Genomic DNA, 65,997 nt, shown 5'->3' on the forward strand with positions numbered 1-65,997 from the left:
TGAGGGCAGGGTTTTTGGGGACAGGAAAGACCTCAGTGGGTTATAATGTCATCCGACACAGCCATTTTCCTGAGGGGAGTGATCACTGTTGTCTGGAGGCGAGTCATAATTCCAGGCAATTTTCGGGGCCCGGTGTGAAACTGGCATCCTTAGGACATCGTGCAACATAAATAGCTGACTTAAGGCAGCTGCTTTCTAGGCCTAGCTGCTTTCTAGGCTTTCTAGGCCTTACCGTTTCTGACTGCACATGAGGATTAATTTTGAACGCCTCTGCGGAGTCACACACTCCCTACATGTGGTGAACTAGCACCTCAGTAAAGCCCATTTAGTGTAGTTCTCTCCCTGGAATTGTGGTTTTCTACAAGCAGGGAGTTCTTCCTGTGGTGTGTGTGTGGTGGTGGTGGTGGGGAGTTAGGTTACTCTGGCATGACCTCCGTAGCTGCAATCTGAAATCCAAGGACGGTGATTATGCTCTTAATGTTTGTGGTTGAAACATTCTCCTGGTGCCTGGGAGAATCCCTGGTTCTGGATGGGATTGTCGCCCTCCTCCCGCAAGGCTCAAAACCAGCACAGATTTCCGCTGATAACTTAGCAGGGCCACAGTGTGCAAGCGGCTTCATTGTTGCTGCAGCTAAGCAAAACGAATCACAATGTGGACTCTGGGGTGATTATGAAACACATTGAGCAACCGCTGTCTCCTCCAAAGCAGCCTTCTTGTATCTCTCTCTCCACACTCCCATCAGCTGACCGGTAGGAAGTTTGGTAGGGTATTGCGCTACTGTTGCCCTCTGGCAAATGGCTTGCAAGCGGTTTGGCTTGTCCCCAAACGGAAGTCCAGTTGCAGTGGTTCCCAACCTTTTTGGTATGTAACCTGCAAGCCCATATTTATTTGCCATGATGACCCACTGTGAAACAACAACAGAGCATGCACAAATCCATCAGACTTCACACTCTTTGCAAGCTGCAGGCTGGGAAACTTTGCTGTTGCGCAAGAGTAGCACAGTATTCAACCAGCTCCCAACTCTCTGGAGAATGAACGATTCGAAAGCGAAAACCATCTCAAGTCTTTTGTTACATGGGACAGGACAGACGTCCTTAACATCTTTTAAAAGAGAATTTCAACCTGTGAATCAGGGATGGTTTAATTCTTGCAGTTTTACCTGCAACAACCACTCTTCTCTATGCTGCTTTTAATGATAGAATTTGTATTTATTTACTTCATTTACTCCAATGGGGACTGAAAGGGCCTTTCATCCTTCTCATCTCCTCCATTTTGAGGGAAGGGGACATTCGAGTGGTAAGATATTTAACCAAGCTCATGGATGTGCAGATGTATGCAAAAGCCAGTGTGGAGTAGTGCCTAAGAGTGCTGAACTAGTATCTAGGGGTCTGAACCCCCTCATGCCATGGAAGCTCAGTGGGTGACTTTGAGCCTAACCTACCTCACAAGGTTGGTGTGATGATAAAATGGAGATGAGGATGATTATGTAAGCTACTTCGGGCCCCCATTGGGGAAAAAGGTGGGGTACAAATTAAATAAACAAACGGAGGAAGTGAGCTCTGACATGCAAAAGCTAATGCTAAACCAAATCATCTCTAAGGTGCTGCCTGACTCCAGTCATAACTGTCACATGGGAGGTTTTCTCACAAACACCCCCCACAGTGTCGATCAGCATTTTTAAAACACTGAAGGATTATCTCATGAAATCTCCCAACACCTTTGTTCAACCTTAGCAAACACTTGCAAAACCATGAAATGAGGGATTTCTTAGTAAAACAATGTCATTGCAGCCAATAAAATGGTTCAGTTTACAGTAGAAATAGGTACACAGATTAAGAAAAAAAAAGTGATGTACTAATTAACCAGGTATAGCCAGCCTAGGCAAGGGTTTGACTGTGGCAGAAAACATGAGGGACGCGCAGAAATAGGTACGGGTGAAGGTTATGTGTGTGCCCTATTTCACAACAAAATTAATACGCAAATTGTTTGTAGACAGAGCACACATTTATTTGTTCTTTTTACTCAATTGCCACTGTCCCCAGCAGGTCACAAGTGTGAAATGCAAATGGATTCCTTTCTTGTATTTAAATAAAGAAACTGATTTGAGTAAGTCAGAGATGTGGGTGGAGAGATGAGGTTGAAAAGCAGAATTTTAAAAGCAAAGTCGGAAATGAAAGCCCCAGAAATAAAATGGAGGTCATAGAAAATAATTAAGGTTCTTTTGAATATGTAAGAGTAAACAAGCCACTGAGAGCTGTTGTATAAATGGGTGTCTTTACTTGCCCTTCTTGCAGGGAAAAATGCTTGTCTCTTTACCAGATGTTATTTACCAGATGTTATCATGGTCCCATGCTATGAAAAGCATCCCATTTCCACACATTAAGCCTAGTTTAAAGTGACATTTTTCTCCAGATCTCTTGGCTGCCTTCACCACAAATTTAGGATTGGTGTTGGGTAAAAGGCAGGGGCAAAAGCTGATGATTCTTAACCAGATGAAAAGTCAGTTGACAACTGCATGGTATGGGATCTTTTGCAAATAATAACATTACGGCATTTAACTGGTGAAATCAAGGAGTTGCACACTCAACTATCACTGAACCATATTTATTATTGCCATGATTTACATCATCCCATTATGTGGAGCACTGGGGTAGGTCTGAACTGAACCTACTGCCCATTGACTATATTATTGGTGGCCCCATATTTTTCTTTGCTAGTATTTCCTGATGATTTGGGGGGGAAACGATGATACTTTGGAGGGCAAAAATCATAATTGGTGGGGTCCCATCTCCATCTGCTACCTAGGCCCATCCTAGGCCTTAGAGTACCAAAGTAGGCGGGGTTACAGTGGCCCCGCCCCGTCATCGCTCACCTGAGGAGCGCAGGAAACCGAGACGCTCCCAGCCGACCGAACCACAGTAGCGTGCGCGGAGGGGGGAGTTAAAAAAAAAGACTAGCGACGTTTCGCGTCCAAGCCAAAACATCCGAAAAAGCCATATTCTGAACGAAACGACATCCCCCCCGCCGTGTGTACATACATACGTATAAGCTTCGTTTTAATATAAAAGAAGGGTAAATCCCTCCCCCTTTTTCACCAACTTGGCACGTCCCGGGTCGAGGGGGGAAAAAATGGGGGACCGAGAGAGGAGAAGGAGGAGCCCGCCGCGGGTCACGTGACCCCCGGGCCGGCCGCCATTTTGTCCTGCGGCGGCTGGGTATTTAGAGCGAGCCGCGGGGGCAGAGGCGGAGGGACGCAGCGGGAGGCCGGCGCGGCTGCTTTGCAGGGAACAAAAACACAGACCCCAAGATATTGCAACCCAGAAAAAGAAAAGCAACCGCGTCGTTTTTTCTCCGGCCTCTTCCCGGGACGCGTCATTGCATTGCGGGCGGAGGCGAGGAGGCGCTGCCCGTCCTGTTCCCGGAGCCTCCCTCGGTCGCGTCGTAGCCGCCCTCCCCTCCTTTCTTTCTTTCCCCTCCCTCCTTTTTCGCCTCAGCCATGGCCTCCGCTCCGGAATACTCCTCTTTCTTCGCCGTCATGGGCGCCTCGGCTGCCATGGTCTTCAGCGGTGAGGCTGGCGAGGGGAGAAGGGGGTCTGGCTATGGGGGGGGGGGGAACCTTGGGCCAAGGCCGGGGGTCGTTGAATTGGGGTGGGGGGGCTGCTTTCCTAAGGAGCTTCAGTTTAAGGCCCCTGTTCCGCCTGTCATGCATGTTGCTGGGTCATTGGGTGGAAGGGGGGGGTGCTTTTCTATGGAGCTTTCATTGAAGGCTCCTGCTCCCCCCCCCCCAGAGGACGGCGGCCCTCTGATGGGGGTAATCTCTGGGGAACTGGGGCTGGGTCGTATGGGGAGGGGGCCTTTCCTTTCTGCCAACCTTGTTCTGTTTCTAGGGCAGGGAGCTTTCACAATCCTGTGAAGGAGAGGAAAATGGCAACAGGGAATGGAAAGGGTTTTTGTGGAAGGCGGGGGGGGGGCTTCTTGTAAGGTTTTGCAACCCTTGTGACAGCTGTCATTTAAGGCTCCGGTTCCCCCACTCCCCCCCAAATGCATGTTACTAAGGGAGGGGGACTCTGGGTTGGGAGTAAGCTATGCAAGAGCCACGAGGAACTGGGGTTGGGTGGAATGGGAGGGGGTCACTGTGATGAGAGCAAACTGGCGTTGGGTTTTATTAGGGGGCATTTGTGCAAAGGGTCAGCTGCTGGGCTGAGGGTTGGTTTTCCAATGGGACCATCTGGGCTGTTTTTTCCCCCAGGGGAGGGGGTGCAGCCTTGTGGCCACTGACCGAGGAGGACACGGTGGCCTCCTCTGAGACACGCTGCATGGATGGTGATGCAGCAGGGGTGGCTTAACTCTTCCCTCCCTCCTTTGCTGGAGATGGTATTGTTGCAGGGGGGGAAGGGGGGTGAGATGGCAGCGCTTGGCCTTGACCAGCCCTTGAGCCCCTCTGCTGAGGGCATTGCCTTTCTCCCCCTTTAAAAACCTTTATTTGATTCGTGACTTTCATCTCGCACGACTTTTGCGTTGGGTGTCCTTTCTCTTCTGGATCGAGTGGTGCTGGAGAATCCATATTCTGTTCCCTTATGTGCATTGAGATTGGGAGCAATATAAGGCTGGAAAGGGGGGGGGTGTCTCGCATTCTGGCTTATCTCTGGCTTACCGTCTTTCCCTTCCTGAGTCACCACCCGGTAGTGATACCGTACCCTTATCTAGCTCAGTACCCCACCCCTCCATATCGGATAGTGCTTAGCATCTAAAGAATTGGGCCTTTACGGAAAAGCTCATGCTGGTATTTTTTCCCAGTTCTTTTATCTGGCACAAGTTTTACATTCATTTTTCTCCTCCGTAGAGACCCTTTTTTAAAGCAGGAGGTTATTAAAAAATGGGGGAGATTTTAAGGATTTTGTGTCCAGTCGTCTCCCCTGCCGATCGATGAAGAAAAAAGGAAACTATTTTTAGGGTTATCAGGTGCTTGAAAATGTTCCTTTCAGAAAAGCGATCCCTTCATATATCTCCGCCTGCTTCCTGCTTTTCCTGCCTGGCTTCTTCCTGGTTCCAGCCTGCCCTAGTTTCAAGGGCTGGGTTTCCCCTGCAAAGGGCTTGATTGGAGTGGCTTTCCCCACCCGGTGACTGCTGGGGCGATTCCTGCATGGATGGGAAGAGGGAGAGACAGGACAGCAATGCGGGGGCGAAATCTCAGCCCAGCTGGGGCAGGGCACAGCACGTTGCTGCAGCCTCGCTCTCTCCCTTCCGAAACCCTTCGGTTCTTTCCGCCTGGCTCCTGCCGGATGGCCCATCCGGGATATTGGGTTGGCGACGAGAAGGATGCTGCTGCTCGAGAAGGATGCTGCTGCTCGGCAAGCCTTGGGAGAGGAGAGTTGGGGGGCAGCGAAGGTGACGTCATGTAGGAGTCAGCTGGTGAAGGAGCCCCTGGCTGACCATGTGACTGGATGCGGGGGGGGGGGGAGGTATTCTGTTCTTCTTCCCTTCCTGCTTTGCCACCCTTGGCTTCTTTAATTGAATCGCAAGATTATGCAGTGCAGTTTTGCTTTCAGGTTGAAGTGCGCTGTCCACCGATGGAAATCCCCTGCCACGGCTTTATTCTTGCGTAGTGCAGCGATTTGGGCCTGTTTCGCAAAGCCTTGTTTAAGACATTAGAGTTATTCTGAAACAAAATGGTGGTCCTCTGGTCCAAGTGCCGACAAGGCTCTAATCCAAACATGTGCAGACTACAACCCTTTCCTCTTGGCCAGGGCGGACTTTGGACCTCGAAAGCTTATTTTGGAATAAAATCTGGACTCCTGGTTCTTGCAGTGGGGCGCAGTGTGATGCCCTGGGCTTACACTGGAGTCACTGGAGCATAGGATGACATTATAAAACAGCAACCTCTCCAAAATAAGCTGGTGTGTGTTTAACACCGAGAGAAGCCACCCACATACCGAAATGTCTCTGCTGCAGGTGGTGATACAGGAGAAAAAAAATCATTTTTGCCTTTCTGGATGGGCTTAGCAAGCAAGTTGTTAAACTGACGGTGACTTCAGAAGTTGAATTTGTGCACTCTGGAGCTGAAACAGTGATACAACCTATTGTGTTTTTGAATTGACTTGTTAGTGAGTTAGGACTTTAGGTGGGACTAAACGAGACATGATCCCCAGAACAAACTGTTCCTCTTTACTAAGACCCAAACCATGGATATGTTTTTGAGTTGCTGGCAGATCTCCTGTGACACTAAGCCTGATTTGACAGTTGCTGCATGAATCCCGTTAATATGGGGTACGCTCGATGGCCAAAGAGCGTACAGGCTTATAATTACACCTGTAAGGTTGTTGGACAGAGTAACCCAGTTGATTGCAGCAAATATAAAACTGTATCACAGCTATTCAAGTCTGCAAGCATATCATGTGTATATGTAACCTTAAGTTGTTTCCAACTTATGGTGACCCTTTCCATTAATTACCTCCAAAATGTCCTATTGTTAACATAGTTGCTTAGGCCTTGCACATTGAGGGCGGTGGTTTCCTCAATTGAGTTGACCGTCTCATGTTGGGACTTCCTCTTTCCCAGCTATACTTGCTAAAAAGCCCTTTATTGAGAAATCTCTCTCCCCCTCCCCCCCTTGGGACGTAATTATATGGCACAAGTATCGATGCGTCTGTGTGTATAATGTTCCAGTTACAAAACGTTCCTTGTTTTAGAGGTGCATCCCTAACTACGTCTTGGGCATGAGTTCCACTTTATTTGGCAGAGCTGGCAAGAGGGCATGGTTTGGGTGGTTGGGGAAGGCAGTTTGCTTGGAGGCTTTAATTGCTACTCCATGTCTAAAGCCCGACCTTACTGACTTCAATACCGGGAATGTGAGTGGTTTTGTGTACCTGAAGATTTTTCTTGAACAGTGTGGCAGGCCCAAGTGGCAGACTTCACAGCAAGTTCAGTCATCTGCCAGTGCATTAGGACTGCATTACAATTCTTTACTGTCTTTCTAAGCAGTCCTGCAGATGGTAACAGCGACGTTTAGTTTGATCCTGCAGGCGTGGCTGGGAATCCCCCTGCTGGTGTGGAGATGTTGGATCCTGTTAGTCTTCAGGCCTGGTGTAAGCAGAACAGCTGCCTTAGTTCCCGTGCTAGTGCTTGGGTTGTCTACCTGTTGTTCTCCTGTGCCTCTAGAGGAGCATTGGGCAGGGGACAGTTGGAATGAGAATGTAAATTACTTCTTCCCCTCAAGAGCTGTGGAGTTAGTGAGGTTGGGGAAGTGAACGCTTTTGCAAAAGGGGTCTTTACTGTCTTTGGAAAGCAGATCAAGTAATGGCACAGAAGCCATCTTCTGAAATCTTCCCTCACTTTACCATGTTTTCCCTGTTCTTGGGTCGTATGCTGAGAGCCACACTTAACAAGTCAGATGGGTGCCGTTAGAGGGGACCCCGGAACCCTTTGTGACAGATGTTTCTTGATGTCATGCCAGTGTGTTTGAAATTTTCGATATAAAATAGTTTGCCAAAAGAACAAAGTGAAAATCAGTGGTCCAGAAATATCCCTGTTCTGTTGTCCAGCGGTACTTAACAGCAAATGTACTCAGATCAAAGGTGGCCAGGGACAACGGTAGGGTAGAAGGCTGCTCGTTCTGCCCTAGGTAAAAATGGCATGAGTGTGGATGTGGATTGAGAGAACTCTGTTCACTGTGCTTGTTACCTCTAGATTCTTCGGCGTCGATGTACAGCTCTTGCAGGACATGCTTCCCACCGCCCACAGGCAATATTACCTATTACACACCAGCCGGGATTCCATCACTCTGCACAAAGAGACGTCTCGATGCGAATCCTCCCCACATAAAGAGGCAGGGAGCTGGCTCCTCAGAGGCAGCATTAACAACGCCTGGAGATTGATGACTTAATGCAGCCGTGCCAGTCTTCCTCGGCTGCCTGGCACAGCTTTCTTCCCCAAGGTGTGCCCCCTTGGTTCCTTGCAAGCTGTGTCAGACCTGTTTTATTCCCAATAAGATACGGCTTGCTGAGCGCTAGCCAGCTAGATGCTGGAACGATGTTGTATAAACACCCCTATCTTGGGCCTGTCCCTTGCCTTCTGATGATGGTAAACAGCTACTGTAGGGCTTGGCTAGTTCTGGTTCCTTGTCCATGCCTACGAACTGCTTGTTGATACGTAAGCTGCAGTACTTGCATATCTCTATGCGTAGGGTCACTGTGACCTTCACATTTACATCTGCACTCAGTGACTTCCAGCAAGTCATCTTTTTTTTTCGTTGTTCCACTGGATAAAATGTATGGGTGGCTGTCAGGTGGTGATGAGTGGTGAGTAGTCTTGCCATGTAAACTGGCTGACACAGCTTACAAGAAGGGAATGAATTGGGCAGAAGGGGATGAATTGACAAGGTCACTAGAAATGCCGTGTACTGCTCCCATATCATGTAGTCCGTGGGCCCCTGTCACGGTGCCCACCAACACCGCCAAGTATTTTCAGGAAGTGACTGGGGGTAGGTAGGGCTTTTGCCTGACAAAGTTCTGGACCTGTGATTGGCTGTGCAGATTTTTTTTGAAAAATGAAGCTTTGGCTTCAGATGCCCCCACAACACAAGGATCTGTGCTGTTTTATTGAAGTTACGCTGTAGCAATCGTCATGGGGCTGGGCCCACCTCTTGTGGTAGCCAATTTGTTGCTACGTTCACCATGCTGTGTCCATTGTAGATATTTCTGCAGGCTCCAATAGGTTGAGGACCCCTGATCTAACCTGTCACCTATACTGGCAATAATAATTATGCAGGGTTTGTTTAACCAACTGGTTAACCACTCAGACAGATGTTTACTACATTCACTTCACTATGCCTTAAGGCAGGTGTTATTTAGCTGCAAAACAAATTCAGTTTGCAAAGCGCTTCAGTTGTAAACAACACTCTTCAGGGTCTTCACCTAGTGCAGATGGTCCACACTGAATAGTCTAGCCAGCCAGTTAAGGATCGGGTTTCTCTCAAAGCAAGTAGAAGAAGAGGAGTTTGGATTTATATCCCCCCTTTCTCTCCTGTAGGAGATTCAAAGGGGCTTACAATCTCCTTGTCCTTCCCCCCTCACAACAAACACCCTGTGAGGTGGGTGGGGCTGAGAGAGCTCCGAAAAGCTGTGACTAGCCCAAGGTCACCCAGCTGGTGTGTGTGGGAGTGCACAGGCTAATCTGAATTCCCCAGATAAGCCTCCACAGCTCAAGCAGCAGAGCGGGGAATCAAACCCGGTTCCTCCAGATCAGAATGCACCTGCTCTTAACCACTATGCCACTGCTGCTCCAGAGCTTGGTCTGCGCTCCCAACTTTCTAGAAGACAAAGTTCTGTGGCTAGAATTCCACTGTTTCCAGAGTGAGTCTGGATGCACCGTTCAATCGGCACACTATGCTTAAAGTTGTAGTTCAGCATTCTGTAGTAATGAAGCTTGCTTACTACCAGATGTTCAGGTTAGCTGTTGGTGAAGATGTACTGCCTGGACAGTCGGGATCACTGCTGTGACATATGGTTTATGTCAAAGCTGCACTTTGAGGAAAGGATATGGAGGAGATAGTAAGTAAATGCGTCACCTGTTTTGTCAGAACTCTAAATGTGCCCACAGGCTGAAAAATGTTGGAAACTCTTGCTTTAGAGTATGAAGCCTATTCACTTCTTTAAGGTACTGCAGCTTGCTGGGCTGATAAATTAGCTGCCTGGGAATTGTGGCAATGCCTTCCTTTCCATAGGAAGAAATAGATCTTCCTGTTCAGTGGTTTTCAGTGCTCTACTGCCCTTTGAAAATAGGTATGTTTGAATTACTTCATTTGTACCTCGCCTTATTCCTGATAGGGATCTGGAAAACTGGGTTTGATTCCCCACTCCTCCACCTGCGTGGCGGAGGCTTATCTGGTGAACCAGATGTGTTTCTGCTATGTTCCTGCTGGGTGACCTTGGGCTAGTCACAGTTCTTCAGAACTCTCTCAGCCCCACCTTTCTCACAAGGTGTCTGTTGTGGGGAAAGGAAGGGAAAGGAGCTTGTAGGCCACCTTGAGTCTCCTTACAGGAGAGAAAGGGGGGGTATACATCCAAACTCCTCTTCTTCTTCTTGAGATGCCAGAAGAAACCTGAATGTGTGGCTTACTGTCACTTTCTGTCCAGTGAATGCTGTTCAGGTGAAGGGTGAATACAGGCAGTTTCACTGCCTGCATGCCTCTGTAATCCTGAGCTCCTATACAAATTATGCAGAAATTCTCTTTTCTTAAATGGCCAGCTCAGAGGTGTTAGGGTTAGGTGAACTTCATAAATTCAGGAGTACCAGACATTTTGAATGTCTTTTAGCTGACGAATCTGAGCGTAAGCTTTTCAGTCTTAATTCTCATACTTTCACAGGTCGCCTTGAAGAAGAAATCGATTTCGTGTTGGTTTGTTTTGCCAGAGGACTAGGCAGAGCTCTGTCATTATGCAACATGGCTTCTCTTCCTCCCAGGGACAACTAACCTGGCTGAACTTTGTTGTGAGCCGCAAAGGCTAGGGTTTCCTGACTCATTTTGCTCACCACGTTGGTTGGAGCAAAGCCTTGCTTACTAATTTCTGGATGTCATTTTGTGGTTAAGTTGGTATCTCCTGTCTCTGTCTCCTGGATGGGGACCAAAGGTGGGCTCCAAAGAAGAAGGAAGCAGGCATGGCCAATGAGCCGTCTGCATTGTGTGTGCTTTGCAAATCTGGCTGACAACAGGTTCATCCAGCTTCCTTCCAAAGAACAACAGTTACAGCCCAATAACCAAATTCTTCTTTTGCACTAGCGCTCATCCTGACTCTTTAATGGACTTGAGGCACATGGAAAAAAGCACATGTATTGATTATTGGTTCACCAGTGCTCTAGGAAGTCCACGGTTGATTTCCTGAGCATTGGCACAGGAGTGGGAGTTGCCAGATGTGCCCAGCCCTGAGTTAAAAGCCTGCCTTTCATTTTTTTAGCCTTTGCAAATAGAGAACCATCACATGATAGCTGAAACGATTTGTTCAACCTATGAACTTTCAGGTGATCACATAAAAGCTTGTAAGAGTTTAGGAATGCATCTCAGGCTCATAAGACATCTGAAGGGTCATCATTTTAATAACCACCTAGCTATAGAGTTGCTGGAACCCTCCCATATGAGAAAAACAAGCAGTTGTTTGCTAAACCGCTGGAACATCTGTCCCAGCTAACATCAGAGTTGCCGGCATTAACTGGAAGAGGCGTTCATAAGTTCTAAGTCAATAATACCAGTAACCTGGTGCTTACAGCTGTGTATTTTGCTAAAAACCCTGAAAAAATGGAATCCTTCAAGGTGTTCATGTGTTTTTTTCATATAGTTCTTCAACTGTGGAAAGGAAGTGCTGTGCTCATTGCATCATATCTTGTTCAACAGGCTTGAGGACTAGAAACGCAGCAGAATAAATGTTGGCTGTCTGGTGCTGGATCGTAGAATCCAGGCGGACACACAAGCAGCCTTCCAAAGGTTAGCTGTAGAAATGTACCTCTTAAGCCAGCTTTCCAGTTGCGTTCTCCATTCCAACATGATTACCGAATATTGTAAGAAAGAAGAAATGCTCAGAAGATTTTGAGCCAGGTGATTTTAAGCAGGGCCATCATCAGTGTAAGCGTAATGCTTTACGGAAAAGCACGTAGGAAAAGCCCGTGCCCTTGGCAGATTTGCAGTGTGCAAGGGGTAGCCACAACATAAGAATGTAGTGCCTCTTGATGTGGTTATGTTGGGTGATGCAGCCCATCAAAAGGCAAACCGCTTGAGACTCTGGAGCTATCTGTAGTGCCAGACTTCCAACTTCAGTGGTACAGTGAGCAGACAAGTCTGACTCCAGAGAGCTGTAGTGAGCTTGTTAGGAACAGGTCGGTCTAAGTAGCTTAGATTACACCGAGGAGTTGAGTATCCTTGTATCTGACAACGGGGCAGCCTGCAGGCCCAGACGAAGATGGGGGTGTGAAGTTTAAGCCTTTTCAGGGTTGTGAGTGGCTACAGGAGCGGTGATGCTTCTGGGATTGAAAACCACGTCTGCTGCATGCAGCCATTTTGCAGCTGCTCTTGAAATGCCTTTGTCCGTTAGGTTAGTCATTGCAAGAGCTTCCTCGAACAGCCTTTTGCGCAAGAAGCCTTGCATCAGTTGTGGTTGGCGGCTCCATCGAAGACTCCTGTGCTGCTCATCCCCGTTTAATTATGGGCTTGCACTTGAGCCTTTCCCACGGTTGTCTTGAATGGGACACATCGCTCACAACATACCTTTCACTCTTCAGGCGTGGCTGGACTCTACAAAGCAATGCAGTCGCTTCATGAACTCCACAGCGCTGCCAGTCAGAAAATGCGCCCCGGCTTATCTCGGCTGGGAGTGCTTCTCCCATCTGGACCTTCAGCTACTGAAACAGATCAGAACTTTGCAGGAATATCAGCTGTAAAAGGACATTCTTACTAGTGGCATCACAACTTAAGTGGGGATCTCATAATCAAAGGGCTTAATGTGCAGAAATAATTGCCTTGTCATTTAGTTGCAGTTTGCTTTAAGTAGCTCAGGGTTGCCTTCAAGATGCAGAAAGGTAGTTTGTCTGGTTTTGTCTGATGAATTTCTGTGCTGCCTTTCCACTCCATTAGTGCCCCCAAGGCAGCAAGTATCAAAACATGTTACCTCTGCTCTGTGCTTTATGTTGACTGTAGCCCCCACTAAACATGTTTGCACAAAAAAGGTGGCACGGTTTGGATGAAGTGGTGTGCTTACTTCATGTTCAGGAGGCTCTTGGATCCCTTGATCTTGAACATCATGCTACTTAGTGGGCCTTAGAGACTTCTAGCAGGAAATGCCACTGAGCATATCTTTATGGAGATCCTGTGGGTAAGTCCTTGTATCCTGGCCATGTCTGAAGGAGTTACAGTGTTGGGATAAGGTCAGAGAGTACCATATTCTATTCCCTTCTCTGCCATGGGAACTCACTGGCTGGTCTTGGGCCGGCCATTGTTTGTCTCAGCCTAACCTACCACACAAGGTGGCATAGTGGTTAAGAGCAGGTACACTCTAATCTGGAGAACTGGGTTTGATTCCCTGCTTTGCCACTTGAGCTGTGGAGGCTTATCCGGGAAACCAGATTAGCTTATGCACTCCAGCACAGGCCAGCTGGGTGACCTTGGGCTAGTCACAGTTCTTCGGAGCTCTCTCAGCCCCACCCACCTCACAGGGTGTTTGTTGTGGGGGTGGGGAAGGGAAAGGAGTTTGTAAGCCCCTTTGAGTCTCCTTATAGGAGAGAAAGGGGGGGATATAAATTCAAACTCTTGTGTGATGGAGTGCACAGGCCAATCTAGTTCACCAGATAAGCCTCCACAGCTCAAGTAGCAGAGCGGGGAATCAAACCTGGTTCTCCAGATTACAGTGCACCTGCTCTCAACCGCTACGCCACTGCTGCTTTCCAGTTACCCACTCTTGTACTGTCCATTCAGCAATACTGAGTTCTGCGTGTGAAATGGGAAGTGTTTATGATGGTCTGTTTTTGCCCCATGGGCACTGCATACTCTTAAAACCCGTGTCTGGCAAGTGCTAATGTGGCATGGTTGAACACTGTGCTCTGATGTGCCACATTTATGCTGTGATTTGGTGTGATTTGGCACATGGACTGGTAATGACCTGACTTCTTGGGCATGCCTGACCAGATGGCTTTAGCTAGGAAATGGGATCAAGGGCCAGCTTGGCTGAAGGAGGGCTGTAAGAGGAGCCACTTCCCTTTCAGTGGGTCCAGAGGTGGAAAAGGAAACACTTGGGACGTCCTCTCATCGACTGGAGTCCTAAATGGGGGGAGGGGGGTGTAACAGAACTCCTGTTTTGGTCTGCCGCTGTTTTTTACTGATGCATCCATAGGTTACAAGAATGGGCGCCATCATACAGCTGTTTTATGTCGTTGACTTTACCTGTCTAATTTATTGTTGCGCACCACTCTGAGCCCGTTTTACAGGGAGAGCGGTCTATAAATCAAATAAATCCTAGCAGTTTTTGCCTCTATTCTCTGCCATTCCCCAGTAGGGAAATAAATGGTTTCTCCACTTCCCATACTTTGGGCTTGGTACTCAACTCTGAAAGCGAGGGCTGCCAATAAGCTGCATGGTGACGTGCAATGTGTGGCACCTGTTGGCTGTCGCCAGTCCCGCTGTGGCATGATGCCAGGGCGCCCTTTCCGAAATGCCAACCAGGAGTCAGATGCTGTAGCTCCTGCTCACCCCTCTGTGGAGAAGCAGAGGTCTCTAGTCAAAGCAGGTTTTACAGACTATAACGGCGACAGGAAGTGTAGCGCAGCTTTGCCCCTGAACCCCCAGGACATCATGATGCTCTGGATAAATGGCTGCTGAGCTGTAACAGGAAGCACCTCTTATGAGATTTTTGTTCTTGTACTTCCTGAGTAGGTATTACTGATGCTGGGAATAACGCGTATCCCAGCGCAGGCCCCGTTTGGTCGGGCAGAGCGCAGTCCCAGGGAATGCCTGGTGTAAACGTCAACATGGCTGGTCAAATGCACAAGCCAGTACCCAGTGGCCTGGCTGCAAAGAGCTCATTTAAAAAAAAAAAACCTTTGCTCCAGCAAGTATATGATTATTGACTCAAAGTTCAGCGGCGGAGCATTGCAGTCTATGCAGCAGGTTAGACTTTAAACCGTTGGGCATTGCTGAGATAAAACTTGGCTCGAGAAGAATGTAGTGGCGGGGGGGGGGGGGCGTGTTTGGGACTGGCCATAAGATCCCTTTTTCCTAGCATTCCTCTGATGCCCACCATGGAGAATGGCCTGGCCTATGGTATCCTTGGCACACCAATACTTTGAAAGCGTTTGCATGCAAAAAGCAAAGCACGGTGGCGTGTAGCGCTTTGGTTGGGATTGCTGGCAAAACGGTCTTGCTCTTGGCGACATGACTCTTTCCCCTTTTTTTTGCACCGAGAAGGAACGTGATTGCAGAATCCAGGGGATCCTGCCACAGAATCGAGCCCGGGCAGTTCGCGAATTCCATAAATGGTATTTCTCTTCAGCCTGGCGTTCACTCGGCTGACATAGTGTTGACTGTTCGGGATTCTGAGGAAGGGGCTTCCTGAAGCACTGCGAGATGCAAAGTCCATTGTCTGAGTGGCTGGTCTGTTCTTGGAAGGGAACTCCAGTGCTTCAGCCAGACATTGCAGCAAGCTAATCTTTTCTTTTGGCGGGTGGGGGGGTTGACAAGCAGGCTCTTCGCCACATCTGGAAAGCGATGAGTAGTATCCGTGTTGCAGAGCTAACTGGTCTGCAGCATGTTGTGGGCCCAGTAAAACATATCTTCAGCATTGTGTGGAGGGGGTGGTGCTGGCTGCCTGCTCCCTGGACGTATGGGAACACCCTGTCCCTGGGTCTGGTGAGCTCAGTGATTAACCGTGGCTTCTCTCTCTCTCTCTCTCTCTCTCTCTCTCCTTTCTTCCAGCCTTGGGCGCCGCATATGGCACAGCGAAGAGCGGGACAGGTATTGCAGCCATGTCCGTCATGCGGCCAGAGCTGATCATGAAGTCCATCATCCCTGTGGTCATGGCAGGCATCATAGCAATCTACGGCCTGGTAGTGGCAGTCCTCATCGCCACCTCCCTCACGGTCGACATCACGCTATACAAGTAAGCACCTTGGTTGGGAGGCAACTGGAGTTGCTGTGTTCCTATTGTCCTCGTTCTAGAGAAGAAGAAGAGTTCGGATTTATATCCCCCCTTTCTCTCCCGTAAGGAGACTCAAAGGGGCTTACAATCTCCTTTCCCTTCCCCACCCCCACAACAAACACCCTGTGAGGTAGGTGGGGCTGAGAGAGCTCCGAAGAACTGTGACTAGCCCAAGGTCACCCAGCTGGCATGTGTCGGGAGTGCACAAGCTAATCTGGTTCCCCAGATAAACCTCCACAGCTCAAGTGGCAGAGCGGGGAATCAAACCCAGTTCTCCAGATTAGAGTGTACCTGCTCTTAACCACTATGCCACCTTGTGAGGTAGGTTAGGCTGAGACAAACAGTGGCCGGCTCCAGACCAGTCAGTAAGCTTCCACGGCAGAGAAGGGAATAGAATATGGTGCTCTCTGACCCGGCCTAGCCCAACACTGTAACTCCTTCAGACATGGCCAGGATACAAGGACTTACCCTCAGCATCTCCATAAAGACATGCTCAGTGGCATTTCCTGCTAGAAGTCTCTAAGGCCCACTAAGTAGCATGATGTTCAAGATCAAGGGATCCAAGAGCCTCCTGAACACGAAGTAAGCCCACCACTTCATCCAAACCGTGCCACCTTTTTTGTGCAAACATGGTTAGTGGGGGCTACAGTCAACATAAAGCACAGAGCAGAGGTAGCATGTTTTGATACTTGCTACAGCACTACACCATGCTGGTGGGCCCTTCTGTGCCCGAAGCATACAAGAGTCTGTATTCAGAACAACACTGCCGCGCACTTCTCTGCCATCTGTGGCTGTGCCTGCAATGTGCAAGCATATCCATGTGCTGAGTAAACTGAAGCCTTCAGGTGCAGCTGTGTGCTGAGCCAATTCTGTGAATGATGGTCTTTTTTTTTTTTTTTAAGTAGCGGGGCCCGGCCACACGTTGGTGTGGCAATTGTCCTTCTCATCACAGTCCGCAACCCATACAGATGTCCATGCAGGTCCAATGATCCGCAGCATAGCCTTTTGGGGTGGTCAAAGGGAATCCCTCTTTCCCTTATCAATTCACAATGTTATATGGTGGTGTGTTGTTTTTTTAGTAAAGGTAACCCTTTCCATTCCACAGTGGAACTGTCCAGAGTGCGAATCCCGCTGTCCATGAGGCTGGTTGACACGTACAGTCCTGGCTTGGGGAAGGCAGAACTGGGGCTAGGAGGCTATCCTAGTCAGGCAGCAGAGGCAGGGTGGTGAGGCGCTCAGATTGAGGCCAACTCCCTGGGTTCTTCAAGGGCCATGTGCAAAAGAAGCGGAGCCAGTAGTGTTGGTTCGCCCCCACCCTGCGGATTTTCTTAGAAGAAAAAGGCAAACTCCAGCTCGCTTTTAGTAAGGTGTGTGAGGATGAGCTGGATGTGTATGAGAATATGTGTGTTGTGTGGTAGCAGTGGGTGAGGCACAGAGAGTGAAAGTTACCTGCGTGTGAGGGGGGGAACCCCACCTGATGTCTCACACGGCAAAATGTCTATGTGTTTCACTTCCACCCGTATTACCTAACAGTATTACCTATTTACTGTTTTCAGTGCTCATCTCTGGCCATATGCGTGAACATTGTAAGGGCATACCAACCCCTCAGGCCACAGACATGGTGCACGAACATTCTAAGTGTAACAGTTAAACACAGTCGGCTTCATGGCCTGGTGTGCCAGGAAAAAGACGTTTTACCTGGCTCAGGTATGGACTTTCAGCGATTTGAAGGTCCAATTACCTGCCCACAACAGGGAGGAACGAACGTCATGTGAAAATTTGGGGGCAATCTGTCCAGCCGTTTCTCTCCTGCAGGAGACTCAAAGGGGCTTACAATCTCCTTGCCCTTCCCCCCTCACTACAAACACCCTGTGAGGTAGGTGGGGCTGAGGGAGCTCCGAGAAACTGGATTTTGAGCCCAAGGTCACTTCCGGCCTGGCGTGATGTAGGTGGAGTGTACAGAGGCTAAATCTGAATTCCTCCAAGATAAAGCCTCAACAGCTCAAAGGCTGGCAAGAGGCGAGGAATCAAACCCGGTTCCTCCAGATTAGATACACAAGCTCTTAACCTCCTACGCCACTGCTGCTCCTACATTGATTTTGTAGGGACAGGATCTTTCATTAAAAGGCACTTTCTGTATTACCCCGACCGGTAGGTGAGGGGAGAATGTTACATCTGGCAAGAGTTAAAGCTCGACAGAGTTTGGGCCCCATAACCAAACAGAAATATCTAGCTACAGTGTACGGTTTCAATGGAATGCCCAAATACAAAATCGATGTAGTTATAAGAACTTGTTTTTACCTATTTAATATATTAGTCCTCCCATGTTTTCACAGAAGGGCACCTGCTGGTTAGTACAGAGCTGTCATAGCAGGTCTTCATTGTTGCACTTTTTCTCATGGAAAAACGTCGGGATATGTGTGAATTAATCCGCCACACCTTCCTAGTGCCTGCTTCTCCCCCACCCAGGGTCCAATTCTCTTTTAAGATTAAAGAATCTTATTTTAAGTGAAGAAGAAGAGTTGGATTTATACCCCCCTTTCTCTCCAGTAGGAAACTCAAAAGGGCTTACAAACTCCTTTCCTCCCCCCCCCCCCACACACACAACAAACACCTGTGAGGTAGGTGGGGCTGAGAGAGCTCCGAAGATCTGTGACTAGCCCAGGGTCACCCAGTCGTGGCTACATCAAAACTTTTGCATTGTTAAACATAGCACTCCGATAAACGAGCATTTATATTGCTTCAAACAGCTATCAGCAACACTTTTGTTCTTATACAGTCGCACCTGCCATTCCGTAGGCTTGGTGCTGCCGCAGGATACAAGCCAGCGGTTAAATAAGTTTTTCTAAGGCTAAAAGAGAATCTGTGCTTTGACCCGGTGGGCGTAATTGTTAGCCGACTTTTGCCGTAAGAACTATCGACGACTTTGCATTATAGGTGTTTCAGTGCGGGGAGAGCAACGTATGGCTTTGCCACTGCAGCAATATAAACTGTAGCAATGGACTCAAGCAGCTGGAAATTGTAGCAATGGACTCAAGCAGCTGGAAATTGCCAACCTGCCATCCTGGGAATGGATGGGTTGATGAGAGCATTTCCCAAAACTACTGTGTGTATTCAGGCCTTGTGTGTATTCAGTGGGGTTTGGAATGGACATGAAAAACAGGAGCCCAGTGTTCAGAGACACACATCTGAAGTCATACAGAATAGTGAAGATCAGCCCCCTGCAGCCCTCTCCCCAAATTCTAATACGCCAAACTGGCTCCTTGGATATTTATGCCATCTGGCCAGCCCATTTGGAAAAGATTTCCTGGCTTTTTCTACCAAGCTATTCCTGAAACCTTCACTTTGATATGGCAAAAACATGTAAATACGTAATAACTCTGACATGTGTTGCAGCAGCCAAGTGCTGAATTATTCAGCGATTACTTCTTTTGAAGCTCGCATGTAAACCAATCCTCCGCATACTCTTTCCCTGCGAGCCTGGAAACGGGCTGAAACCCAATCGGCTTTAAACTTTCATGAGAAGTTGTAGCTGGCCTTTGACTTGTGATGAAAGGATGTACCCAGCCATGACATCTTGCACAACTGTAGATCCAGCTGGCAGGCTGGATCCAATAAGCTCTCTGCTTGTGGAGATGGATCTTTTCCTACCTTCCCCTCCTATACCCCAGGAAACAAACATTATGCTCAGATAATCCCACATTCCCTTTTGTGTAGCACCAGCTCTCTTTCTTTGCTAAGGTCTCCTGTCAGATCCAGCCCTGTGCATTTCTCCTTGCTTGATCAAATTAGCATTTGTGTGTGACAGGGTAGCAGTTGAAGCCATCTTGGGTGCATGGTCTGAAAGTATCAGGAGAGTTAGAGGACAGATTGTCCAGAACATTCCTTGTTGAGAAGCAGAAAAAAATCATGTCGAATCTCTCTTGCTTCTATCGGGTGTCGTTGTGGTCCCTATTTTTTGTGCCACTGAATATGGGAAACGTGGCCTTCTAGGGCAGTGGTGGCGAACCTATGGCAGTCCAGATGTTCATAGACTACAATTCCCATCAGCCCCTGCCAGTATGGCCAATGGGCCATGTTTGCAGGGGCTGATGGGAATTGTAGTCCATGGTCATCTGGACTGCCATAGGTTCGGCGCCACTATTCTAGGGTATTCGGTGGGACCAGCCGTAGGTAACATATACCTGGGTGATAGGAGCCAGAGATCCTTTATGGCAACCATACTGGGTTGAGCTTGCCATGTGACACTGAGGAAGTCTAGTAAGTTGAGTGGAGCCCTAGCAAAGCAATATGGAGGCAGATAATTTTTTTAATGTTTTGGTAGCAGCGACCAAGGATCTGCACTGTTGTTGAAGTTCAGCTGCAGCAATAATTTCGTGGCTGGCACCTCTTTCTGTGTTGCTGTGCCCACTATCCCATGTCAGGATTCCAACTGTGCCCTCAAGCTCAGGAAGGTTGGGGGCTCCAGAAGTAGGGAATCGATTTAGTTTCACACTGTCTCTCCCCACTCCAAAGTATTGTCAGGAACCCATTTGCTGCCTTAGCGACACCTGCCATCTCCCCGCACGTTAAGAAACGTGCACAGACCATTCAGAAATTATTTTTTCCCTGTGTTTCCTTCATCAAATGCCCTTGTGAACTCTGCTGTTCACTCCTCCCCTTGTCACATCTGCATAGGGGAGATATGCTCATAACATCTGGAAAAAGTAGGCTGTGATCCGCCTAAAGGTTATGCATCTTGCTAGTCTCAAGATTCTGGTTTGAGTGTTAACTTCCTGGGGACTGACCAAGGCCTTCTTGGGTCTGTTCCCCTTGGCATAAGCATCGCGTTGTTCCAGGTTCATGGGCCAGTCGAACCCCAAGCCGCACTAGGCCAGGTCTGTATGGAACTGTGTATCCTAGACCCAGGTAGTTGGAGCTATAGGAGAATAAATGGGTGAGAATTGTGTGTTGTAAAAAGGGAGAGCAGCCAAAGTGCATTGGCTTATCTGACCATCCAGGAAGTTGCTGGATTCTGATGCCGCTCTAGGATGGAACAGAGCTCTTTGGTCACAGTTGGGCCACGTTCACTGTTCACTCTTTCTCTCCCTTTGTCTTCCCCTGTCCAGGAGTTTCCTTCAGCTGGGTGCCGGTCTGAGCGTGGGCTTGAGCGGTCTGGCTGCCGGCTTTGCCATCGGCATCGTGGGCGATGCAGGCGTACGGGGGACAGCGCAGCAGCCCAGGTTATTTGTGGGCATGATCCTAATCTTGATCTTCGCTGAAGTCTTGGGTCTCTATGGCCTCATCGTGGCCCTTATTCTTTCCACAAAGTAAATTAAATTTTAAAAAAATGCCACAGAATACGGTGTGTATAAAAAATAATAATAATGAAAAATATTGGAAAAGAAAAACAAAGCTCCAGAATGAAAATGGTCTCTCTCTCCTCTCTCTCCTCTCTCCACACCACGTGTACAGTTGTCATCAGTTTGGTAGTTGACCTCCTGTAAATGCGCAATATATGTTAGTGACTCGTCCGTCCTGTGTGTACTTCAATATTGAAACCAACCAACCAATCCGGATGGGCTCCCCTCAGACCTTTTCTGCAGAGACTCGAGGGGAGCTCATGCAATTTTTCATCCATTTTCCCATTAGAGTACTTTATGTATAAATATGAACTAGAATTGTAACTTCCTATCTCTCTCTCTCTCTCTCTTTACTGGATGTTTTATTTATAAGACTTGACATGTTCATACATTAACGGAGCAGCAGTTGTCCAGTGTCCCATTCTCTCTCTATATTAATCTCATATCTAGGTAGATAAAACACTGTGGGGTTAATTGTTTAAAGTGCAGAGAAAAAAAAATTCCTTGGATGTAACTTGATTCTCGAGATTGCTGTTGTGTCCTGGTATTGGAGTGTGAGACTGTTCGTGTTTATACAAATAACAGCAAAAATGTCTGAGGCACTCCTGTGTTCCCAGTAGTAAAAAAAAATAAAAAATAAATTGTATGCTCCGGCATCCAAGTTGTGCACCCAGTGTTGGGTTTCGCAGTTATACGTTTCCGGGTAATAAAATTTCCTCCACTACATCATTGTAAAAGGGGCCGTGTCTTGTGTGAACTGTATGCAGTGTCGTTTCTGCTTGCGTGGGGGTTGCAATTGAGGGGAGCTTAAATTGCCTGGCTCTTGCGGCATAACTTTTTCAGCACCCACGGGCATTTTAAGAACAAATCACCGTTCCTTCCATCTACTGGCTGTGCCTGTGAGCAGAAAGATTTCCGGGCTCTGACTTGACAGCTGGCGAGCAGACCTCTGCGCCTGGAACGAAAGGTTGCCTACATTCGTCAAAGGATATTGTGTGAGCCTCCCCGGAATGTTGGAGTAGCTGATGCAGTGCATCGACCATCCAACGTGCTCCTGGCAGAGTGATCTCACCAGGTCTGGTGTCCCTTTTCAGCGCAGAAACCACCATAACAAGAAAAGCGTGTGTCCCTGGTAATTTTAGAGGCCTGCTTGTGGTGTGTACCCTTCTAACCCAGTTGGCCTGAAGTTCTTTTGAACAGCAACTCCTTGGCTGCCAAGTACAAATGTTTATGACAATTAATTTAAAAAGAAGGGGCAGAAACTTCAAGCAGTCTGATGTTCTAATAGTAAATTGTGTGGGCTCTCTCTGGAGGGCCAGCAGGGCACTGAAGGCAGCTGAGAACAGGTTTGGTGCTTTTCAGCCTTTTTGGGGGTGGGGTGTAGCTTGACTATACTGATATGTGTGGCTGAGGAGGCCAAGTCTGGCTGGAGCATTTGTATCCCACCCTCCACACGAAGCAGCTCAGTGTGTGGTTCGTGATTCTGTCTTTTCCGTTGAACATCACAATGGTCTTGGGAGGTAGGCCAGGCTTGGAGAATATGGCTCAGTCACCCAGCAAGCATTACGCAGAACGGGTGGTTCCATCCAGCCCGGCTGTATCCAATTGTAAACCGTGTCTCACTGGACCTTGCTGCTCTACAGAGATGGAAAGCTTTGAGCAAAGACTCCGTTACTGGCCCTGGTGGGAGGAACTGGTGAATGCTGATTCTCCCCTAATCTGGTAACACGTTCCAAGGAAGTGCAGTGCCCTTCTGTTTTCATCCTGATCACAAATAGGACACTCCAGGTGCTCAGCTTTTGGGGGCAGGGGGAGAACACCTACAAACTTAGCCTTTTGAGATATTCACACACAGTTTTAGCCTGTTTAGAGTTCAGCTGTTTTTTGGAGGTGCTCTCTCAGGTATGTGAAATGACCCCTCCCAGGCAAACATTGTCGTGTCCGGCTGCAAAGCTGACAGAATCCTTGAGGGCCCAGCTTTCTTCCTCTTGCAGTGGTGCGCAGTTAGGTAGAGAGAAACACAAGCATGAAATACACATGCATCACGTCAGTTGCGAAGGGGATGTGACATACCTGGTTCTTGATTTCTGTTCAGTTGCATAGAGGCAGCCCGTGGGAAGGGCTCAGGCTGCTACTACTGGACATTGATAGGAACAAAAAATAGAGCACACGCCTGTTTTTTTAATTTGTGAGAAGCGTGGAGGATGCTGTCGGGGCTGAAACCACAGGCCACATGGAGCGCAGGAAAAGCAGCTGGCAGGCTGGATTAAGTCTGCAGTTCCCCTGCGCTTTCCCTCAGATTTGGGCTTCCTCCGCACATCCAACGAAGTGTCTCTAGGCTTCCCTGCATTAGCTCAGCAGAAATCTCTGGCAATTTGGACCATTGAGAATTTATGTGAGTCATTCAGCCTCTCTCCCCCACCCACCCCCACTCCAGTCATGTTGCAGCCTCCAACAGATTGGCCGAACCTAGGAACATCACCCCCACCTTGGACTGGGAAATATTTGCATGGATTTCCTTGGAGGGGCTGCAGGGATGTTGCAAAATCACAGAATCTGTCCTGATTACCACCACAAAAGGAGAAGAGTGACAGATACGCTCCCATGTCAAAGAACATCGCCCTGTTCCAGTTTTCTCATCTAAGCTGTGCGTACTGCAGAAGTGAGTCAGCTCTGCAGAAGGGGAGGGGGGAGCCAGACAAAAGAAGAGGAGCAGAGCCACTCCAATATCTAAGGAGCAACATCAATTAATAGTTACCTGTTTGGGAAGAGGCTAGTGTGAAGGGGCTGGCCAAGCAGATATGGTTCTTTCCAGGAAGAGTGCCCTTTGTTCATTCAGCTCTTTCTGGTTCCGGGTGGCATTTGCCAGAACAAAAGCCGTGCTGTGGAATAAGCCCTTCCCTGGAGAAGTGGTAATTGGTGGTTTGGGCCCAGACTTGCTTCCAGGGTTGGTGGTTTGCGGGGGGGGGGGGGGTTCTTTTGAGCTGGGGTTAGCCCTAAAATCATGCCTGATTTGCTCAGAAGTGAATTGACGTGGCAGATCTCGTGTTCCAAGTCTTGGTTGAACTGTAGAGTGACCAAGAAAGAAGGGGGGGGGGGCAGGGCTGTGTGTGTTGCAGTGGTTAAGAGTGGGGGATTCTAATCTGGAGAACCAAGGTTTGTTTCCCCTCTCTTACACATAAAGCCTGCTAGGTGACCTTGAGCTAGTCACAGTTCTCTTGGAACTTTTTCAGCCCCACCTACCTCACAAGGTGGTCTGTTGTGGGGAGGGGAAAGGAAGGCGATGGTAAGCTGCTTTGAGACGCCTTGTGATATCACAATTTGGGATCCTAATACACTGGCCCCTTCCGCACATGCCGAATAATGCACATTCAATCCACTTTCACAATTGTTTGCAAGTGGATTTTGCTCTTCTGCACAGTAAAATTCAACTGCAAAGTGCATTGAAAGTGGATTGAAAGTGCATTATTCATGTGCGGAAGGGGCAAAGGGAGAATATGGCAAGCAACTCTTCTATATAAATAGGCACAGGCTTGGCTCTGCAGGGATAAAATTAATCCCCAAAAAGAGGTAGCAGGGGACCAGGTTGGGCTACCTCCGACGAATAAATTGCCTCCCTTGACTGAATTCCCAAAAGGCACTCATAGGAGCCAGGTCAATCATTGCTGCAAGAAAATCAAATCTTTATTTATTATTTGGTTTAGTACCCCGCCCTCCCCAGCCAGAGCTGGGCTGAGGGCAGCTGACATACATACCCAATCTTAAGACACGTATTAATAAATTAACAGTTAAAACGTCTCGCTAATTATTGGTTGCCCACATTCTCAGTCCCATCTCCCAGCTTGATTTTATAGGTCTTACGAAAGGATCACGCCTTGATCTACCCCTTGGGGATGCTGTTCACCCACCACTCTTGAGTAGGCTGGCCTGCTAGCCCCCCCCCCCCCCGTTTTTTCAGCAGCAGGAGCAATTTTTTTGGGCGCAAAGCAAGCACAGCTGACTGCAATGAACTTGATTTCCCCCAGGGGGATGCCCCTGTCCCCAGATGTCTTCTGTGACATGCTGTCACCCGAAAAGCATACATGTGCTGCAAAAAGAAAACAAAAGAGGAAACCTCAGCAGGCCAAATGGAAGGCAGCATCCCTGCATCCTTGTGCCATCTGAACTGTTCCGCGCCTTTGGAGGATGTGATGTGGATTCAGATCAGGGAGCAGGACTGAAGGGGGGGGGGGGATTTGCTTATTTGCAGTATTCTCCAGGATGAGTGACTCAACCATGGGCTGACCGCCTCCCTGGCTGCGTCACTCAGATGTCAGAAGCTTCTCATTAAGATGCCGGTGCTGCGTTCAGGGAACCCTTCAGCAATGGAGGAGAAACACGGGGGGCAAAGCAGGCTGATGGGTGTAATTTCTTATGGGCGCTGTGACCAGCTTTGTCCTGTCTTGTCGAGGTGTTTCCCTGCATTCCTTGTGGGTTTGGTTTTTTTACAACTGCCTGCATAATACGTATTTTCCTCTTAACAAAGCTGCATCATATGGAAAGATGGGTGGTCCGATTGCGTGGTGTTCAGCACCAGCAGACAGCAGCTGTACCTCAGGAAAGGCTGAAGCTCTCGGCTTTTGTGTCCTATAATCCCCTCGCCCTAATCTCGACTGGGCCAGAGCTGAAATTGAAGCGGGGAAACAGAACACAACTCTGCCATACAAAGGAGGCGTACCTGCCTCTCCAAGCTAAGGAAAACCATATCTGTTGAATTTCTGCCGCCTGCACAAATCAGAACAACGCTGCTGTGAAAAGGGTGGCTCTCGGGTGTCTGTTTCTTTTTCTATTAAAAAAATCAACAGAGAGTTACAGAAAAGGAAAAGAAGGTTAAAAATAAATATCTGTCAGATCTGAAAGGCAGCCAGGCTGGGATCTGCATGAAAACCACCTCAACACATGACAACATCCTAGGCCTCTGGCTGAGGCTCAAATGGTAATGAAAGGTCAACCACCAGCTAAAGAAATGGCAGCTGTTATATTAAACAAAATAAATATTAATAGATGTTAGGGGTGATTATATTAAATGGATCCCGCTTCTGTTTCTTAATGCCATGGCTTAAAGATACAGTGCTTTACCCCAAATTTTGTACATCTGACCTGCACGCTAGTAAATTGGGGACTAATAAAAGCATTACATGAATTATGTTAAATTTCCGCCTGCCATTCAAATGAAAGCTTGACCTGTCGGATTGCTGCATGACGAGCGCGCTGCGCCGGCGCCAAACTGACAGCCCCGCCCCTAAGCCGCGTGACAGCGGTGACCTTCTCAAGATGGAAGCTGCAGTTGCTTCCTTGCTTTTTCCCTTCTGATCATGGCGCCGCCTCACCGCCAGTCACGTGCTCCCCGTTCCTTTCCGATCAGCTGACAGCCTTCTTGTCATGTGACTGCCCGGGTTGACTGAGGTAGAGGCAGACGTTGGCCGCCCTGGAACCAGCGGCTGCCGCTGGCGGGGTAAGGGTGGCCCCGCAGTCCACACTCCCCCGGGGGCTTCCCGAGAGGTGGCACTGGGAGGTTTTCGCCCTCCCCTCTTTCTCCGGGGCAGAATCTTTACCCGAGGGGATACCTGTCAACCCACATCGATTCGGTCAGAGGCCCTGTAGCGACCCCATATGCTGTTGACAGGCTGGTATAAAAGGGAAGGCGTGTGAGAAGCGGAGGTGGTTTGCTTTTGCCTTCTTCTGCAGAGCCTTCTGCAGAGCCTTCCTTGGAGGTTTCCCTTCCGTGTCCTGACCCTACTTAGCTTCCGAGATCTAACCTGAAGGGGCTATACCACGGGGGCTATACCCTTCCCTCCCGCTATGGCCTTCCCTCCAGATATGGCCAAAAATTATGCCAAGAATTGGGCTGTGGTTCCCAGGCCATGGGTAACAGCTTTCGATCTGATCAGTGTCTTGTCGTGGCCCTGTGGGGATTCTTTGCAAGGTGAAATCTTTGACTGAACCCTGAACTGGCGCACTACTACTCGGGTAATAAAATTCTGGAGGGATACTAGACTGCAATTGGTATCTGGGGGAGAAGAGGAGGAAAGCCCACTGAATCTTCTGAGGCAGGGGGTTTCAAAAGTTTTCCCTCCAAAACCAGTACAACCCCATCTCATGACTTGATGCTTTCTCCTTTGAGGTAACTTGTCATCCCCTTCTTTGCCCATGGTAGAGGGATCTCCCCCCCCCCAACCCCCCCAACCCCCCCCAACCCCCCCCAACCCCCCCAACCCCGACAGCTCCTTTTCACTCACATTTTTGCCTTCTCACCTTCAGGCCCCAATGATGCCACCTGACAAATCTGTCTCAGCAGCTCCAGTTTTTCAGTTTACCAACTGCTGGATTTTGAAGAACCACAAGCTACAGAGGTGTGTTTTTTTCTTCTTTGTTTCTCTGGTGTCCTTTTCAGTCTTGGCCCCATACTTCTAGAACATGCTTCTCTTTAGGATCCACCTTGCTCTTTGCTACTTGTGTTGTGGTATGCTTTTCAGATGCTTTTCATCTGGGTTGAGCAATTCCTTTCTTTCTGGGTTATAGTTTTGGTTTTGTATGATTAATTCACTGCTAGTTGGTTCAGTTCTTTTGTCTTGTCTGTCGATTACTGTTTCAATTCCGTTAATTACTGTTTCAGTTATTAAGTTTTTGGGGGTTTGATGACTGTGTTAAGCTTGCTGACATTTAGGAAAAAGCATCATAAAAATAATTTAAACATATTAGGAGTACAGGCTACTAAAAGTTGCCAGTTGTTAGTTTTGTACTTGTGAATTAATCAGTTTCCCCTGTATTTAGGTAGGGATTGTAGTTATTCTTTTGTACATTGCTAGGTGTAGAGGTGGGAGTAGTCAAATTCTTTAACTAGGTAGTTCTGTTAGGTTTTGCAGCAGTGTAGTTTAATGTGAGGTAGTCTCATTTATTGCTAATGATTTAATTGCACTATTTAATGTATTGCTTGTTGTTGCATTAGTTCAGGGGTCTTCAAACTATGGCCCTCCAGATGTTCATTGACTACAATTCCCATCAGCCCCTGCCAGCATGGCCAAGTGGTAGGGCTCGTGGGAATTGTAGTCTATGAACATCTGGAGGGCCATAGTTTGAAGACCCCTGCATTAGTTGATTGTTATGTATTGTTTGTGGAGCTAAGGTATTGATGCGTTGGAAACATATGGTTGTAAATGTATCAATATGTATTGATTTAATTGTTATATACTGTTCTTCTGATGTTATTGGATTTTTGCTATATTTTTATGTATTATTGCTAATGTATTGACTTATGGTTAATGTCTTGGATATTATGGATTTAGAAGTATACATTAATGAGCTGCAAATGCTGCTGTTATTGTTCTCCGAAATTGTTTAGTTTGAAATGTTAATCTGTAATCTGGTTCTATTTTAATTTTATGTAATTATGTAATTTATCAGTGTTATATTGGTATAATGTATCTGTTTATTATGTTGTTAGCCACCCTGAGCCCTTCAGGGATCGGGCAGGATATAAATATAAAGTGAAATGAAATGAACCAATGCTTAAATCTTCTGCATGGGACAGCTATGGAAATAGTTCAGTTTGCTGGTAATTGAATTTTTATTGCTAACTATTTCCAACATAGGGAAAATGCAGGCCCGATGTAGATTACATTTTTAAAAACGTGTTGTTACTTTTATTGTGCCTGCACTGATCTTTGAACGCAAGCAAAGTACAGAGGTACAAAACGCTATTGAGGGGCGTAGGTCTTGTAATATGATAAAATAAATATTCAGCACCAACCCTGTTACTTGTGCAGTGCAAAAGATTTCACAAGGGCAGGTTTGCAGAGCAGTGGGCCCATCTCTCCCAGCATCCCATTTCTCACAGGACCAAAACCTCTCTCTTGTGCCCCCCCCCACCCCCCAAAATCTGATACTCCAAGATATTCCATGCCTCTGAGCATGGAATTTCCATTCAACTGTCATAGCAAGCAACATTCTTCGTGTTATCTATTTGTGTGATGAAATAAATGCTCACTACCTCCTGAGGCAGGGTGTTCCGTGAATTATTTATGCCCAGTGTGAAGGAGGCCTGTTTTGGGTCTCTCCTTTAACTGAAGTGATGTGATGAATAGACTCCAGAATGCTGGCCATTTTCATTTCCTTAAAGAAGTGTTCAACCCAGCAGTGAATTAGGCCCAGTGCTGGGCGTTTGGTAAAGAACAGAGCGATGCTCGGGCATGATTTCACTTAGAATCATAGAGTTGGAAGAGGCTCCAGGGGCCATCAAGTCGAACCCCCTGCAATGCAGGAACGCACAATCAAAGCACTCCTGACAGATGGCCATCCAGCCTCTCTTGAAAAACTTCCAAAGAAGGAGACTCCACCACATTCCACAGTCGAACAGCCCTCACTGTCAGGAAGTTTTTTCTGATGTTTAGGTGGAATCTCTTTTCCTTCACCTTGAACCCATGACTCCTGGTCCTAGTCTCTGGAGCAGCAGAAAACAAGCTTGCTCCCCAGCAACATGACATCCCTTCAAATATCTAAACATGCCTGTCATGTCACCTCTTCCTTTGTACCTCACCTACCTAACTTGTACCTTCCTGCCCTCTTCCTCTTCCAATGAACTTCACAGCCCTTTGTCTGTGGGCAAAGCACACCCCCCCCCCCGTGTTTTTCGCCCAGGGCTTTCAGAGCTTTGTGTGACAGGCTTCTTCTGTTTTCAGAGAGGACTTGTGGGTGAGAAAAGGACAGATCTTGAACCCAGAGAAGCTCTTCTTTGATGAGAAGAGGCCGGCAGACGTCCAACTGGACTGCAAGGGGAGTATCCTTGCACCCGGCTTCATTGACGTCCAAATCAACGGTGAGGTGTTCCACAGAAGATCGCTGGGTGGCATCGGGCCAGGAACTCTTTCTTGGCCTAACCTAATAGGGTTGATGTTGTAAGAATAAAATGGAGGATGATGCTGTAAGCAAAAGCATCATGTAGCAGAAGAAGAAGGGTTTGGATTTATATTCCCCCCTTTCCTTCCTGTAAGGAGACTCAAAGGGGCACACCCTGTCTGGCTGAGAGAGCTCCGAAGAATTGTGACTAGTCCAAGGCCACCCAGCTGGCATGTGTTGGAGTTCACAAACTAATCTGGTTCACCACAGCTCAAGTGGCAGAGCGGGGAATCAAACCCGGTTCCCCAGATTAGAGTGCACCTGCTCTTAACCACTGCACCACGCGGGAGCAACCCCCAATTTCTGTGTCTTCTTTGTTTCTTCCAGGAGGTTTTGGAGTGGATTTTTCCGTGGCCTCAGACACCGTCGGAGCAGGCGTCTCACTGGTCAGCCAGAAGATACTGTCCCATGGAGTGACCTCTTTCTGCCCCACTTTGGTGAGCTCCCCCTCGTCTGTATACCACAAGGTAAGGAATTGTTAGCATTGTGACAAACTTGGTCCCGAGTTCAGATCTCACCTCTGCTGGAAATTCTCTAGAAGCTTCGGCAGGTTGTTTTCGTCGTTCATGTCCCATCTGCAAACTGGAAGTTATTCCAGTTTCCCAGTCTTAAGCACTACACCACACTGACTGTCCTGTCTCTAAGTGTGACTGCCAAAGTATCGTAAAGCCCCAATGTGCTTAAAGAGGAGTGATTGACACAGGCATTTTTGGCACCCTCATTTCAGGTTTTGCCCCAGATCACCATACAAAACGGAGGCCAAGATGGTGCTGGAGTCCTGGGTAAGTACGAAGCTCACTTATTTCTACCTTGTAATTTAAACATTCAGCCCAGGCGTGTCAACCATACGGTTAAGGGGCCAGATCCAGCCCCTTGAAAGGGCTTATCAGTGTGAGCCAGCTGAGGCATCCCCCTGCCAATCGGGGGGGGGGCGGGGGGCTGATAAACCCTTCCAAGATGAGGTAGCCACACACCCTATTGCCAATCTGGGCTGGGGAGGTAGGTGGGGCTGAGAGAGTTCTGAATGAACTGTGAGTAGCCCAAGGTCACCCAGCAGGCTTCTTGTGTAGAGAGCAGGAAAACAAATCCCATCCACCAGATAAGAGTCCGCCGCTCATGTGTAGGAATGGGGAATTGAATTGCTTGGTAACTATGTATTGTCGAAGGCTTTCACGGCCGGATTCAACTGGTTCTGTTGGGTTTTCCGGGAGGTGTGGCTGTGGTCTGGTGGATCTTGTTTCTAACATTTCGTCTTCATCTGTGGCTGGCATCTTCAGAGGTGTATCACAGAGGGAAGTCTGTTACACACTGTGTCCGGTGAGAGGGGAATGTTTGGGGTATATATTGCCCATGTCCCAGGGTGGGGAACCAAGCAGTAAGTGTTTGGGTGGAACTTGTTATGCAAAGATGTGGTTGATGGTATTGTATTGTGGGTGGGGCTTATCACACTTTGGACACAGTGTGTAACAGACTTCCCTCTGTGATACATCTCTGAAGATGCCAGCCACAGATGCAGGCGAAACGTTAGCAACAAAATCCACCAGACCACGGCCACGCAGCCCAGAAAACCCACCAGAACCTGCTTGGAAACTATTTGAAAATCATCTCTCTCTCTCTCTCTCTTTTGACTTTTTAATAAGGAAAAGGACATTGGAAGGGAGTGAATGTAAACAAGGGAAAATGGCATGGAAACTCAGAAAATAAATAATCCGTGTTGGTTTGGCTGGAGGTCAGGGGGTGGTTACAGGGAGCAGCCCATCTTAGATTCTCTGGTAATATTTGTGCAGGGAGTCGCTTTGCGTGCATTGGCTCAGTGGCTTTATGTGCAGAAGGTCCCAGGTGCCGACCCCAGCACCCCCGCTTGACGGATCTCAGGATCTTTTTCTGGCTGGCATCCTGCAAAGCCAGACGGGAAAACCCTCTTGATGGCCCAGCAGTCTGGCATCTTTGGGAACGCCTTCATGCACCTGTTTCCTTCATCCTGGGGCAGGGTTCCACCTGGAGGGTCCTTTCATCAGCAAGGAGAAGAGAGGGGCTCATCCCGAGAAGTGCCTTCGCACCTTTGAGAAGGAAGCCTTCCAGGACGTGCTCGCTACCTATGGCTCCCTGGAGGGCGTCCGCCTCGTCACCCTAGCCCCGGAGCTAAAGAGGAGCGGCGAAGTGATCCAGGAACTGACCAAACGGGGCATCCGTGTGTCACTAGGTAGCAATTGTGCTTAGGTGGGGTGAGGTGTGTGGTCTCTTGAAACCTGGGCATTTGCAAAATAATGCTACCTTAACCAGAAGATGCTCTTAGGAACCATCTTGGAATGCTTCCAGAGCTGGCTAGGCCCAATGAATGGATTGCCAATGAATGGATTTGCAGAGGCATCTATTCTAGGTGTGGGCATTGTCTTGAAACGCAGGGGAGATCCTAGTTTCCCTCAGATCCAGAGAACATGACCCAGCCCTCCCAGAAGATTCTGGGCCGCTCAGTCCAGGCAATAGCTGAGCCGATTAGGAAATGTCTCTGGAGATGTCACTTCTCCCCTTTGGAAATTTCAAACGTGCAAATCAGGAAGAGGGGAGGGAGGATGAAGATTCTTCATCCTCACGTTCTAGCTGCCGGTGTCACAAAGGTCCTGTCTCTCAGTCCTGAGTGAACCTTTTCCGAACTGCTTGTTCCAGGGCTGTCTGGCACTTGAGTCTCTCCTAAATGAAAAACTGCATGTTCTCAAAGTGCAGATCCATTAGGTTTCACTTCTCACTTGGCCCCACTCTCCTAACCTGGCCAACTCCCTAGACGTGGTTCATGCTTTCTCTCGTTAGCACCCTCAGTTGTTGGATCCTCTTTCCTTGGCTTCCAGGAAAAGGCAAATAGCTGAGGTGTGTCAAGAGAGTGCATTTCTCAGGGCCCCTGTTGTGGTCAGTCTGCGCAGGGCTGCCAGCGGGAGATGGTTGGAAAGTCCCTTTTCAGTCTTCCGCTGACCAACAAGAGGCCATGAAGTCGTGGGAGGTGTGTGGGTGCAGGGTCTCGGACAGATGGGAAACTGTCAGCAAGGGTGGTATGAATTTGACCCCTGGGGTGCCAATCCCGTGTCCACTAAGAGTGTCTGAATATGTAGATGGCCTCCCCACCCACAGGAGGCTTGTCGAGAAGGATGTGATTCTTCACATAGCTAGTCCTCTGTGTCCCTAGGTCACTCCATGGCCAATTTATCTCAGGCTGAAGAGGCTGTCCGGCAAGGGGCGACCTTCATCACTCACCTCTTCAATGCCATGCTGCCTGTAAGTAGCGCCAAGCCCTGCATCTTACCCCATAGCCTGCGTTTTGAGAATCTCCACCAGCCAATTCTTTGTTAGACATAAGGTTAGATTAGAAGCAGGAAGGTACTATTGCTACTTCCGGGGGGGTGGGGGTGGGTGTTGTTCCTCCCAAGCTGGGTAAGACCATTTGCTCAGGACCACCCACCCTTATACCTCCAAAGCACTAAGTAAAGAAGACGAAGAGTTTGGATTTATATCCCCCACCGAGACTCAAGGTGGCTTGCACGCTGCTTTCCCTTCCCTTCCCCTCCCCACAACAGACACCTTGTGAGGTAGGTGGGCTGGGAGAGTCCAGAGAGAATTGTGACTAGCCCAAGGTCATTCAGCAGGAATGTAGGAGTTCGGAAACACATCTGGTTCACCAGACAAACCTCCGCCGCTCAGGTGGAGGAGTGGGGAATCAAACCCAGTTCTCCAGATTAACCACCACACCCACGCTGACTGAGACCTTCCCGGCCTGTGATGGTTTATTTATTTGGGACCACTTGAATTTTAACATAACACATTCCTTTTTATGTATCACTGTAATTTGTGTCCTTTATCATGTCAGGCACTTCGTGTCCCACGGTGTAGGCAAAAGGTGGGGTAAAACTCATGGGATCATAGAGCTGGAAGGGGGCCAGACAGGCCATCTACTCCCAGTCCCCTGCTCAATGTGGGATCAGCCTAGAGCAGTGGTGGCGAACCTATGGCACTCCAGATGTTTATGGACTAAAATTCCCATCAGCCCCTGCCAGCATGGCCAATCAGCATGGCTGATGGGAATTGTAGTCCATGAACATCTGGAGTGCCATAGGTTCGCCACCCCAGGCCTAGAGCATCCTTGACAAGATTTTGTTCGGCCGCTGCTTGAAGATTGCTAGTGATGGAGAGCTCACCTCCTCCCTAGGGAACCCTTTCCTCTGGTACCTTCCCACCTGTCATTTAAACCCATTATTGGGAGTCCTACCCTCTGCTGCCAACAGGAAGAGCTCCCTGCCCTCCCCATAGCTTTTAAAATGCTTCCAGAGAGCTCACTGAATTAGTATTCCTTTTCCCATCTGTCGGCAGCCATGCAGATTTCTCCACCCATCTTCCACCTGCTGTGGTCTTCCTTGGCTTGGGGCTTCCTGGTAGCCCCCAACGTTGTGCTTCACCCTTTGCTTTTCTCTTTACGCAGTTCCACCATCGAGATCCCGGCATTGTGGGGCTGCTTACGAGTGACCAGATTCCACCAGGTCGGCAGGTGTTCTATGGCATGATATCAGATGGGATCCACACGAACCCTGCTGCTCTGCGGATCGCACATCGGGCCCACCCCAAAGGTGTGTCACTGTTGGTATGGGGTTAGTTTCTTCAAGGACTTTTTAGGTTTCCTCTCTGGAGATTGACCTGAGACAGCTCAACTAAGGTGACACCTGACTAGCTTAAGGTGTTTTCTACTCTTTCCCATAATGCCTTTGTCACCACAAAACAGAGAACTCTGGGATCTTCCATGTCAGGGAAAACGGGAGTATATTCTTATTCATTAAATCATCAGTAACTGGTGGGGTTTTTTGGGTGTTTTTGTTTTTTTGGGGGGGGGTTGCTTGCTGGGTGATCTTAAATCCATTATACTTGGAGTCTAATCTCAAAGGACTTTTCAGGAAGGAAAAACATAGGAGAACCCTTTTTCCTGAGCTCCTTGGAAGAAAGACAGAATAAGATGCAAGAGACACCATCCTGGATAACATTTTCAGTCTTCATTGAAACACATCCTTTGGGTTGGATTGTCTCTCTTTTAGGCCTTCTTTTATCAGAGATTCTGGTCTGTAAGGAATATCGCCTCCTTTTAAAGGGGGATGAATTCATTCTGGACCCCTCCCACCTGACTCTGTTTCATCTGTCACTCCTGCTTTCAAGAAGTTCAGGGACCTCGTTCTCCATTTTATTCTGACAACAGCCCTGTGCTGCGGGCTAGACTAAGAGCAAGTGACTGTCCGATGTTCACCCATAGATTTTCATAGCACCCTGAAGATCTAAACTATTTGGACATTTGACACACGAGGGGATCCCTGCTTTTCTGCTGAAGCCAGAGGAGTGTGTCAGCCTATCCCAGAGTTCTTTGCACTGTTGTTAACAAAGGTATGTTGAGAAAAAGGGTGTCAGGCTTAGGCCCCTTCCGCACATGTGGAATAATGCACTTTCAATCCACTTTCAAATCACTTTGAAGCTGAATGTAACTGTTCGGAATAACAAAATCCACTTGCAAACAATTGTGAAAGTGGATTGAATGTGCATTATTCTGCATTGGTGGAAAGGGCCTTACTCTGGTAACGTGAAAAGGATAGGGTGGTATTTCTTTGGCTTTGACCTTTGGCTGACCTGGTTTTCACAACTTGTGCTGGGGCAGTGGAGTTAGGCTGAGCCAAATGTGTCTCTCTCAGGACTGGTCTTGGTGACAGACGCCATTGCTGGAATGGGCCTTGCTCCGGGCAGACACACCTTGGGCCAGCAGGTGGTTGAGATGGACGGGCTCAACTCCTACGTGGCAGGTGAGTGCCCTGGTGGTTTTTTAAAATATTATTTGCCTCCCACTTTTCTGCACTGAACTTTAATTGCCGCAAGAGACTTTCCCCCGCCTTCTATGAAAAGTGGGATGCAAATAAAATTGAGGAGGAGGAGGAAAGTCTGTTGCATCAATTAAGGCTCTGTAGACAATACTGGTGAACAGCCTGGTCCTTGGGCAACTGGAGCAGAAAGAGAGGGAACAACCTGAAGCTCCCTGAAGCTCCCGATTATCTGTCTGGTCTCCTTCTTGCTGGGAGGAAGGAGACCCAAGGCAGTGGTGTAGTGGTTAAGAGCAGGTGCACTCTGATCTGGAGAACCGGGTTTGATTCCTTGCTCTGCAACTTGAGCTGTGGAGGCTTACCTGGGGAATTCAGATTAGCCTGTACACTCCGACACACGCCAGCTGGGTGACCTTGGGCTAGTCAGTTCTTCAGAGCTCTCTCAGCCCCACCCACCTCACAGGGTATTTGTTGGGGGGGATGGGGGAAGGGAAAGGAGATTGTCAGCCCCTTTGAGTCTCCTTCCAGGAGGGAAGGGGGGATATAAATCCAAGCTCTTCTTCTTCTTCTGTGCCAACGGCTTCCTTTGACAATTCTCAAGACGGTTTAGGCCATCTCTTTATGACTGGAAGATACGTCAAAATAGTCTGAGGAACTTTTTAAGCTCTTGCTGATGGCAGGATTTATCCCCCGCCCCCGCAAAAAACTCACCTTTTCATCTAATGAACTCTGTTTCCCCCACCCCCCACTCCAGGGACCAAAACACTGAGCGGAAGCACTGCAAGGATGGATGTCTGTGTCCGGCATTTCAAGGACGCTACAGGTAAGGAGGAGAGGCCATCTTTCCCCCTTGGTAGGGGAAATTCTCCCTAGAAGCTAAAACAACCCAGCAGAGGCCAGGATAATATGTTGGTCACATTATGAAAAGATAAGAGTCACTGGAAAAGACAGTAATGACAAATTGAAGGCAGCAGGAAGAGAGGAAGACACAACATGAAGTGGATTGGCTCGATTAAGGAAGCCGCGACACATGGTGTGCAAGATTTGAGCTAGCCTGTTCGTGCTGGAATGTTTTGGAGTTCATTCATTCATAAGGTTGCAGTAAATAGGAAGCGACTTGAAGGTACTTAACAAACACACACGATCAAAATGTATCTGGTTATACATTTCTGATGGACAGTGTAGCAGACTTCTGTACCTCATGATATTCTGTTCAGGCTAAGCTAGTAATGTGTCTGAGCTATGGCACTAATTGGGACTCACACAAGATTTCATTTCATTCATTAATCGATTTATAACCCACCCTCCCCTGTAGGGCTCAGGGTGGCGAACAACAATAATATAAACAACAAACATCATGGGTCGTAGTCAGTCAACAAAACATTCAAAAGGCATAACATTACAAAATAGTAAGAACATCAATAAACATAAGCAATATAAGCAGCAAATAACAATCATCATAACATTTCACATGGTAAAAATATCATAAGCATAACATCCCCAATAAAAACATCAATAAACATGGCATAATAGCATGAAATATGACAGTATAAACAAGATAACAATAGTCATAACAGTACACCTGGCAAAGAATATCACTAAATGTCACATAATAGCATAATCATAATATTGTACCTCTACATTTAAAAAAAGATCCCTGCATATATAAAAGTAGCCTAGTCTTCTCCCTGATATACTAGTTTTCTATGTACGGGGATTTTAATTTAGGTGGTAAGGTAGAACATGCCAGTTAGAATTGCCAGTCTTCAGACGGGCTGGAGTTCCTTCCCCTTGGCGAAAATGGCAGTTTTGGAGGAGGAACTATCCAAGAATTTCCCAACCTAGAGTTGTCAGCCCTGGTTTCCCCGCACACACATTTGCTGTTTGAAGGGATGCAACTTTGAGCCAGATGCTGAGGCTTAGTTTAGCCCCCAGGTGTCCAATTCCATTTGTATGGAGGTCTTTTAAGTACGGAAACAGTGAGCTGTCTAGCCGCCACAGATCAGCAGCACTGATTCTTCTTTCTCGGCAGGGTGCTCAGCGGAGGTGGCTCTGGAGGCTGCTTCTCTCCATCCTGCTCAGCTGTTGGGAATCGAGGACAGGAAGGGGACCTTAGACTATGACACAGATGCAGGTATTCGTGCTGGACAGCAGCACCCCCCAAACAAGAAGTGTCAGTGGCAGCCATGCTGGTGCAACCTGGTGCCCCCCACTTCCTCTGTCAGTGACATCATTTCCTGCTTCTGCTCCAGATTTCTTGCTGTTGGATGACAGTCTCCACATCAGAGCTACCTACATTGCTGGCCAGCAGGTCTGGAGACACGACGCCTTCGTCCTCTGAAGAGACCTGAGCAGGGATAGCAAGTGGCAGAAGCTTGACCCCAACAGATAGGTGGCACCTCCAAGCCAAAGGCTGTTCCTCTCTCTCTCTGTCTTTCTCTTGCTCCTCTCTGGGAGGAACTGTCTAGGAATGAACTGAGCCACCACAGATGGTCCTGACATCTGGCCTGCAACAACTTTTGTGTTCCTGAGAACTTTGTGTCTTCCTCGCTCTGGCCCCACCTGGTGGGCTGGGGGTAGCTGCCTGCTTTGCTGCCCATCATACACTGACTTGGGAGGCTTTCCACCAATCAAAATGAACCATCTCCCATTCATTATGGGTGGGCAGAGACCTGGGCCTGTCTTGCAAATGGTGCGGCAGCATGATCAAGGCCACAGCCACAGGGAACTTGGCCATTTTTCACCCTCAGTGCCTGCCTTCTCTGTTAACATCACTTGATGCTCAAATGGCACCTTGTCAACAATTAAAGCCAGTCTAAGGCATTGCTGTGTGTGGGTCTGATTCTCGGTAGAGGGGACTCTGGCCTTAAAGCGGCTATTCTTCTTCCCTGTCTTGCTGTCTCTAATTCTTCCCACCCTTTGGAGAATTCATCACCTAACCATGACACCAAGGGATCACCCACTCAATTCCCAGTGCCTTCCCTGTGTCTTCCACTGCATCTGCTGTGCTGCTTTGTAAAATGGGCTGAAAGAAAACCCTGAATTAGGTTTTCTATGTTAAAAAAGCTATAATTTAAATACTAAATGGGAGCAGCAGTGGCATAGTGGTTAAGAGCAGGTGCATTCTGATCTGAAGGAACCGGGTTTGATTCCCTGCTCTGCCGCTTGAGCTGCAGAGACTTATCTGGGAAATTCAGATTAGTCTGTGCACTCCCAACACATGCCAGCTGGGTGACCTTGAGCTAGTCACGGTTCTTCGGAGCTCTCTCAGCCCCACCCACCTCACAGGGTGTTTGTTGTGAGGGGGGAAGGGCCAGGAGATTGTAAGCCCCTTTGAGTCTCCTTACAGGAGAGAAAAGGGGGATATAAATCCAAACTCTTCTTCTTCTTCTTCTACTTGACACAGATATGTTATCACTATTTATTTTACATAATGTATTCTGTTCCTGCTGATCTGGGAGCTGGGGTTGCTGTTACCTTTGGGACATTCTGCTCAGTTGCAGTCCTGATCATCAGAGCCTTTTACCCACACCTCTGCAGGATAAAGGACTGGAAACCCAACTGAAAGATACAGGGGAGTGGGATGAGATTCCTTTAGCCCTTAGTTCCATGGATATATATTGCAAACATCTTGTTTTTTACTTTCTCCTGTTATGTGCTGCTGGAAATTCCTGTTAAGAATCCACATCTGAGCCTTTCTTTTATTGGACATGTAGTGGCTGGAATGCTGGGCTTAGGAGCTGGAAGACACAGGTTCAAATCAAGAAGCTCTTTTTGATCACCATCTTTTGGCCTCACCTACCTTACAGGGCTGTTGGGAGGACAAAAGGAGGGAAGAATCAAATATGCCACCCTGAGCTCCTTGACTAAAGGAAGGACTAAACATCTCAGACAAAGCTTATATTGCAGTTTGTTGGTCTTCAAGATGTGGCAGGTGTTAAGATAAGCTATCTTAAGGGTTTTCTAGTCCTTTCTGATTTTTACTTCTTAGCGGTTGCTCATAAGAGATTGTCAGGGCGTTCTGCCCATCGCTCTGGACTGAATCTCCTAATATAACAGGATGAAGCCTAGCGAGATTTGGAACATCTACAAGAAAAAACTGGTTTTGGTTGGGTGAAGAGTTGGAATTTTGTTCATGCAGTGGCTGTGCTTGTGTACTCTTTTCTGGGAGGGGGCACCTGTGATTAATGCACTCCCACACACATATACAACATACAGCACAAATTCATGAAACAAGTTAATGGTCAAGCATTGAGTCAGTGTTCCCTTTGACTGGCAGTGGCTCTCCAGGGCTTCAAGAAGTGGTCCTTTGCATCACCGACTAGCTGATCCAATTTGCAGGACACTGAATCTGCCACCATGGGCATGCGAAGCAGATGCTCTGCTATGTGCGGAGCCATTGCTTCCACTCTATATACTGATACAACCCTTTAAAAAAAGACACACCAGAACAATGTAGGGTACACATCCAGCATTCTACCCTTACATGTATTCTCTCACGTATTAAGTTCAAAAGGAACCAAGGCATCCTAAAAGTCGTCTAATTTTCCTTTTAGCATCTCCCTTGGTAGAATCATATCCAGAAATAGCTCTTATTTGGTTTTCTGACTATGAATCTGCAATACATTATTTTTCTACGTTCCAGCTTGTTACCACTTGATGCCTCTGATGATTAAGCTCTCAAAAGCTTGTACCATTAGCACATTTATTAGTGTTAAGCTGCCATAACCCCCCTCTGGTAATTTTGCAAACTTTTCCCAAATGGTAACTCACCTCTTCCCTTTTACAACCATCCTGGCTTCCAGCACCATGAAGCAAACCAGTGCGTATTGATGTATAGCAGAAAAAGCAGTATAAATGTGGGGTTTATTGAAGATTAAATGAGAAATGCCTCAGCCCTGTCAGGGAGGGCAGCATATTAATTGAGCTAACTAAATATTTTTAAAATGCCTTTGAAAAGACGACACGTTTTACAGAGGAGGCCCAGGTCAGCAGATTGGGAAGGCAAAGGGTTTACGTTGGCTTCCGCTTGTAGGTGCGGAACGATTTTACACCGGAACTGAAGTCGCGAGAACGAGGGGGGAACAAGTTTCTTGTCGGAATGGTCCGTCGTCCTTTTCTCCCCGGTCTGAATCTGTGGGCTGTGGGGACAAAGGATAACCCCCCCCGTACCTGTTGCTCCCGTTTACTCGTGAGTAAGGCTCATTGCGTGTGGTCAAGTAGAAGAATTTGCTTCTGAGGAGCAGGCGCGGCCTACACGGGGCTTCTGAGGAGAAGGCGCGGACTATACGGGGCGTTGTCACCTCATAATATGATGGTTAATAGAGTTTGAAATGGCTCGGTGCGTGACTGAGGGGAGCACAGAGGCTGACTTTGGGGGTCTCTGCTTGACTCGGGTGCAGAACTTGAACATTTCTGGAAGTTTTAATGTCCCCCCTCCAAAAGGGGATCCCCTTAACGTGTTTCTTTCTTTTTAATAGAAGTTTTGAGGGGAAAAGCTCAAGGAAAAGCACCCCCCTTTCCCGGCCCAAATATATGCATTAATTCGCAATTAACATATAAAATTCTGCTGTGTGGCTTTCTTACAAAATTAAAACGCATAAATACCTTTGTTTTCTGCAAGCAGAATGGTCGACATGTCCAATAAAAGATAAAGGATTGTGAACTGCTGCATACTATACTACTTTAATAAAACAAGGTTAGGGCTATGTATATAAACCCCTTAACGTTTATTCAATAATAGGTTTGTATGAGTCAGTCATGCATACAATGAAATGTTCACTGACAATGGTTTATGTTGGAATAAAATTGGTTAGTCTTTAAAAGCTGCTAGGCTTGTCTTTTATTTTGCTGCATCTGGAATACGGTCCAACATGGCAATTGTCTTTGGGGTGGAGTGGCTGCCTTGATGGTTGAAATACAGAGGTGTCGGGGTGTGGGAAGGAAAGGTCTTTTGGATCTGATAAGCAGGGAGGTCCAGTAGCAAAATAGCTTTGGAGGAGGGAAGCTGTTGCTTGTAGATTAGAGAAGATGCCTTCCTTACTGGGAGATCTGGAGAGGAGGATATTGCTTGCTAAGGATCAGGGGTAGAGATTTGGTGTAGGAAGTTGGGGTCTGATTACAGAATGAACAAGACACTTGTGTAGTGGGAAGATAAATATAGCACATGTCAACAGATAATCAAGATTGTACACTGGCTCTGGCGGGTTTTCCGGACTGTGTGGCCGTGGTCCGGTAGATCTTGTTCCTAACTTTTCGCCTGCATCCGTGACTGGCATCTTCAGAGGTGTATCACAGAGAGAAGTCTGTTACACATTGTGTCTAGTGAGAAGAGAATGTCCCACGTCCCAGGGTGGGGAACTAATCAGTCAGTGTTTGGGTGGAACTTGCTATGCAAGGTGTGGTTGAGTGCATTGTATTGCAGGTGGGGTTATCAGTCCATTTACAATTTTACATGTAGTTGCATTTGCATTCCCTGCAGCAGCAGCAGCAGTATTGGTGAATGCAAATCCTGTGTCTGGGTGGAGTCCATTGTCCATGATCTTAGCATGCCCTTGGCTTTTAATTCTGGTGTTTTTAAGTACTGGTAGCCAAGCTCTGTTAATTCTCAGAGTCTCTTCTTTCTTGTTGAGGTTGTCTTGGTGTTTGTGAATTTCAATGGCCTCCCTGTGCAGTCTGATATAGTAACCTTCTGGATTGTCCAGAATTTCAGTGTTTCCAAATACAATGTTATGTCCAGTTTTGTTCAGAACATGTTATGCTACTGCAGATTTTTCAGGATTGTTAAGCTGACAGTGTCTTTCGTGTTCCTTAATACGAGTCTGAATGCTGCGTTTTGTGGTTCCTATGTAGACTTTTCACAGCTGCAGGGTATGCGATAGACTCCTGCAGAAGTGAGGGGGTCACTGTTGTCCTTTGCTGAACATAGCATCTGCTGTATTTTCCTGGTAGGTTCGAAGATGGTTTGTAGGTTATGTTTTCTATATCCCTTTTGCTTCTAGATGCTTCTCTGCCATCTTGGACTTTGAGGTGAATGGTGACATAAGCTTTTGGGAGTTGTGCATTATAAGCTTGCATCACTGGTCTTCCAGATGGAAGAGGTAAGAGCCTCATGTACTGTTTTTGGGTTCCTAACATTGTGTAACCCCAGTGTATGTGAAGGACTAGATGTGCTGATTTTGTTTGTGGGTTTGTTTTTGCATGGAGTTATATGTTGGGAGCCATTGAAAATGACACACACACACACACACACACACACACACGTTCATGCAGTCTAAAGTGGCATAATCTGTTCTGCAGCTGCAGGAGTGCACTATTTCATTGTGCTGCAGTGGGGGAAACACTCTTTTATATAGAAAACGTGGCTTCTGTATGCACATACTGGTAAACACCATTTTTGTACAACTGCAGTTAAGAGGTATGTGCTGTGACAGTGTCAAAGTGTGTTTTCTTCGTTTTCCCTAGTTTTTGCTACTGTTTGCATGTCCTTGTTTTGGGCACACACGTGCAACCCTCTCCCTCACTGAAGATCTGCCTCTATGATGTTTCTGTGCTCTGTCCCCTAATCCAGGCTCCTCAAGGGACTTTCCAGGATGAATTGGAGTGGTGCATCTCCCAGCTGGAGACTGGCCTCCTCCGTCTCAATCCAACTCCAGAGCAAGGTGTGTGTCTCATCCTTGGCATCCCCTGCCTTCATCCTCAGTTCATCCTCAAGTGCCTGCCCTGCCATCTCCTGTGTTCTCTTTTTCCTCTTCTGGGAGAGTGTTACTAAACAGAGCCCATGTGGCACAGTGGTTAGAGTTCCAAACTGCAATCTGACAAACACAAGGTTCGAACTCCCCCTTTGCTGTGGAAGCTCGCTGGGCAACCTTGGTCCTGTCACACTCTCTCAGTCTAACCTACCTCACAGCGTTGTTGTGAGGATAAAATGGAGGAGAATGGTGTAAGCTGCCTTGGGTTCCCATTAGGGAGGAAGACCGGGTGTATTGAAGTAAATAAATGAATGGAACCCTTTACCATCACGCATCAGAATGTACAGAAGAAATATAAAAGGTAGAGAAACTATATCCAGTCATTAAAACAACTCAAGAATCCCGGTTTTCATTGTTTCTCTTGGCTTGACTTTGTCTTGGGTGTTTTACACATGGATACCTGGACATCACATTTGCACTGATTTGGTGCCTCCAAATCTGTTCGTGCAAGTTTACATATTCTGGATCTGAAATCTGGCAAAGTTCTACATTCCCAAATCCTATTGAGGCAAAATCCCTCCATTCCCACTAGGACGCAATCAAAACATTTGCTATGTTTTAATGATACAATTGACCCAAAGTGGGACTTGTATTGATCTACTACAAGGGAATGCTTGGATGTAGAGCAGGAGAGGGAATCTAAAACCCACCACAGATGCTATCAAAAAGAAATGTTAGAAGGGCAGGCATCAGGGCTGAGTGATTGGTGAAGGCAATGATTCTTTGTATTCTTTTCCCCCTGCTTCTGGAGAGCAGTGGAGGACTCTCGGTACATCCTCAGGGTGCTCCGCTCGCGCAAGGCTCCTGTTGTGAAAAAGCGACAGGTGATGCACCAGATCTTTGGCGACTACCGGCTCAAGATGACTGAGGAGTTGAAGAGAGCAGCTAAAGCAGGTGAGATGGCAAACCTAGTCTTTGGGCATTGTTCAAATATGATTCTTTCTTGGAGTGTTTTATTCATTTACTCATTCATTCCGACCTCACCCTTCTCCCTGATGGGGACTCAACATGACTTCCATTGTTCTCTCCCCCTTCACTGTATCCTCACAAAAATTCTGCAAAGTAGATTAGGCAAGATAGATTCCCTACTGAGTGCCCTGGCAGAAAGGGGATTTGTGCCTGGATTTCCCAAGTCCTGTTCCAATGCTCTGACCACTACACCACATTTGCTGCCATTTCCCACATGCATCCAAGTGAGATGAGTGTTTACACATACAGGCTGCTGCCTCTTTCTCACAAGACACCCCTAACTTACAGCATAGAGAGCAAGTAGTGCTTTGCCGTACCTCTGTAATCCTTCTTCAGTGTTGCCTTGCAGCTTGATCCAAGCTTGCTGAATTTGTTGTTGGTTAACCAACATGAGCCAGTGATAGCTCTAGCTCAATGAGGTAGCATCCTATCCCTTGACCAGAACAGATTGGCTGTTCCCAAGCACCCTGAACGCTCAGCTCATGAATGCACACACAGCCCCTGGACGGACTCCCCGTCCCACACAGAACCCCCTCCGCCCTCCTGTCTTCGGAAAAACCCCAACAACAAACCTTTTTTCTCTGTCTGGGCAGTGCCAGCCGGCAATACACTGGGGGCAGATTCCCACCCACGGTGTGTTGCCAACCAGCGCCACTCAGATGGAGGAAAATATATGTTGGGGGATTTTTTGCAGGGGGTGGGGTGGGGCGGAGTTCAGCTGGGGACTGGGCCTTTTGAGGGTTATCTGCTACTGCATACATCTTCATTGCTTGTCTGACTTTGTGTGTTTGGTCGAAAGTGACAGCAAAGTAACAAACATTAATGATTTAATGAAAACATCAACCCTTACATTCTCTGCAGTTGTGAAATCCGAGAAGATGGAAATTCAGCCTGGTGATGCATTCCCTCTGGGCAGTGTGGTGGTCCACAGGAAACGATCCGACCAGCCCTCTAAGTCTTCATCATGGTTCACTCCATCCGACAGTAGCTCTCAGTTTCACTTAGATCGTCCTGAGAGAACCCCAGAAGAAGTGAGAACAAGAACCCGCGATGTGAAGCAAGCCCGGGGTAGAGCCGGCTCTCCAAGAGCAACCGGAGCCGCAGGTGAGCGTTCCCCCGACTTACTTTAAAGGAAGGCCAACGGGAGATGTTTCACTTGTCCACTGGAACGCAAGGGCCCAAATTTGCTTTCAATTTCACCATCCCTGAGCGTCTCCCCCCTCCTTCCGCTGCTGCAGTTTGGAGGTTTGGACCCCCAGGTGGGAAGGTTGCAGCAGAAGCAGTCACAGAAAATGACACTCCATCAAGGGAAGCCACAGAGATACCAGAGAGTTTGGTCTCCCCCAAGCCTGATCCATTGGATGCAACGAGCGGTAGATGTCAAAGAGATGATGGAAGTCCGTCACTGAAGGATGCTCAAGAAGGTAAGAAATGATGACTGCCAGTTGGATTTGGGTTTATATGTAGTTTTCTGTTTGTTTGTTTGTTTATTTCTATACTGCCCTATCCCTGGAGGGCTCTGGGCGGTGTACAACAGAATTCAACAAGGAAATTATAATAACATAAGCACTATCCATTCAGTAAACTACTAACACACTTTAAAAACAGCGGTTTACAGTAGATTAAAGTAAAGGCGCCCAGTGGAACCCAAATTTAAAACCTCCCCAAAAGGGAAACGGCGGGTCCCATCAATAAAGAGAGACCCCGAAATAAAAAGAGAAGGAGCAGAATGGGGGGGGGGGGCACCACTCAGCAGCTGGCCACTCCAAAGGCCCAGTGGAACAACTCAGTCTTACAGGCCCTGCGGAACTCACCCAAATCCTGCAGGGCCCAGACAACTGGAGGAAGAGTGTTCCACCAAGTCAGGACCAGAGCCATAAAGCGCCCACCTGGCCCGCTGTGGGAGGCTGCCAGCCGCGATTCATTGAGGGGCCGGGGACCACTCAGCAAAATTGGCCTCTGTTGGTGAGCATAGAGGCTGAGTAAAGGGACATATGGGGTATCATACGGTCCCGAAGGTCACCGAGGGTCCCAGCAAAGGCAGCTGTGAAGGCTCTTAAAGGTCAACACCCACACCTTGAAGATGATTCGGAACTCAACTGGGAGCCAATGCAGCCGGCGCAGGATATGATCTCGGAAGGCGCCCCCTGTAAGTACACTCTCCCACCTGAGTACACTGATGACAGATCAGCCCAAAACTCCGTACCAGCTGAGCAAGGGGTCGCATATAGATGTTAAATAACAGCGGGGATAATAATGCCCCCTGGGGTACACCGCAGTAAAGCGGGCACTTCTGGGAGGCCTGGTCCTCGCACCACACTTGCTGACTCCAGTCCCGGAGGAACGAGACAGTCCACTGAAGGACAATGCCCCACACTCCAGAAGCAGCCAGGCGGTGGGCCAAAAGGTCGTGGTTGACCACATCAAACGCTGCGGTAAGATTTAACAATACCAGCAGTGCCGATCCACCTCGGTCAAGCTGCATACGGAGTGTATCTGTGACAGCAACGAGAACAGTCTTCCATCCCATGCCCAGTAACGGAAGCTGGACTGAAGGGATCAAGGCCAGTGCGTCATCCAGGGAAAACCCTGAAGTTGCTCCAACATCAATTTCCTCCCAACTACCATCCCCAGAAACGAAAGATCTGTAAACGGGGCGGTAATTGGCCAGATCCCCTGGATCGATGGCTCCTTTAAGAGTGGGCAGACCACTGCCTCCTTCAACCCACCCGGAAAGACTCCTTGCTCAATGGAGCACTTCATGTTGTTCAACAGATGGGGCCGTTCTGGAACAAGCAAGGCTTTATAAGCCAGGAGGGGCACGGAACCTGCTGCTAGACTGCATTTTGTTTCTAGGAAGACGGAAAATGGGCTGGAGACAGGACAGGATCACTGTCGGGAGGACCTAGATTTGGAGCTTGAAAAAGGGCAGATTTAGGATAACAGGACAGTTCTTAGACAACAGGTTTGGTGTTGTGGACAAGAGCAGGTTCACTGTATTCTGGGGAACCAGGTTTGCTCAAGAAGCAGGCACTTGAGCTGTGGAGAAACTTATCTGAGAGAACCAAGATTAGTTTGTGCACTCCAACACATGTCAGCTGGAGTTAGTCACAGTACTTCGGAGCTCTCTCAGCCCCACTCACCTCACAGGGTGTTTGTTGTGGGTGGTGGGGAAGGGAAAGGACATTGTAAGCCCCTTTGAGTCTCTTTACAGGAGAGAAAGAGGGGATATAAATCCAAACTCTTCTTCATTTTATCCTCATAACAATTCTTCAAAGTAGATTAGGCAAGATAGATTACCAATTGCACGGTTCAGACGGAGGAAAAGGTATGTTGGGGGATGTTTTGCAGGGGTGGGGTGGGGTGGGGCGGAGTTCAGCTGGGGACTGGGCCTTTTGAGGGTCATCTGCTACTGCATACATCTTCATTGCTTGTCTGACTCTGTGCGTTGGGTCGAAAGTGGCAGCAAAGCAACAAACATTAATAATTTAATTGAAACATCAACCCTTACATTCCCTGCAGTTGTGAAGTCCGAGAAGGTGGAAATCCAGCCTGGAGATGCTTTCCCTCTGGGCAGTGTGGTAGTCTGCAGGAAACAATCTGGCCAGCCCTCTAAGTCTTCATCATGGTTCACTCCATCCGACAGTAGCTCTCAGTTTCACTTAGATCGTCCTGAGAGAACCCCAGAAGAAGTGAACAGAACCGCATGTGAAGCAAACGGGGTAGACGGCTCTCAAGAGCAGACCGCAGGTGACGTTCCCCCGACACTGGAAGGCCAACGGGAGATGTTTCACTTTTCCACTGGAACGCAAGGGCCCAAATTTGCTTTCAATTTCACCATCCCTGAGCGTCTCCCCCCTCCTTCCGCTGCTGCAGTTTGGAGGTTTGGACCCCCAGGTGGGAAGGTTGCAGCAGAAGCAGTCACAGAAAATGACACTCCATCAAGGGAAGCCACAGAGATACCAGAGAGTTTGGTCTCCCCCAAGCCTGATCCATTGGATGCAGCAAACGGTAGATGTCAAAGAGATGATGGAAGTCCTCCTTTGGAGGTTACTCAAGAAGGTAAGAAATGATGACTGCCAGTTGGATTTGGGTTCATTTGTAGATCCCTGCCTGTTTAGACTTTCTTTTGTTTCCAGGAAGATGGAAATTTGCTGGAATATTCTGGGATCACTGTCGTTGGGATATCTAGCATGGAAGTATAATAATAAAAACAGCTTAGTGCTTAGCCAACGCGGTGTAGTGGTTAAGAGCAGGTTCGCTCTAATCTGGGGAACCAGGTTTGGTTCCCCACTCTGCCACTTGAGCTGTGGAGGCTTATCTGGGGAACCAGATTAGTTTGTGCACTCCAACGCATGTCAGCTGGGTGACCTGGGGTTAGTTACAGTACTTCGGAGCTCTCTCAGCCCCACCCACCTCACAGGGTGTTTGTTGTGGGTGGTGGGGAAGGGAAAGGACATTGTAAGCCCCTTTGAGTCTCTTTACGGGAGAGAAAGAGGGGATATAAATCCAAACTCTTCTTCATTTTATCCTCATAACAATTCTTAAAGTAGATTAGGCAAGGTAGATTACCAATTGCACAGTTCAGACTGAGGAAAAGGTATGTTGGGGGATTTTTTGTAGGGGTGGGGCGGAGTTCAGCCAGGGACTGGGCCTTTGGGGGTGGTCTGCTACTGCATACATCTTCATTTCTTTCTGACTGGGCTTGCATGTAGATCCCTGCCAGTTTGGACTTCCTTTTGTTTGCAGTCTTGAACATAAATTAACCTTGTGGTAATTGGCAGTTGCTCTTTGCTTACAGCACCTTTCTTTTAGAGCTGCATGTTTAATCGATTTAATTACATTCAGTAAAGAAGTAGATGTTTGATTGGCTCAAAATTCTTCCATCGGTTGATGTCCATAACAGAGAAGAAAGAAGCACCCCCGAAGGAAACAAGTGCCGCAGCTGCTGGCAGATCATCCAAGAGAAAAAAGAGAAAAAAACAGCCCTCAAAAATAGAACCCAACCAAAATGTGAATGAAGATAACAGACTCCGTGTCAAAGCCACATGTGACCAGACTGAGATGTGTCAGGCATGTAACTGTTCCTTATGAGCAGGAGGGGAGTCTTTTTGTTGGAGATCTTTGTCCAAACTCTGCCATTGATGCCTCCAATTTATATCTTTGGAATCAATGATGTGATTGGACAACATGAGCATGTGTTACTTTGCATGCTTGGTTCTGTTGCAAAATGTCAAGGGGAGAAGCATGCAGAATCTAGAACTAATGTGTTTTAAGCTCTTGTGGGAGGCTTGGAGGCTTTTCCAATGGTTAATTGGGAAAGATCTGAAACGTAGGGCTAAAAAAACTGTGGCTCAGTGGTAGAGCTATGAAATTCCATGTTCAGTCCTTAAACGGATCTCCTCTAGTAGGTGATGGGAAAGACCCCAGACTGATTGACTGACTACACAAAAGGCCTTCATTGCTATTGAAGTCCCTTATCGGCAACTACATTTTTAGCAGTTCATTTGTAAGTGGGTAGAGAACCAAGCTTCACCAGCCCCACCTTTAGAGAGAGTCGCTTGCAAGCCAGGCCTGTCTTTCCCCTCTTCCTGTTTGTCCTCCTTTAAACAGGAAGGCACAACTCCTTATACATGTGTAGAGGGGGGCCAAGGTATCAGAGAAGCCCACCCAGCAGTGGCTGTTCTAATTGGCAACTTGTCCCCCCCCCCTTCTTTGTGCAGCAGCCTGATGAGCAGTTGAAAAGAGAGGTGGACTGGTGTGTGGAGCAGCTGGAGCTAGGACTGAAGACTCAGAAGCCGACTCCAAAACAGGGTGAGTCAGCTTGCCAGGGGCAATAGGCGTGCTCAGGGTGGATAGATGTTGCAAAGCCCAGACAACAGCTGCCTGAAAGCCAGGGACACTGCTGAAAAGCCTGAAGGCAGCTCTCTTCCTTATGTCTTCCTGAAAAGGAATTGGCTCTGATGAAAGAGAAATGAACAGTCCTCAGTGACGAGCAGGTGGGGTCAGTAAGGAAAAATTTACTTGAGGATCACACCTGTGCATGGGACTGTGTGGGGTGAGACAATCCTGCAGGCCCCCAGTCATTCCGGGCTTGTTTTACACTCTGTATCGTGATGTATCCTGTGCTTTGCTGCAGTGGATGAGATGCTCCGGGCCATCAAGACGTTACGCAGCGAGAAAGCCATCCTGGCCAAGAAGCGCCAGATCATGCGCTTCATGTTTGGCGATTACAGGAAGAAGATGGCAGAAGACTGGCAGAAACAGCTGAAGCTCATGCAGACAGGTAGGGTGGTCAAATAGGGTCCTGGGTAGGAATTTGGAAGTAGCATTTTTAAGCTAGTGCAGCCATGAATTGGGACTTCTCTCTCCCTCTCCCCAGTTTAGGTTGTGGTCAAGATTAGATATTAGTTTAGCTGTATAGACCCCATTTTCCACCTTGGGTTTTCAGGTACATGCCTACACCCTGCACATCTGGTTGCCTCATCCTTTTTTGGATATGTTACCTCTGCCTTTAATTATTTCAGCTTTTGGGCAGGGGGCGGGGGATAGAATTTTGACTCTCTTGAATTAGAGCTCTCTTTTTTTCTTTTAATTTCAATCTCAGCCTGAAAATATGTTCAGTTGATCACAGCCAGTGGCTGAGGAAAGGGGATCAGTGGATAGAGGGGGGGAAACTCTTGTTTGCCACGATTTTTTTAGACCACTGGCTGCAGGAATCGGCTTCCCTAAGAAGCTCTGCTTAATGTTAATTGAAAAAAAGCAAATGTTCTGGCCTTATGGCTGTAAATTGATACTCAGAAGTGTGTGGAGAGTATCTTGGTAACACAGTATAACATACAGAAGCTGTAAATCATAGGTGTCAAACTCGTGGCCCTCCGGATGTTATGGACTACAGTTCCCATGATGCTGGCAGGGGATGATGGGAACTGCAGTCCATAACATCTGGAGGGCTGCGAGTTTGACACCTGGCGTCTAACGAACAAAAGAAGGGACTTCAACCCTTCCCAGAGAAGATGAATATTCTCAAAATGGCAGTTGATGCAGAACGTTCAGTACAGAAGAAGAGAACAAATTCAAGCATCAGCTCTAAAATGCCATCCGTTTTTGAAGCCTTTTCTCCCAGGCCAACTGAGCACGGCACATTTTCCTCTGTACGTCAGTTGCTAGGTGGGCAAATAGGTCTGAGGTGGATTGATGAAAAATGGCATTAAAGATGTTGATTTACATTATACATTGGGATTCAGATCATAACAGTGCTCCTTCTCTCCCCTGAAGCTTCAAAGGCCGCTCGTATCACAGAAGTGACTGAAGATGCCCGCAGAAAGAGCAGCCAGGTTTTCAGGAAGTCTGTGGAAGTGGCTGGGAGAAGTCAGAACCCCAAGGATCCTCTTCTCAGCCCGGAAAACCCACAACAACCAGAGGCTGATTTTTGCCCTTTTACGTTCACGCCATCTCAAGAAAAGTTCCGGTTTAATTTTTTCTAAGAACAATGGTTGAACGCTTGTAGGCTGATTTTTGTCAGGTGCTGACAATTCTGGCCACAGTTTGCTTTGAAAGAAGCTTCGGCTTTTGTTGCACCGTTGCTTTTAAGGGTAGAAACAGATGCAAAAATGTTTAACAAAATACCTGGGAGAGGGGAAGGGGATGATATTTTGCATCCTGCTTGCTACAGTCTCTGCTTTACATCAAGGCGCCGTTTGGGTGGTTCAGCAGGTGGCTTTGCCATCTCATTTACTGACAATAAAATGGCCAAATCTATTTATGAACAGAGGGCTGGAGGAATAATGGCAAGTAGCAAAAGATACCAGCTTCCCTGGGAAGTTGGCCTATGAAGGGAGAGCCCCTCTGTGTTAAATGTACTCTTTGAAAGCTCTGCTTGAATTGTAGAATCAGGGAGAAGAAAGGGGTGTGTGTGTGGTTGTAATGGAAACTGTATCAAGTGAAGAGCTACAAGAATCAATAAAAATATCCTCCTGTATATCTCTATCCAGACCTTGTTCTTCTTAATGCAGTTGCTTTCTGCAGCCAATCATTGCTGGAATGGTCTTCTGGTATGGCATTTGACATGGTTCACTGGAATTGCTCACTAGAAGGAATAAGGCCAGGTCACTTCCATTATTTGGTGTGGAGCTGTAGTGACAGGCAGTCTTCTGGTTTAGCATCTGACTTGGCTTGACAAATGTGATGTGGATTATGAGGAGTGAAATGGGCAAATGAGGCAACAGGTTCAGCTTCAGGTTTTTGTTCTGGAGATGTTCCTCCATCACCATGCCCTGACTAGCCAAGTTTCTTTGGTAGTTTGATCCATGAATTTTCCCTGGAATTGGGCGGAATTGGGTCACCTCCGTTGTTTGGTATGGAGCTGTGGTGGCTGGGTCATGGTCTAGGGCAGCGGTTCTCAACCTGTGGGTCGTGACCCCTTTTGGGGTCGAATGACCCTTTCACAGGGGTCACCTTTCACAGGGGTCTCTGCATCAGTGTTCTCCATCTGTAAATGGATAAATGTTAGGGTTGGGGCTCACCGCAACATGAGGAACTGTATTAAAGGGTCGCGGCATTAGGAAGGTTGAGAACCACTGGTCTAGGGAATGGGGCTGGAAAAGATTTCCTGAAGGGATGGAGATGGAGACTTGGACTGCCACCAGCAGCAGATGCTTTGAGAAAGGTGCTGTTGATTACCTGGTTATGCTCCATAACCTCCTGTGGTTTAAGAACCTCTGGAACGACAGATAACTTCCCTTTTTTCAGGCAGCGATATGAAGGGGCATGAGTTGTGAATCAGTTTTTCCATGTTCTCATTTTCCTTTCTTCCAAGTTCCTGGTTTTTTGGGGGATGGGGGTGGATTTGAGTTCCGCACATGTTTTTCCTCTGCTTTGCAGTCCACCTCCATATTTGGCCATCAGGAAGTGCAATCCAGTCTATTTTGTCTAGTGTGGAATTGAGAATCCCTACCTTCTGGTCCTGGATGAGCAAGGAGGAGAACCAGCTATGGGCCCAAACCATTCATCAGCAGCTTCTGGACTCGATAAGCTGGCAGGCTGACAGGTGTAAAACAGAACGGACATCTGGTACCTAGCTACAGCCTTTCCCTTTTTTTAGCCTTGGCTGTAACCAAAAACCACTGGCAGGGCCCACAACTAGCATTCTGACCCCATTAGATGCTTGGACCACCGGCCAAGCCTTCTCCATTTTCTGATTGGCTCGCTGCTGCAGGATTCTAAACTCTGTGAACTGACGCCTCTGTTTTACAATCCCTCTTCTACCATTGGATGAAGGTAGGGGTGGGTCAGGGAATTATAATTGGTCCTTTGACTGTTTGCTGGCGTGGGCATGAAGGAGGCACAGGTGCCCAGAGGGAAAAGAGACTTTAGAACAGAAATCTTGCAAGGCGCAGTTTCTGAGAAGGGGCCGATCTCAAACTTGGTTCATCGAACATCCAACAGGGACGGGCTTCACTCTGGACAAGCCAAGAGATATAAATTCTATCCAACAAATGTTGTAATGATACCACTTTTAGTTTGCAAACGGGGAAAGGAGGGTGAAACTCACAGTTAATATTAATTTTTAAATGTTTACTTTTTATTAGATTGTTTTTAATGTGAAACTGTTTTAATCTGCGTGAGGGTCTTCCAGGCATGATTATGTAACTCTTGGAAAAGCTATTTCAATTAATTGTCTCATATTTTGTCATTAGAAACTATTTAAATAGCATTTCAAGAAACTTGACAAAGGATCATGTGGCAATTTTGAATGACGGTGCTTGAATGTTATTACTTGTTCTGAAAAGGTGTGTGGATAAACTCTTCCAGCAAGGACACGAATTCAACTGGATTCATAAGAATTTGGGAATTTTTGTTCTCTAAGAAAACTTGCTTGTATTAAGAAAAGTTATTTTATTTTCCCTTTGCTCAGAGAACAGGCATCCTTAATTTGTGAAGTCCTCTAGAATGTGATTTAGGGTGGAGAGAATCTTTATAAGGTCCTCCCTTAAATGTTGGGACATTAGTGGGCTGGTTTGATTATCAATAAGCTTTTAATATTGTTTTCTTGTTTTTGCTTTTGAAAAGGAAAGGCAGGATATAAGCATAATCAATCATTACTTGTGTGACCAGTTAGATAAACTTTCCCATCAACTGGACTCTGCAAGCGTCTGGTTCCTGAAACATCTGCTGTATCCATCGCTAGCTTTTGCATCTCCGGCTTTGATACCCAAGCGTCTCCATGGAAGAAGTATGGGCGGTCTATTTATGCCTGTTCTTGGTGGTGGTTGTCTATTTTTTAATGAAGCAGAAGCCAAGTGATGAAGTCAAGGACGAGAAGGATTCCAAAACTGCCCCGGCATCAAGCTTCTCCTACTCCAGCAGTGCCGGAAGACGTCTGGAATGCACCGAGGAAGAGCTGGAACAGTCCCTCGAGCGCCTGGTTGGGATCTTTGACAAAGGTGATGCCCGGAAGAAGGAAACTCCGCGTGAGCACAGCACTTCTACCCAGCAGCTGAGCCAGAGCAACATTCAGGTACTCGGCAAGGGCCAGAAAGTATTTGCAAGCCAGCACAGCCTGGTGCCTCCTTGGCTGTGCATCCTGAAATGGATATACATGGTGTAGTATTGAGGGTGTGGAATAGACACCCCCAGTATCTGTTTCAGTATTACCCATGTAACTTGACCTGGGGACGGGAGAGAAGAGGGGAGGTTGCTTGCCACAAGTGAAATCCCCCTTAAAATTGCTTACCACAGATGAAATCCCCCTTAAAATTGCTTACCACTGATGAAATCCCCCTTGAAATTGGTTGTTAACGATGCAATTGACATTGCTGAAGAAATGAATGACTTCAAGGAGAATTGGTTGTGGGTTAGCGTGTCTAGACTAGAACTCGGTTCTCTTCCATGTCTTGATGGGTTGTTTGGCCCAGCTGTGCCTTTCCTCTGCCTTGCCCTAACCAACCTCACAGAGCTATGTGAGGATGAAGGGGAGAGGGGAGCCCGATATGCCACAAATGCATTGCTCAATAGAGTTGCCGCCTAGCAGACATTCCGTGTAAAAATCACTATGTGCGCAATGGCTGTCAGTTCCCCGCCCCCTGGAGCATCTGGTAGTGTTGTACGGCAGGGTGTGTTTGACACACCTTCCGCATGGGTGGCAAAGGAACAGGCAATGGTCAGAAAAAGCACTGAGCCTCAATCTGGGAAAGATGTGGGGACCACAACACAACAGCCCAGCGTGGTGAGCACTGATCTTTAAAAAATGTATATTTATTTATTTTTAACCACTGACATCTATGGGGTTGAACTTTTGATCTGGAAGCCCGGAGTTACACTGGCATGGAAACTGTGTCACAAAGGGAAACATCTTACCATGACATGCCTCTGAAGATGTAGGTGTAGACAAAACATTAGGAGCTGAAGCTGCCAGACTGTAGCCATGCTGCCCAAGAAACCCACAACAGCCAACTGGCCCAAACTCTGTATAGACACCCTGATGCAAATCCTTACTTTATCCTTTTTATTCTCCCCAATCTGAAATGTGGGGATGATAGTATTGAGCTACCTTACAGGGCTGTTTTCACAGTTGCTAAGGAGATGCGCTTAGAACACTCTTGAGCACAACATGAATATTAATATTTGTCTTTTCTTTTTAACCGGTTAAAAAGAATGTCAGTCTTTTATTCAGCTAGCGGAAGTGCAAACACTGTATTTCTCATCAAATATGCTCCAGCAGAGCTTTTGGCTTGGGTGGGTGGAGTCTTCTGGACGCTTTCCAGACTTCCTTAAAACTGCCAGCGTCACCAGCTGTTTCTGCTTTGGGTCCTACAAAACTTAGCAGTATTTCCCCTAAGTGTTACTTCCCTTGCCAGACGACGCATTCATGGAGAAGGGACAGTTTGCCAAAATAGAATCCTTGTCTCAGAAGGAAACAGAAATGAAACATTAATTTTCCTCTCCTTGTTTTAAAAAAAATGTTAGAATTCCCCACTCTGGGATGCTGCTGGGAAACAGGCTGGCATTGCTTTATCTTTGAAAAAAATACTTGGTCAGCAGCATTTTACACAGAGTGCTTAAAAATGCTTCAAATCATGGAGCCTACCTCCAAAACCTGACCTTCAGAGCCAGTGTCAAGTTAGGGTGTTTTCGTGTGCTTTCCATTCAAACTCTTGTGCCTACTCACTCTTAGAGATCTGGCCTTCAGGGAAGGAATCTTGAACCCTCAATTTCCACCAGGATGCCACATGGGCAAGACCAGAAGGGGGTGTGGTTAACCTCATACAGTATAGAATTACAGTTAAATGTTTCCCAGCGTGTTGGGCTACCTTGTTGTGATCTGATCCGATCTATTCCGCTCTCCATACATGTAAGGCCTTTGGATCAAAATAGGTCAAGCAAAGGCCGTTGCTAAATGTGTGACTCCCGAGGGGCTTCTGTGATTTACCATCTGTCTGTATTTCTGGTCATTGATCTCGTTGTCATACTTTTGCTGAGGTTTTGTTGTGTCTGCTGGGTTGGTTTTTACTGCATCTGTATGCTCTATTATGGGTTTAAATTGCAGGCGGAAAGGTTCTGTCTGGATATCAGGGGAAAAAATTCTACAGCAAGAATAATTCAGCAGTGGAATTGGCTGCCGGGGGAGGTGGCGAGCTCCCCCTTGCTGGCAGTCATCAAGCAGTGGCTGGACAAATTCTTGCCGAGGATACTTTGGGCTGGCCCTCCACTGAGCGGTGGTTAGACTAGATGGCCCCTCCAGCCCTTTCCAACACTGTGATTCTGTTCACATTTGTTATATCACAGGTGTCAAACTCACAGCCCTCCAGATGTTATGGACTACAGTTCCCATCATCCCCTGCCAGCATGATGGGACTGTAGTCCATAAGAACATAAGAACTAGCCTGCTGGATCAGACCAGAGTCCATCTAGTCCAGCATTCTGCTACTCGCAGTGGCCCACCAGGTGCCTTTGGGAGCTCACATGCAGGATGTGAAAGCAATGGCCTTCTGCTGCTGCTGCTCCTGAGCACCTGGTCTGCTAAGGAATTTGCAATCTGAGATCAAGGAGGATCAAGATTGGTAGCCATAGATTGACTTCTCCTCCATAAATCTGTCCAAGCCCTTTTTAAAGCTATCCAGGTTAGTGGCCATCACCACCTCCTGTGGCAGCATATTCCACATCTGGAGGGCCGCGAGTTTGACACATAATATCTGGAGGGCCGCGAGTTTGACACCTATGTGTTATATGAGCGTCAACTGCTTGGAAATCCCACTGGAGGAGCGGATTTGGTCCTGTGCAGGAGATGGGAGTAACAGGTTCCTGAATCTTAATTTTTATCCGGTTAACTCAGCCTTTATAATGTTGTGTAAAAGCCACTGCAGATGGGAAGCTACCTGAGAAACCCCAACCTTTAGTGAGCAGAGCCTAAGGTGTAATTCCTCCCTTGCCTGGACTTCCCTGCTTCTGGCCTGAACGTGTCATTCTCCGTAGTTCAGGAAGGGTCTGTCAACCCACAGATTCCACATCCTGGAAAGACTGGAGAGACACAGATCCAGATCCCCTGCTCAGCTACACAGCTGAAATAAATCATCCTCTTAGCCTGAAACAAATCCACAGACCAGTAGTGAGTATTAACAGGCCAGTTGTAACAGGAGAATGTGGGGTACCATCCCAAGTTCCTGGAGAGGAGGGCAGGACCAAAATGTGAGCAAAAGTAATAGTTAAAATGACTTCTTTCAAAACAACACACAGAGGGCACCTTTTCATTGCTGCTTCCGAATCTCAGAAGCTTGTTCTATTGTCTGGGATACTGAAGAAGCCGAATCTTTTATTTTTTTCCTTCTCTCTTTCTTCCTCTCTTTCTCTCTGTAGGAGAAAGCTTCCCAACGTAAAAGTCACGACATTGTTGATGAGATTGGTGAGCTACAATCCACTTTTCCTGAAACCTTGTACACAGCAGCATTTATTTATTGGTGTCTTGGGTCAAAACAGTTTACTAATTACTCTCTGCTAATATCTCTGGTTACTTCACAGTTCTTTCTGCAAATTACAGCCCCTTTCTTTTCCGAGGGCACTGCCCCAGATTTATTTAGGACTGTGAACATTTATCATTGGGGGTGGTGAGTGGGGGGCAGGCCCGATAATTCTTGGAGAAGAAAGCACACGTGTATGGGAAGCCAGTGGAAATAAGCTAGAGTCTAAAGACTAGCAGTTTTTAATTCCAGAATATGTTTTTGCAGACCCAATCCCCCTTCACCAGATGCATGTAAAGGGATCTCATTTTATATATACACACACAGTTAAGGGGGAAAAAGTTGTTAATAAGGCAAAAGGAGCTAAGAAACCAGAAGTCCGAGGGGAGAAGTAATTTGTCACAACTGAAATGGTGTAAAGAAGAATACGGATCAGAACAACAGTAATTGGTGATAAAGTCATCCCCCTTGTTAACACCTGCAATGGCCAAGGAATAAGACTGCCAGCTTTGGCTTAGGCAACTCTTGGAAGTTTGGAGGTACATCCTGGGGAGGGCAGAGTTTGGGGAAGGAAGGGAGTTTAGCAAGGATGTGATGCTGTCCATCCCATCATCTATAAAATTAGGCATGGGGTAGAAAGTGTCGACAGAGAGAAATTTTTCTCTCTTTCTCACAATACTAGGACCAGGGGGCATACACTGAAAATGCTGGGGGGAAGAATTAGGACTAATAAAAGGAAACATTTCTTCACGCAACGTGGGATTGGTGTTTGGAATATGCTGCCACAGGAGGGGGTGATGGCCACTAACCTGGATAGCTTTCAAAGGGGCTTGGACAGATTGATGGAGGAGAAGTCGATCTCTGGCTACCAATCTTGATCCTCTTGATCTGTGGTTGCAAATGCCTTAGCAGACCAGGTGCTCGGGAGCAGCAGCAGCAGCAGCAGAAGGTCATTGCTTTCACATCCTGAATGTGAGCTCCCAAAGGCATCTGTGGGGCCACTGCGAGTAGCAGAGTGCTGAACTGGATGGACTCTGGTCTGTTCCAGCAGGCTCTTTCTTATGTTCTTATGTGGAGCTGCTGTGTCCTCCAGGGAACTGGTCTTTGTGGGTCTAGAGATCAATTTTAATTTCAGGAAAACTCTGGGCCCCACCTGAGGGTTGGCGACCCTGTGGAGAAATCCCAAGCCTTTGTTAAGTCCTTTGTTGGGGACAGGGAGATGGAGTCAAACTTCTCGATGAATTCTAATTCAGCAGTTTCCCACTGGTGTCTCCCTTTGAAGCTCTTTTGCCAGAAAAGTGTGAACGAGAAAGAAAGGAAATAAAAATGTGGAAAGAGGGCTTGTGTTGCCCTTTGTTCCAAGCACGTCACAGACGAGTTGAAGCACTATCTGCATAGTCTTGACCAGGGGTCTGCATCCTGCGCCTCTCTAGATGTTCATGGACTACAAATCCCATCAGCCCCTGCCAGCAGGGCCAATTGGCTGATGGGAATTGTAGTCCATGAACATCTGGAGAGCTGCAGGTTGCAGATCCCTGGTCTTCACATATCTGCTTTGGGAGGCACATCACTGATTGTGGCTAAAGCCAAGTCAGACTATCTGTTGTCCCTGTGACATTTTGAAGTGTCTGTGTACAACATCTAACATAGTTGCATGATGAACACAACTTTGCAAATGCAGGCATTGTAAATGTAAACTTTTCAGGGGGTTGGTGTTGCACAAGTCCACAGCAACTGCAGTCAGGCACTGTTTAACCTCTACTGCCTCTCTTTGTGTCCCTTGCATACTTTTTGCAGAACAAGCTGTGCAAGAGACCGTGGACACCGATGTGCGTGCACGAAGGCGACAGGCCCAGCCTGGTTCCAGAAGCCATCAAGAGGTTCAGTGGTGAAGATTAAAACTGATTCTAGGGATCAGATAGTGATTTGGGAGCAGCATTTTGGGGGCGTTCAAGATGCCAGGAGAGCGAGAAAATCTTGTGAATCACAGTCCTTCTTGGGAACCCTCAGAGCAGAACTTAGTTTCCCTTTGTGGTCAGATGTGCCAGTTTTCTCATCAGGAGCTTGGGATGGTCTGACCACAAGGGAGGATCAATTTTGTAACCCTCAAAGTGGCTTAACAAGCAGGAAGGGCACATAAAAAGCAGGAAGAGAGCCAGCATGGTTAGGAGCAGGAGGATTCTGAACTGGCAAACCGGGTTTGATTCCCCACTCCTCCACCTGAGTGGTGGAGGCTTATCTGGTGAACCAGATGTGTTTCCACACTCCTACATTCCTGCTGGGTGACCTTGGGCTAGTCACAGTTCTTCGGAGCTCTCTCAGCCCCACTTACCTCACAAGGTGTCTTTTGTGGGAACTGGAAGGGAAAGGACTGATTGTAAGCCACCTTGGGTCTCCTTAGAGAGAAAGATGAGATATAAATCCAAAATCGTCTCCTTCTTCTACACTGGACACAGGATAGTGGTTCATTACTGGCAACTCAAGGCTGATCTATACAAACCTTGAACTGTTGCACTTCAGGCTGCGATAGGAACATGTTTGAACTCTCATTTATTTAAATGAATACATTTGTGAGTGTAGCAGAGTGGTCATTTGAACCCAGGCCTTCCTGTGGCTAGTCTGACACTCTAACCCATTCTGGTACTCTTAACTGCACCTGTAACTTCCCCTTCTTCATTCTGAAACATAAACAGTTATGTTTCTGATAATGGAATGGATGTTACGTCCCAAAAGGCCCAGCTAATGAGGAACTTGACTATTACTTTGTTTTAGCTTCAGTCCTCAGTTGCCTGTTCACAGAAATCATGATGGCCAAAGTGGCATGTAGAGCTTAACCATAGAGTTGGGAGGGACCAAATCCTCCCAACCCCCACCCCCACCCCCCATTCAGTGCAGGATCAACCCTAGAGCATCCCTGACAAATGTTCATACAGCTGCTGCTTGGAGCCTGCCGGGGATCATACAGCCAGAACCCCACCTGTGGAATCTCCACCTAATAGCTTTTAAGAACACAGCAACTACCTTTAAAGCCAGAGTTGTATTTCTGAACTCACTCCCTGGCAGACAACTACTTGTGTCTTAAACGTTTTGTTTTTCTCCCCTCTCTTTCCTGTAGGACTGAATTATCTGAAAAAGAATAAGCCAGGTGAACAGTGAGTCTATGCCACTCCTTCATTTGGTGTGGCTTTGTAATTCCCTTCTGAATGTGTGAATGCAAGAACAGGGCTGCAGGAAAACCGTGCTTTTATTTTGAACTGTGTGCAGTTTGCTTGTGCGTCCAAGATGCAGCTTGCAGGCCATTGCCCAAATCCTGGCTTGCCTCAGCAATGGCTGGTTTGGGTGCTTTGTACTTTGTAGATGAGTTTGTCAGCTGGGAAAGTAGGAATCCAAAATGTCTCCACTTGTACATCACACAAAGCCATAGTTAAGACCAATTTGGGTTTGTGAACCAACTTCAAACTATGGAGATCCTAATCAATCATAGTTAACAGAACAGCTTGCATTCAGAAAGTCACACTAATTATAGTTTGTAATTAACCTGTGGTTTCACATGCTAGTGGGTCAGAAGCCTCCACATTCATGTGAAAGGATAATTGGGTCATTCATCCATCTAACTCAGTGCTATGCACTCCAGCTGGTATTGGGTCAAACACGGCCTCCTCTTCCACGCAATTGAACTTCTGTGGTTTGTTGTAACAAACCTCTGTCCTAGCAAACTTCTGTCGTTTGTTGTAGCCTCTGTTCTAAATGTTGCTGGTTTGCAGGGAAGAGAACAAACCATTTGTTACGGTTTGGGCATACTTCTGTTTGTTGTGAAATTGAAGTGTTTAATATCAAGTTGTATCCAGGGCGGGGAACAAATGTGGTTGGGGATTCTTGTCTGAATTGTTCTTGAATTAAATGGCAAACTGACTTCTGTGAGAACGCCACTAAAGGCACCTCGGAAACATTTTTGTATAATAATATTTTTTCCTCACATTAAAAAAAAATTGGAGACTTTTAAAATGTACTTTTTGAAATGGCATATGTCCAAATAGCTCAGTTTCCTTGATGCAATAGCCAAGACCGCTGTGTGCTTTTTGCGGGGAAAGGCAGGGTACAAAAATATAATAGATATTTGCTGTGCGCTTGTGAGTTAGTGCAGGGTTTTCTGTCCTGTCTAGTATGTGGATTTTTTAAAAATAGAAGCTGTTTGTTCTGGTTATTGGCAATTATTTTCTACACTGCTACGCTGCACTGCTTTGGGGGCATCTACTTCTTTTTTAGCTATTTCACTTTGAGAAGATCATCATAGAATTGGAAGAGACCCCAAGGGCCATCAAGTCCAACCCCCTGCCATGCAGGAACACACAATCAAAGCACTCCTGACAGATGGGCACCAAGCCTCTGCTTAAAAACCTCCAAAGAAGGAGTCTCCACCACCCTCCGAGGTAGTGCATTCTACAGGAAGTTTTTCCTGATGTTTTGGTGGAATCTCTTTTCCTTCCCCTTGAACCCATGACTCCTGGTCCCAGTCTCTGGAGCAGCAGGAAACAAGCTTGCTCTCTCACCCACATGGCATCCCTTCAGATATCTAAACATGGCTATCCTGTCACCTCTTCACCTTCTCTTCACCAAACTAAACATCCCCAGCTCCCTAAGTCTCTCCTTGTAGGGCATGGATTCCAGACCTTTGACCATTTTGGTTGCCCTCCTCTGGCCCCGTTCCAGCTTGTCAGTTTTCTACTTTTCTTTCAGAGCTAGCATGTGCCCTGCTTTGGGAGCATCCGCTTCTTACTGTTTCATGTTTCAGCCATTTCTCCCTGCTTCAGGAGCGTCCGCTTTCTTCTTTTCTCTCTTTAGACATTTTACACTGCTTTGGGAGCATCAGGGGTTTTCTTCCTTTTAGAGCAATCGCATGCTGCTTTGCCAGCATCGGCTTCGAAGCGGTTTGAAGCACGTCCTCGATACCTAAAACTGTTCTTGTTTCTCTCTCCTAGTTTTAGCCGCCAGCGGTGTAGCGACAACTTCAAACACGCTCTACCTTTTACTGAAGAGAAGAGGTTCCCGCTGAGGGGAAATAGCATGACATCCTTCTACTCTGTGGCTGTGCTCTATTGAGGGTTTTTGTGGGAGACTGAGCAAAAGCAGACGCCATTCTCTGTGAAGCTTCAGCAACCACGTTTGCTGCTCCGTGCACACATTTCCCCTCTGTTTTCCCACCTGTGGTCTTAAAACCATTTCCATTTTTGCTGGCATCTTTGGCTTCTATGCGGCCTCTCCATACACAGAAGCTTCTGTTGCAGCCTTCCATCCATCTGCTTGCTGCAGGATTCCGGGAAAAGGGGAAAAACAACCCTTAGAAGATGTCTCTGACTCACAAAACAGCCATCCTCTTGCCGCGTTTCCTTCCCTCTGACTCGAGTGATAAGCCCCCCATTGTGTGGCTCTGTTTTGCTCTGCAAGGGGTCTCTCTTAACTGCTGTCCTGCGCCCCCCCCCCCGTGACTGCTTGAAATCTTATCAGTTCCTTCCTCTGCTAATAAAAACCGTCGGTAGGAAGCAAAGAACTTTGCTCTTTGTGCGTGTCGCGTCAGCCCCTTTCGGGCAGCAAGAGGCGAAAGAGCCAGTGCTCAGCTGCTGGGGCTCCATTTAAGAGTCTCCAACCAGGTTTCGATTCCACCCTGCTTGCATTTAACATGGAGCATCTCCATAGTAGTGCTTGCTTCTTGGAAGTTAAGTTCTTTCTGCTCTTCAGGGCTTCCCCTTTCCCCCAGGGGTGGAATTTAAAGTGGGCCTGGCCTACCTGCGTGCCCAGAACCTTTTAACCTTTATTGTAATCCAGGGGAAATATCCACACACTCTTAAATATTATTGTTATTGTTATTTTTGCAGAGTTATTGGCTCGACATGTGTTTCTAGTTTTGGGCTTGTTGCTCTTTGCCCCAGACTGAATACTGATAGCAGTAGCGTTAATACCATCTGGTGGGTTGAAAGGGTTTGAATCCAGCCTTTTTTCTTGGGTTCGAATCCCACCCCGCCAAGCACTGAAAAGTCCCAAGGCAGTATTTAGTTTTTCCTTTGAATGAACGAGCAGGGATGGAATCTTTGCAGTACTTGCTTTATTTACTAGTGTGCGCACACAGGAGCCCATGAAGCTACCTTATACTGCATCAATCCATCAAGTGTACATTGTCTGTACAGCGTGGTAGAAGTTCTTTAAGGTCTCAGGAAACGGTTTTTTCCCCACATCTCTCACTTATTGATCCTTTTAGCTGAAAGCGTTGGGGTTTGAACCTGGAACCTTCAAAGCAGGCATCCTACCCCTGAGCCACAGCTGCTTCCCAGAACATAGTGGAGGGAAAAAAACTGATAGCACAGCCTCTGTTCCTGCCCCAGATTCCTAGAGAGAAATATTAGAGACATGTATAGTGGACCTGAAAGACATGCGTGGATTTTTTTTGATGACTTGAGAGGGTGAATATTGTGGTGTTTGTAACTTAAATAATAATGCTGATGTGGCAGGAGTGACCTGTTTTTAGCACAGACGTAGACTCTGTGGCTGGTGTGATTGCTATTGAGCTTGACACAGAGCTCCACTGCGCAGGCTGGGTGCTGGATTATTACAAAGATCAGGAAGTCTACACACCTCTGTATGTGGCAGTAAGCTCGGGGGGAGGGTTCGATGGGATTACAGAGGTGAGTGGATTGCCTAATCCCTGTGCAATTGTGTGCCTGTGTAGACAACAGTGGGGGAAGACCAGGACTCTTTTCAGTCATAAAATGACTCCTGGGCACCATGGCTGCGATAAAAATAGGTGACGTCGTGTGATTTTTAAGCGTTTTGTAATTCTACAAGGAAAAATCTGTACGGTTGGAAACAGACCGTGTTTACATAATAAACCTTCTTTTTCTCCTTTGGAGGCAATGGACTTTATTTATTATGTTTATATGCCGTCCTTCGCTTTCCAGACTTGGTGGATCTCTTTCTGCTCATGTGTATGGTGGGGCGGGGTGGAGGTCTTCAAAACCTGGACCGAAAGGAGAGGAGAAGGTTTGTTTCGGACTAAAATACATCTCAAACATTTAGAAATCATTACCAGTGATAAGCTTCAGATGCTACTGTAGTGACTGTCCAGCAGAAACAGAACATCAGGAATCACAGAATCATAGAGTTGGAAGAGCCCCCAAGGGCCACCAAGTCCAATCCCCTGCCATCCAGGAACACACAATGAAAGCACTGCTAACATGTTTTCATCCAACCTCTGTTTAAAAACCTCCAAAGAAGGAGACTCCACCATTCTCCGAGGCAGTGAATTCCGCTGTCGAACAGCCCTGACAGTCAGGAAGTTCTTCCTGATGTTTTGGTGGAATCTGTTTTCCTGCACCTTGAATCCATTACTCCGAAGCTTGCTCCCTCTTCGACATGGCATCTCTTCAAATATTTAAACATAGCTATCATGTCCCTGTTTAACCTTCGCTTCTCCATACTAAACATCCCCAGCTCCCTAAGTCTCTCTTCGTAGGGCATGGATTCCAGACCTTTGACCATTTTGGTTGCC

General features: G+C 47.4%; 4 protein-coding genes across 4 annotated transcripts; all 4 read left to right on the plus strand.

The window, feature by feature from the left end:
* The first annotated feature begins 3,166 nt into the window (after positions 1-3,166).
* Positions 3,167-21,751, plus strand: ATP6V0C (ATPase H+ transporting V0 subunit c). Its single transcript, XM_048493826.1, has 3 exons — positions 3,167-3,567; positions 15,450-15,633; positions 20,781-21,751. Exons 1-3 carry the CDS (start codon positions 3,498-3,500, stop codon positions 20,983-20,985), a joined length of 459 nt encoding a protein of 152 aa, XP_048349783.1. The 5' UTR covers positions 3,167-3,497; the 3' UTR covers positions 20,986-21,751.
* Positions 21,752-26,436: 4,685 nt separating this feature from the next.
* AMDHD2 (amidohydrolase domain containing 2) lies at positions 26,437-38,605 on the plus strand. Its single transcript, XM_048495534.1, has 12 exons — positions 26,437-26,508; positions 27,315-27,406; positions 29,732-29,868; positions 30,276-30,415; positions 30,676-30,730; positions 31,939-32,151; positions 33,127-33,215; positions 34,414-34,558; positions 35,660-35,767; positions 36,537-36,605; positions 37,815-37,916; positions 38,035-38,605. The coding sequence occupies exons 2-12, from the start codon at positions 27,321-27,323 to the stop codon at positions 38,121-38,123; spliced, it is 1,233 nt and encodes a 410-aa protein (XP_048351491.1). The 5' UTR covers positions 26,437-26,508; positions 27,315-27,320; the 3' UTR covers positions 38,124-38,605.
* Positions 38,606-40,172: 1,567 nt separating this feature from the next.
* LOC125431413 (UPF0488 protein C8orf33-like) lies at positions 40,173-45,632 on the plus strand. The gene is made up of 5 exons (XM_048494178.1): positions 40,173-40,973; positions 42,784-42,882; positions 43,353-43,443; positions 44,290-44,427; positions 45,364-45,632. The coding sequence occupies exons 2-5, from the start codon at positions 42,874-42,876 to the stop codon at positions 45,630-45,632; spliced, it is 507 nt and encodes a 168-aa protein (XP_048350135.1). The 5' UTR covers positions 40,173-40,973; positions 42,784-42,873.
* Positions 45,633-45,649: 17 nt separating this feature from the next.
* On the plus strand, positions 45,650-52,483 carry LOC125431414. The gene is made up of 6 exons (XM_048494179.1): positions 45,650-45,926; positions 48,025-48,564; positions 49,409-49,575; positions 50,226-50,316; positions 50,642-50,788; positions 51,781-52,483. Exons 1-6 carry the CDS (start codon positions 45,650-45,652, stop codon positions 51,987-51,989), a joined length of 1,431 nt encoding a protein of 476 aa, XP_048350136.1. The 3' UTR covers positions 51,990-52,483.
* The last annotated feature ends 13,514 nt before the right edge of the window (positions 52,484-65,997 follow it).

This window comes from Sphaerodactylus townsendi, linkage group LG04, assembly GCF_021028975.2.
Source record: "Sphaerodactylus townsendi isolate TG3544 linkage group LG04, MPM_Stown_v2.3, whole genome shotgun sequence".
Classification (NCBI taxonomy): domain Eukaryota; kingdom Metazoa; phylum Chordata; class Lepidosauria; order Squamata; family Sphaerodactylidae; genus Sphaerodactylus; species Sphaerodactylus townsendi.

Bases quoted from the DNA above. Each gene is read 5' to 3' on its own strand.
- LOC125431414 (XM_048494179.1), top strand. From the start codon at position 45,650: ATGTTTCACTTGTCCACTGGAACGCAAGGGCCCAAATTTGCTTTCAAT. The intron at 45,927-48,024 runs GTAAGAAATGAT...CATTCCCTGCAG, and splicing joins ACTGAAGGATGCTCAAGAAG to TTGTGAAGTCCGAGAAGGTG. The intron at 48,565-49,408 runs GTAAGAAATGAT...TGTCCATAACAG, and splicing joins TTTGGAGGTTACTCAAGAAG to AGAAGAAAGAAGCACCCCCG.
- AMDHD2 (XM_048495534.1), top strand. From the start codon at position 27,321: ATGATGCCACCTGACAAATCTGTCTCAGCAGCTCCAGTTTTTCAGTTT. The intron at 32,152-33,126 runs GTAGCAATTGTG...CTGTGTCCCTAG, and splicing joins GGGCATCCGTGTGTCACTAG to GTCACTCCATGGCCAATTTA. The intron at 35,768-36,536 runs GTGAGTGCCCTG...CCCCCACTCCAG, and splicing joins GCTCAACTCCTACGTGGCAG to GGACCAAAACACTGAGCGGA.
- ATP6V0C (XM_048493826.1), top strand. From the start codon at position 3,498: ATGGCCTCCGCTCCGGAATACTCCTCTTTCTTCGCCGTCATGGGCGCC. The intron at 3,568-15,449 runs GTGAGGCTGGCG...CCTTTCTTCCAG, and splicing joins GGCTGCCATGGTCTTCAGCG to CCTTGGGCGCCGCATATGGC. The intron at 15,634-20,780 runs GTAAGCACCTTG...TCCCCTGTCCAG, and splicing joins GTCGACATCACGCTATACAA to GAGTTTCCTTCAGCTGGGTG.
- LOC125431413 (XM_048494178.1), top strand. The intron at 43,444-44,289 runs GTGTGTGTCTCA...TCTGGAGAGCAG, and splicing joins CAATCCAACTCCAGAGCAAG to TGGAGGACTCTCGGTACATC. The intron at 44,428-45,363 runs GTGAGATGGCAA...CATTCTCTGCAG, and splicing joins GAAGAGAGCAGCTAAAGCAG to TTGTGAAATCCGAGAAGATG.